The 57,500-nt window shown below is 41.2% G+C and overlaps 5 protein-coding genes and 1 long non-coding RNA gene across 7 annotated transcripts; 5 read left to right on the forward strand and 1 right to left on the reverse strand.

Annotated features, from left to right (window-relative positions):
- The first annotated feature begins 502 nt into the window (after window positions 1-502).
- LOC134466673 (uncharacterized) lies at window positions 503-845 on the forward strand. Its single transcript, XR_010038376.1, has 3 exons — window positions 503-528; window positions 639-695; window positions 815-845. It is a non-coding gene; the product is annotated as an uncharacterized LOC134466673 (long non-coding RNA).
- A 169-nt stretch (window positions 846-1,014) lies between these two features.
- On the forward strand, window positions 1,015-3,930 carry LOC134466029 (uncharacterized). The gene is made up of 8 exons (XM_063219928.1): window positions 1,015-1,170; window positions 1,707-1,976; window positions 2,314-2,418; window positions 2,685-2,786; window positions 2,911-2,961; window positions 3,105-3,155; window positions 3,262-3,304; window positions 3,831-3,930. The coding sequence occupies exons 1-7, from the start codon at window positions 1,015-1,017 to the stop codon at window positions 3,292-3,294; spliced, it is 768 nt and encodes a 255-aa protein (XP_063075998.1). The 3' UTR covers window positions 3,295-3,304; window positions 3,831-3,930.
- Window positions 3,931-9,051: 5,121 nt separating this feature from the next.
- Window positions 9,052-11,201, forward strand: scpp9 (secretory calcium-binding phosphoprotein 9). The gene is made up of 8 exons (XM_063219929.1): window positions 9,052-9,096; window positions 9,193-9,207; window positions 9,330-9,461; window positions 9,757-9,960; window positions 10,190-10,255; window positions 10,364-10,423; window positions 10,750-10,797; window positions 10,927-11,201. Exons 1-8 carry the CDS (start codon window positions 9,052-9,054, stop codon window positions 10,987-10,989), a joined length of 633 nt encoding a protein of 210 aa, XP_063075999.1. The 3' UTR covers window positions 10,990-11,201.
- A 5,031-nt stretch (window positions 11,202-16,232) lies between these two features.
- Window positions 16,233-20,465, forward strand: odam (odontogenic, ameloblast associated). Its single transcript, XM_063220269.1, has 9 exons — window positions 16,233-16,316; window positions 16,432-16,500; window positions 16,595-16,639; window positions 16,735-16,779; window positions 18,048-18,281; window positions 19,113-19,166; window positions 19,266-19,388; window positions 19,795-19,878; window positions 20,191-20,465. Exons 1-9 carry the CDS (start codon window positions 16,314-16,316, stop codon window positions 20,218-20,220), a joined length of 687 nt encoding a protein of 228 aa, XP_063076339.1. The 5' UTR covers window positions 16,233-16,313; the 3' UTR covers window positions 20,221-20,465.
- A 3,200-nt stretch (window positions 20,466-23,665) lies between these two features.
- LOC134466378 (proline-rich protein 2-like) lies at window positions 23,666-28,975 on the reverse strand. Of its 2 annotated transcripts, none has more exons than XM_063220271.1 (17): window positions 28,901-28,975; window positions 28,469-28,537; window positions 27,597-27,914; window positions 27,365-27,484; window positions 26,742-26,828; window positions 26,490-26,555; window positions 26,235-26,264; window positions 26,080-26,100; window positions 25,964-25,990; window positions 25,450-25,476; window positions 25,166-25,243; window positions 25,044-25,067; window positions 24,449-24,487; window positions 24,326-24,361; window positions 24,101-24,113; window positions 23,935-23,996; window positions 23,666-23,811 (listed from the first exon to the last, which is right to left on the reverse strand). In XM_063220271.1, exons 1-16 carry the CDS (start codon window positions 28,952-28,954, stop codon window positions 23,992-23,994), a joined length of 1,014 nt encoding a protein of 337 aa, XP_063076341.1. In that variant the 5' UTR covers window positions 28,955-28,975; the 3' UTR covers window positions 23,666-23,811; window positions 23,935-23,991. The 2 variants fall into 2 exon arrangements, with proteins under 2 accessions (XP_063076341.1, XP_063076340.1); XM_063220270.1 differs by having other exon boundaries at window positions 25,044-25,070.
- An 846-nt stretch (window positions 28,976-29,821) lies between these two features.
- LOC134466379 (cyclin-dependent kinase inhibitor 1C-like) lies at window positions 29,822-30,864 on the forward strand. Its single transcript, XM_063220272.1, has 4 exons — window positions 29,822-29,895; window positions 30,142-30,213; window positions 30,341-30,427; window positions 30,600-30,864. The coding sequence occupies exons 2-4, from the start codon at window positions 30,160-30,162 to the stop codon at window positions 30,834-30,836; spliced, it is 378 nt and encodes a 125-aa protein (XP_063076342.1). The 5' UTR covers window positions 29,822-29,895; window positions 30,142-30,159; the 3' UTR covers window positions 30,837-30,864.
- The last annotated feature ends 26,636 nt before the right edge of the window (window positions 30,865-57,500 follow it).

Consider the following 57,500-nt stretch of genomic DNA (forward strand, 5'->3'; position numbering starts at 1 on the left):
GCCGTGATTTAAGCCTTGACCAATCACTTATCTTTTTTCATCCTTTCCATGGTTTAGAATGTAATGACTTAACAAGTTCAGAAGTGCTTATTCGGATAACTTGGAAGAAACAAAAACAAAATCAACATAATTATTATGTGTTGTTCTCTGCCTCGTGGTGGAGCTCACTCAGCTGCATAGGTTGAGGTCCACCGTCCTGCAACCTCAGCTGGACATGCCATACATGCTAGACATTGATGTCATCTTCACATGATCTCTGCTGTTTGGGAAGGTTAACTGTTAATTGGCCCGTTTAGCTTTTCTGCAGCCTGTGGTCTTGACAGGACAGGGCGCTTCACACAGCCTGCTGTCTGATAACTAACATCATCGCTCATTAGTGGTCACCCTGTTCTGGTCAAAAAGGATTTGTCAAAAGTGACAGTGACATTGTCTGGACAGACTTCAGAGGGGGAAATGCCCTTTATAAGAAGCAGGCTGCTTCAGAAGAGGTAGTTCTGTACAGGCAGCGTTGATCGTATCCCGTCGGAGGTAAAGGAGCATCTTAAATAGTTCCACACAATGTCAACGGTTTCTTAATTGAACTAGACACGGTTTCAAAATATAGACTAATTTCACAATTTTTGCTCGTTATTTTTCAGGTGAAAAACAACATGATCTGTTACCTGTGGATTCTTTTCCCATCCCTGGCCTCCATGGTATGCTACAGCAGGGAGAAGCTGGCTTATTGTTCTCTTTCTACAAGTCCATATTTTCTTTCTTTCTCTAGTCTAGGTTGAACTCATGATGCAGAATTTCTTGTTTTCCTGACGTTTAGGTACAGGCAGGGGGATCGGGAAGTGGCGAGGTACAGTATGGACAGTCAATTTTGTATGCAATACAGTACATTGCAGTGTTTATTCACACGAGTTATCATTTCATTTAAAATTCAACGTACGGTAAACATTGTTAACTCCTAGAAACAACAATGAGTCCTAAATGATGCATTAGCCTTTTTTTTCTGTGTCACTGCATTTCATGCTTTTAAGTGCTGTATCCCTGCAGGAGGTAAAAGGAGGAGGCGGCGGAGGAGGAGGAGGTGGAGGAGGAGGAATGATGAAAGGGGGCATGGCAGGCAATGGTGGGAATACGGGGATGCTCAATGGACTCATCATGAATGGACAGCTTCCTCGGGTGAAGTCCAAAGTCGTTATACTGTGCTCAGAACTTGGTCATTTCATCATGTCACCCTGTGTGTGTGACACTGTGTGTGTGTGTGTGTGTGTGTGTGTGTGTGTGTGTGTGTGTGTGTGTGTGTGTGTGTGTGTGTGTGTGTGTGTGTGTGTGTGTGTGTGTGTGTGTGTGTGTGTGTGTGTGTGTGTGTGTGTGTGTTTTTCTAAAGTACAATCCAATGTTGAAATTGGAAGTGGGCTTTAAAATATCGCTTATGGCTACCCAGAATGCTGGCTAAGTATGGCTGCGACAGCCAAACGATAAGCAAAATAATCGGTTATAATGTAAATCGCAGCCGTGTAGCCTGCCTCTTAGAAGTGTGTGGACCAGTGAAAAATCTGTCTTCCGTACTGACTTGTTATCAGCTCACTCACGTCTCAACCAACTTGGCACAGAGGAGTTAACACTCTTCAGACACTTTTTTTGTGTCAATATAAGCGAGGAAATCACAACGTCAACACAATCTAACATCATCGCCCGGGAAACTGTTTTGTCAGCTGGTGCCAGTTGGCGCCCTGCTCCTCCCACAGCAGCAGCAGCAGCAGCAGCAGCAGCCCGCCGGCCCGGTGAACCAGGGCCCCATGGGAGGCTTTCAGGGACCAGGCATCCCACTGCAGGGAGCAGGCATCCCTTTCCAGGGGCAAGGCATCCCTTTCCAGGGGCAAGGTATCCCTTTCCAGGGGCAGGGCATCCCTTTCCAGGGGCAGGGCATCCCTTTCCAGGGGCAGGGCATCCCTTTCCAGGGGCAGCCCCAACTGCCACAAAATGTAAGCCACTACATTACGGTGAAGCCCTTTCAAGCGTAACAAATGTGAAACATGAGAAAACGTTTAAATACTTTGAATGAATGAACTGTGGCAGTGGTGTAGTCTACTTTTTTGTGGTGGGTATAGGCTACTGTATATTTGAGCATTTTTTGAAGTGGGTATACTCTATATATTTGTGTTATTCAAAATAATGGGTCAATCAATTTTAAGTGGGTATATTGAAATCCCTGAAATTTTGAAGTCGATATACTCCGTATACCCGCGTTCTACGTAGACTACACCACTGCACTGTGGCGAAACTGAGATGTTGCCAAACTGACGTTGTCTCTTGTTGCAGGCTCTGCCGCTGTTTGCCATGGTGCCGCAGGCTAACGCGATGGGGATGGGCATGGGCATGGGAGGAGTGCAGTTCCCAATGATGGCAGCTGGACAGCAAGTGCAGGTCCTAATTAAAGCATAAACAAATTGTAATCTTACCTCGCCCTCGTAAACAGTCATTGGGCCTAGGCTGTCAGTCACTGTGAAAACTGTTTTGTATGTTGGTTGGTCACACAGTCACAGTGTCCTTGATTAAATGTATGTATAGCTGACTACATCTCATTTAAACATTCTTGGATAATTCAGAGGATTAAAGTTGAGTTCCTTTCCTCTGTCTTTGTAAGAGACAAAATATGAATGAATGAATGAATGTGTGAATTTGTTTTGCAGTTTTTGCCCCTGGGAGTGCCAAGTAATCTCCAGCAGGGGGCAGGAGGGCAAGGGCAAGGGCAAGGGCAGGGAGCAGCCGTAGCGGCCAAGGCTCGGGTGAAGGTACTGTTGTGCTCTATGGAGAAAAACAAATCTGTGCACACCGCTGTGGTGCACATCAATTTATTGTGATCTTCGGTGCATCAGCTCATTAACCAGTAACCTCTCTCTTCTCGTTATGATCCAGCATTCTGTCATGGACAGCCTGGACCCCTTTCCAACAACCTCTCAGCCCAAGGTGAAAGCAATGCATACAATGACAATGAAAATGGAGTTTTATTTAACAATGACTACTTTCTGAAGTTAACCCAATAACTTGTTTTGTGCTGATTTGTTATATTACCTTTATGTTAAATGTGTATATGATATTTGATCATCCAGGTGGCCACAACTCCAGCCATGAGACCAATGACACTAGCTGAGAGACTCAAGGTAGGCCTATACCACACACCTCTGGCTCATAAATAACCTTTGAAAGATATTTTCATTGAAATATATTTTCTAACACCTGTCTCTCTGTTTCTGGTGATATGTTTAGCTCTCGATCACTCCCCAGAGGAAAACTGTTTGAGGAGAATCTGGTGAGTTTTGGGAACTGTACCTTCATGTCATGCTGTTGCTGTGGTGACAATGTTGTTTCTTTTCTGGGCTCTGCTGCCGAATAACATGCTCGAGATAATGGAAAAAAGGAGGCGCACACAAGACATGTGTGAAAAAGTGTATTGAAGCCGAAAAACAGAAGTCTAAGGTTAACAGGAGAAACAGTTAACCTTAGACTTCTGTTGTTTAATTTCGGCTTCAATACACTTTTTCACACAAGTCTTGTGTGCGCCTCCTTTTTTCCATTATCTTGAGTGATTACTACTTCTTGGGAGTGCACGCACCAAGCAATACACGAGTATTAAGTTCAGGCGCAGACACCGACCTTTGTTGGTCTTTTGTCATTGACTAACATGCTTGAACATGAACTCTCCTTCTGGGCTCAGCTCTGAGCTAATGCTGTTCTCCACAGCCAATGTACACCTGGCACACAAAAGAGACAATAGGTGAGGCATTGTTTGCTGTGACTATCTCTGTTTTCTATTCTATTCTTTCCGTCTCTTCTAGGTGATCACAACGATGATGCTGAAATAAAGAAGAGGCAGAAGGGGAACCTCTAGTAAACAGCTGTGATAGATGATGTGTTTTCACGCAGTAAAAACACAGTTTAGAGGAAAAAAATAAATAAAGTCTTTTGAAAAAAAAAAAAATGTTCTGTCCCATGCAGTTATTGCCTGAAACTCACAGTGAAACATATGCATTACATATGCATTATTTAACCCATTTTAGCCTAAGCCCTTTTTGGGAAAAGGTGCCCTCTCCCTATTGAAACCTAAATATCTCAATACCTCCCAAGCACATTAAAACACGAAATGAGTTGCATTTAAAAGCTATAACCTTCATTTTGCACTAGAATGTGTTCATTCAGCTCTAACTTACCCACAATTTTAATAAAACAGTGCAAATCTCAAGAACCTGAATGCAGCGTACATGTAGGCCTATATGTCGCTCCAGGACACAATGGGTTAAACAATGGCAAATACTTTGTTTTAAAACAAACATGCATATAGTATATGTGAACCATAACATACTGCCTAGATGAGTAGGGTTACAAGCCTAAATAAATGGATGAATCATCAGAATGAAAGGAGCCTATGTAATTAAACTCCACCACAAACAATGACTTCATCGACCGCAGTGACAGGTAGTGTTTACTTACAGCTCTTGGCCAGACTACCTAAGCTATATTGTGGCTTGTGTGTAGGCTACAATATGTGTGTGTGTGTGTGTGTGTGTGTGTGTGTGTGTGTGTGTGTGTGTGTGTGTGTGTGTGTGTGTGTGTGTGTGTGTGTGTGTGTGTGTGTGTGTGTGTGTGTGTGTGTGTGTGTGTGTGTGTGTGTGTGTGTGTGTGTGTGTGTGTGTGATAGCAGCCCACCTGGGGCAGATGGAGCCACCACAAGGATAAAGCATCTGCTTCTTCAAGTCAGCACATTTTTAGATTTCATTTGATTAGCAGCGAATTGTCAGGATGTGGTAGCCTAAATAAAACATAATTACTCTTGGTACACACTGACATTCAGGATAATGGATAATGAAATAAAATTAAGTTAATACAGTTAATGCTGATATAAATAATGAAGAGTATGTCATTTCTCAGATGAGAAAGTCTAATTTATACAGAATCAGAATTCCCTGCTGTCTTTCTCATCTGTGGACATATATGGAGACTGAAGGAAGTTTTGGTGGACAAACCACCAGAAATTATCCTTAAGTGAATGGCATGCATGCTGCAGAATACTTTGGATAAAGGGTCCTGGCAGAAATATTTAATGGGTGATTCCGCCGAATCGGTACATATTCCCAAATCCACATGTCCCAGAGATAAATGGCCATAAAATCATTACAATAATAATTAGTAATTACATGCATCCTTTTAAAGCACAATATTGACATGTATTTTTCTCACCAACCCAATATTAAAAATAAGGCAATTTAGTGTTATTTTCTCATTTTAAAGTGTGTTTTTGACAGAAAACAAAACAGGAATTTTGGCCTGTCCCTCACAGTAAAAAGTTGTCTTTCAAGCTGTCTTTTATATGTTAATCATAGATGAAACCACATTATTTTCATATTGTTATGTGGTTCTGGGAGTAATGTAGCAGTTAACAATGTTGTCAACATGTATAAGTGTAATATCTATTTAAAAAAAAATAACTTTGCAGTGTCCCCTGAGTTGGTAACAGGAATGACATTGAGATAAAGAAACCCCTGTAAAATAATGGTCATAAGGCGGTCTCCCTCCTTCACTTTGGAGGATGGACCCACTACACCTACATAGGGCTCATCATGAGTTGTGTCGCCTCTGCAGTCAGAGCCACCGACTTGCTTGCTCTGAAAGGGCTTTGATGGTGAGAAATTGGGCTTGGACTCCAATCCCCAGATCCTTCAGTAGCTTGACGATGACTTCCCCACGAAGCTTCTGCAGCCAACTTCCACTGGACAAATGACAGCCTTTCAAACACATTGCTTAGCATCTTTTGCTAGCTCCGTATACTTCAGGGCTGCTATTGTGTTCCTCCCGTACTAGCCTGATTATCATCGACTTTCAAATCTCTTTGAGACTTGGTCTGACCTACAGCATAACAATTAATGTTTCCAACCCACCTCCCTTGGTTTGCTACTGGTCGAGGCCAGAAAAGGCTGTGCCTAATTTGAAACCAAACATTTTCTTAGCCCTAATTGAATGTCTCGGCTTAAACCACATCACTGCTTTGAACACGCCTCTACCCAAGCCATTTTAGGTGATCAAAGTTGATTGGTTCCCGACAAAGTGGGTGGAGTTCCCGAGTTCTCCGCAGCTCAGAAAGTACTTGCACTGCTCTTGACCTGACTATTAGCAGTGGCAAAGGTGCTGTGTCACTAGGAGGGCGCTGCCTGGCTACTCCCGTACAGCATATGCCAAGAAAGCAGTCAGTACAATGATGTAAACTGAGCAGTGTGCTGATAACCAGAGTACCACACCTGACAGACAAAACAATCATAGTGAATGGTGTAGTCTTTTCTCCAGATAGAAGGGGATCATGTGGTAAGTCCTTCAAGTTAGGTTAGTCCTGATAAATTGAATTCAAAGCATTCTGTGTCAAGCTAAGAGAGTTATTTAAAAACCCTTTATTTCACGCCGTACTTAAGTATGTCACAGTTCATGTCAGCAATCATGTTTTCCTCAATGAACTGTAGCTCTCCGGCAGCACTCATGCAGCACCGAACCAGCATCTCCACCCCCATGCTTGACAGAAGGCAGTATACAGTAGGCCTACTTGTCTTTGCACTTCTCGGCTGCCTATCACAACACGTGCTTGACACCATCTGGTCAAAATAAAATGGTCTTGGTTTCAACAGACCACATGGTCCCAGTATCCTTAGTCTGCTTGTATCCAGCATACCGTTTGCGGACTTACTTGTACATTCGATTTAGAAGAGGCTTCCTTCTGGAATGACAGCCATGTAGACCAATTTGTGTGGCGTGTGGTCCGAGCACTGACTGGTTTACCGTCTCTCCTTCATCTACATCAGCAAGGCTAGAAACACTTATACATTAAATATATATACACACCGTACATCTGGCCAATGTAAAGGATTTCTCTCAGTTGTGGGCTCAATCTGGCTCTGAATGTTACTGTAAGAACATGGCTCATTTGGTAGGCCTAGTATGTATATGCATTGTACACAGTAAATTCAGCAGTGCTCATTTAACACTTAGAGAGTTGATTTGACATCATTTGGACTTAAATGAACTCTCTAAGTGTTGAATTAACGCCGCAAAATTTACTGTGTAATTTAAACATATACCCCACTTATTGACACTACCTTGCTTATGTCCTTATGGCAGTCATGGGTAAGCGGGTAGGGCGTCAGACTTGTAGCCCAAAGGTTGCCGGTTCAACTCCCGACCCACCAGGTTGGTGGGGGAAGTAATTAACCAGTGCTCTCCCCCATCCTCCTCCATGACTGAGGTACCCTGAGCATGGTCCCGCCGCACTGCTCCCTTTCGAGCGCCATTAGGGGCTGTCCTCTTGCATGGGTCAGGCATAAATGCAATTTCGTTGTGTAGGCCTACAGTGTTCACTTGTGTGCTGTGGAGTGCTGTGTCCCAATGACAATGGGAGTTGGAGTTTCCCAGTTGGGCTGGCTGGCTTAACCCAATGACTGCATGTCTCCTTTGCTGATGCCGCAATTAGGCCTTTCCCAGAGAAGACTGGAAGACTGGTCAGACTGTACACCAAATTTTGGGCAGCATCATAAGAAGTTTAAGAGATTTGGGCAGGCCCATGCTAGCACAAAAGGCATTTTGCACACAACATAAGATGCGTTTAACGTGGCACATGCAGCACCCCATAATTTTGCGGACAAAACACCTCATGCCACAAAATGGTTAACATGAGATGAACAAACCTTATTTCCAGAATGCACAAATCAGTAAGAACTATGTCAACAGGAGGATTTGAAATAAGTGTTTTGTGGGCAAAAACAGAACAGGTTGTTAATTTCATAAAAGTCAGAATTAAAGTTATTGATGTGATTCAGAAGTTGATAGCACAAATGTTAGTGTATGTTATTGGAGGTAATTGATGATACAGGACTAGATTAATTTGGGATCTTTATTTATGGACTGTCCCAAACCTTTAGTATGGCAATAATTATCATATCGTAAACATTTATCTTGAGTAGCTTGGAAGAAGGTAATGGAACATTTGCCATTTTCATAGCTGTATTTATGTTGCACATACTTATAAATGTAGAGTAATATGGAATAATGAGAAAAAACAAAGCATACAATGTCTCACTGACAAATATTTTGTATCAAAGGTAAACCCACCAAGGTCAGTAAGTATGAACAAAATGTTGTATCAAATATGTAGTTGCATGTGCACGGACAGTGCACAGGATTTTTCATACTCTGAAGTGCAAAAGTATGCAAAAACATGCAAAAGTGCTGTATCAGGAACTGAATCAACATAAACAAACAGTATATGTATTTCTAAATAAGTTGGTGGCACCATCATTGCCAAATGAAATTTCCCAGCGAGGATTGTTAGGTGTTAAGTTTACAGTGTTGGTTTAGTTTAGTTTCACATGTTGGTGTCTTTAGTTCAATAAGAAATGTTCAAGTTAGGCCTATATTATTATATTATATATATATTATATATTATGTGTTGAAAGAGTGAGAAAATAAATAAATAGCTACTCTCTCATGAAATCATGCAGTTTGAGGGACAGCAAATCTCATCAGGTTTATTTCTCACGATACCTAATGACATAATTGCTGAAGACATAGCTCATGGTAGCTTAGACTGAGCATGAAAACACGTTGATCACTGATGGGCAGAAAGACATAGCCAAGCACAATGCTGACCCCTCATTAAAAATAAAATGAGGAAGTGATGTCAGCAATATCTGTAACAACAATAACTCTGTTTTGCCGTCCTATGCCGCAATCTAGTTTACAGGTCACGGAGTGCGTGGATTACAGAACAAAACACTGACCAGTGAAAGACCACAATGATGGTAGTGGTAGACTTTCGGTATTGTCTTGGTTGATGACAGTGGCATGACACGATTGTAAGATGTGACAAACACTTGGATTATCATGAAGGTTTCCATTGGACATGCAGTAAACATGTAGAGAATAAATTCAAGCCCAGGGCCTCTTTGCTGGCAGTACTTGTCATTCAGACACAGAGAGAGCAGTACCACATTCTCAGTCTTGCTTTCAAACTCAGATAGCAAAATGAAACTCCTGGTGTTTCTCGCTGCAGCTGTGGCTATTATTAATGTAAGTACTAAACACTCCATGTTTTCTGCAGACCAGCATTTCTTGTTCCAAGTTAGTAAGTAATTGTTATTACATAAATGCTGTTTGTCATTATAGGTCACCTCGGGAAAGGTAAGTCTTCACTTTACTTCAACCTTTAAGTCAATCATTTCATTGGTGCTTTTGTCTCCAGAAGAACCTGCAATTAGTGTACTGTATCTCAATACAACTTTGATTCATTTTCCCTTTTGCAGAAGCTACGGCTGATCACTGGCCTGAATGGTAACGTGGTTGGTGTAGCTGGTGGGAACCCGGGCTTGGTAGTTGGGGGTGTAAATCCCTTCCTGACCGGGGGCCAGGCTTTCATTGGGCAGCCTCAGCTGCAGGCAAGTGGGCCCCTATCAGTGTGTGTGTGTGTGTGTGTGTGTGTGTGTGTGTGTGTGTGTGTGTGTGTGTGTGTGTGTGTGTGTGTGTGTGTGTGTGTGTGTGTGCGTGCGTGCATGTGTGCGTGTGTGTGGTAAGTATGGTGTCATCCATTGTGTGGATCAGAGTGCACACCTGTCTGACCGCTGACCAAGCTCCACACTAGGCCACAAGGCCAATTATAACCACAACTGTGAAAACAGAGATTTTTCAAGCATGAATCTGTCCATAACCTAATCTAACTACTGTATGCTACAGGTGTTTCCTGGTGTAGGTGTACCTCAGTTTGCCATGCAGCCTGGTATGGTTCCCGCCTCCCCATTCGGGTTCCCTAATGCCGCTCCCCAGTTCCCTCAGCAACAGTTCCCTCAGCAACAGTTCCCTCAGCAACAGCCACCGCAGCAGCAGCAGCAGCAGCCACAGCAGCCACAGCAGCCATTTCCCTTCTCACCTGCCAATGGGGTATGGCCTACTACACTGCTTGAACCTTTCTTTAACAAAAAAAATTTGCAACATAGGTTCCCATTATTATTTTTTAAAATCACGACATATACATGCCCATAAAAAAACGGAAATGGGAGTGTGGTTTGTAGCTTCAGATGTTTGTTATTGTTTGTTTGTTAATGTGAGACAGTTGCCGATGTGGAAATGCATACTATGTGCTCATTAAGAAAATGTCTGTCTTGCGCAGGGCCTGCCCTATTATGGTTTCCCCCAAGCCCAGCCTGGACTGTTTCCTCCCCAACAGCAAGTTGCGGTAAAACTGCCCAAAACCACTGCCTTTCAAAATGTAGCATACTGTACATTATGCGATTTGTGTGTGACGGACTGTGAATGACTGTTGTCTTTTTTTTGCACTGGTTAGGGTGTCAACCCTGAGACACAGCAGCAGAGCCCGCCTCAGACACCTGTGAGGAGATTCAGGGTAAATGCAATTGTACGCCTTACAGCAATTACATGGCTTACAAAACACAGTCAATTTGTTAAGTGTTAATTCACCACTGAGAGAGTCAAATTCAGCACTCTTGTTAAGTTGGCTCTACTCTCCAAGTGTGGAATCACCACTGCTAAATGTACTGTACTCTACGCAGAGGACATGGTAGATGAGAGTCCTGTCATTTTCACTCAGAAAAAAAACCTGCAGGCCATTATACCTCATATGTGATAACAATCAGGCCCATTGTCTCTTAAAAGCTGTGCGTCTTCACTCTGTGAAATGACTATAATGCCTGTGTTTTTCTTCTCTTACAGAGGATGATCAGAAGACTTCAAAGAATCAATATTGCCCCGGCTCATGAGGTGAGCTTCTTTCAACTCGCGCTTTCAGTTCTGTGGCTTCCAATAGGATTACCTGCTATACGTAGGCCTACTATATGTGCGGTGGCTCAGGCCTTTAATTGAGTGTTTTTCTCTCTCTCCTAATTCCAGAACTGTGCCAGCGCTGCTCCCCACACTACTGCAAGTCCCACATCTGAGGCCCCTTCTGTTTAAAACAGACCCAGCATGAAGCAAAGAACGATCAACAATATGTTACACATGTAACACATATGTTTCTCTGTAGATGCTGATTAATAGCCATCATGTACATGTACAAGTGTGTGGTCATGAGACCAGTGTCCATGATGAGCAGTCTTTGTTTATAGGTGTGCTCAACATGATGTAAAACATGTTCTTGTAACTGTAGTCTTTTTTATAGAGCTGAACTGTAGACGTTGTGTGTCAAAATAATAAACTGTTTTTCATTGCACTTAACCCTTTGGAGTCATGGAGTCACAGTGCCATCTGGTGTGCAAGGCAGATGCTGCAAGTGAAGGAAAAGATGAAGGCGGTATGAGGCCTAGGGTGTGTTCCAATATGCAACCTTGCTTCCTCCACTTGTGCTTGTGGCCTCGCCTCGCCTCCTGGCCCCTCCTCTGTGGAGAAAGCAATAAAGTTTCCCAGCTGTCAGTCTAGCCACAACAACTTTTGGGGGACTGTTTTTCAATCACCATCCCAATTGCAAATGAGAAAAAAACTTAACAATTGAGCTTTTGCAAGATATTGAAATATAATGCTGTTGTCAGTGATGTCATCATGACATATTACTTCCTGGTACGAGGCCACAAGCACAAGTGGAGGACGCAAGGTCACATATTGGAACACAACCCTGGTCTTTTGGGCTACATGCTTTTATGCATGTTAAAGTGAAAAGTTAACGATTTCCATACATTCCATACATTAAAGTGCACTGTGTAATATAGGCCTATACTTTATTTCCAGAATCCATGCTGCCCATTCACAAATGTTACATTTTTCATGAATACTTACCACCACCATCAAATTTTAAGTATTCATTATGACTGGGGAAATGACATACATGAAAAGGGGGATCTCTAACGTTTGTTCAATAATTAGTAAATATTCATGAACAAATTTGAAAAGAACAAAAAGAACAAATTTGGCTGTAGATAGCACATTTTCAAAGACCAGCATAGTTGCAATACCATGGCCACCACACAGTGCACTTTTAAAGATAAGCAAAATATAAACTCTGCATTTCCATTTTTACAAAAAACACTCATACACACACACACACACACACACACACACACACACACACACACACACACACACACACACACACACACACACACACACACACACACACACACACACACACACACACACACACACACACACACACACACAATCACCCAAACAAACAGAGAAACACACAGACAAACACACAAGCACATAATCAAAGACACAAACACCCAAACAAATACACACACACACACACACACACACACACACACACACACACACACACACACACACACACACACACACACACACACACACACACACACACACACACACACACACACACACAGACAAACACACAAACACTCACACAAACACCAAAACAAACACACAAACGCACTCAAACACACAAAGATACAAACAAATGCACAACATATGGGACAAAATGATTAGGCCTATAATTATGAGAGTGGATGAGGAAGAATTCATTCATTGACAAAACTTGACTTATCACAGCACTGCACCGTTGAGCTAAAGGAGCATTTACTCTTCTCAGTAGGAAATGTAATGAGTAACCATACAAAACATCCTATGTTCCATTTATTACAACAATGTTGCTGTATATGTTGGAATTGCTATATACAGTAAATAAAATCATAGCAGATCTACAAAAGAACACATATTCTACAAAGGGGTTCTTAAAAGACACAAACCTATGCATTATGCTTTCGTCATTTTTAGATGCGTCCCACGCATCTCTATAAGAGGCTTTGGTGTCCGTCCGTCCGTCCGTCCGTCCTTCCGTCCGTCCGTCCGCCCTCCCGTGATGAGTTTCTGAATTGTGATTCCCTCTTGTGATTCCCTCTTGTGTCCACAAGGTGGCAGTCGCTCAGTTTTGGACTGGAGCTCATGCGTGCAAACCAAAACGTCTACCAAGAGACCGTCAGAAATTGTCCCTTTTTTTTGAGACCGTGCTCTTTGCCAGTGAGAAAAACATGGCGGCACTTCCTGTTGATTTTCACATGAAAGTTTTGCTTAATTTAAAGTCCCTAAGCGACTATAAATGTTGTGGCTTCCATATATTGATGTAAAAGTGCCCCACGAAGTAATGAAGCACAACAAAGTTACTCCACATTACCATTTGACCACTCGTTTTTCTATGCTAACAGGGTAGCTAATGTAGCATTGTAAATGATCCAGGGAGAAAGGGGGGAAGGTTGTGATTTCAGTCCGCCTGAGGCAACGATTTTCGTGGGGAAGATGACCTGCATCTCGGTGGCATTGAACCACGCCCCCGTGCCTTATTTGGCTCGCTCAGCACGTGCGTCCTCAGTCCAATCGCAATGCTTTATTTTCCCCAGATGTTTAATCGCATTTAAGTGAAAGTGCCATGTATACACATCGCAAAATAACTCTTAATCTGATCTATTTAAATCGCATTTATTAAATCGGACTTAAAAACATCATGTACACGTAGCCAATGTCTCATTGATTAGTTTATGGAACTAATGGATTAGTTGCGGTCCACGAAGACAATATCCACGTGAAAACGCAAACGCCTGCAAACCACTGTTTTGACAGAAATACAGTTCACCTGTCGCCTACTCTGTTTTCTTCCCAAAGCGGCATTTAAAAGTATTCCATGAAATCCAACATCAACGTCACTTCAAATAGGTGACAGCATCATGCACACACATGAAATAACACTTCAGTGAGGGGGGGACATCACTGCTCTCATATTAAAGTGAAAAGAGAATTTCACATTTTAGTTTATTTAATGTAGGCCTATGCAAAATTGCAAATAGCCTATTCATTGAAATCTGTCCAGAAAGGGTTGTAATGTTTGCCTGTTTTTTTATGTTTGTAATTATTATTTTTTTTTAAATAAAAAATCGTGATTTAAAAAAAATAGCCTAACAAAAATAGAGATTTTATGTTAAAAAAAAATGTGATATGGGATGGACCGATGGCCCCCCTAAGCTAAATTCGCCTTAGGTCCCCACATTGCTAAATGTAGTGTAAGGGATTATTTTGAAAAGACAGTAACATAATCAGCAATGCATTACAGTTTTTCAGTAAATTGCCCAACACTGTTAAAAACCTATGGTACTTTTTCAAATCCAGGCTTATACAGTACATGGTAGGCTTATTGATAAATTGCCTTGACAGGTTATGAGGAGGCCAAGGGGGCGTTTGGGCAAAAAAGGTTCAGAACAGGCATAGACGGACGCATCTGTTGTCCGCCTGTCGGACTTGTTATCTTTTTACCTGTAATTTAGCTTGTCGTTGCATTATGCATTCATTGTGTCCACATCATTGTTATCATGGTTCAACATACTGGGAGACGCCCTCATTGCCATTCTTTGCAGGTCGGCTATATTTTTCTTCCACCTGCAGCTATTGCAATACCCATTCGTGGGAACTGAATGCAATATAATAATAACTTCTAAATTCAAGAACAATCTCACAGCGTTATATCGAACATTTATTTTCACTTCATGACTTCTCATGAAAACACTACAACAACACAAGGATACAAGGATACAAGGATATTTATTTGTCATGTACAGAGAGACATGCATTGAAATGCATGGCCGGTGCAAAAACAAGTGTGCAGAGGAAAGGTGAAGAAAAAAAAAATAAAAAAAATAAAAGGTGTGTGTGTGTGTGTGTGTGTGTGTGTGTGTGTGTGTGTGTGTGTGTGTGTGTGTGTGTGTGTGTGTGTGTGTGTGTGTGTGCGTGTGTGTGTGTGTGTGTGTGTGTGTGTGCGCATGTGTGTGTGTGTTCAATCAAATCAATTAGGAGGAATTCAGTAAGCAAATGGCATGAGGGAAAAAAGGTCTTTGTCAGTCTCTCAGTTGTGATGGGGTTGTTGTGATGGTTCTGGCAGACACGCTATTAGGTGTTGCAAATATTTTGTCTGAGACGTGAGCCATCCCTCACAGGTGTTGCACCCACATGTCTTTAATTACAGGGTCACTCTGCAGCTGATGCTGAGTCACAGCTATGGTCTGTGCCTTTGCAACGTGCCCACAGCAAAAACCCAGACACAAAAAGAGCTTGGCATTATCAGAAATGATAAGCATGACTCACCATGTTTTGCACATTATCAACACACGAGTAATCACATGTACCTGTAGGCTTGCAGTACATTTGTTTGTTTTGTTTGTTTGCGTGGCTAACAATAATAATAATAATAATAATACTTTCGTTTTATATAGCGCAAAACAAAACACCCAAGCTCGCTTCACAAGGTATTGTGTAGGAAAGTGTGAGTGTGTGTGCGCGTCAGTGCGTCAGCGTGTGTGTGAGTGCATGTAAGTGAATGTGCTTGTGGAACTAGTGGGCTAATGTTCACACAGTATCTACGGGCAGATTCTGAGATTTCTCAAGCCCTTTTATTAATTACGTAAAAGGTCGGCTTCCATGGGGCATTTCCTATGAATGTGTGGGATTTAACCCATTTTGTCCCAAGCCCTTTTTGAGAAAGGGTGCCCTCTGCCTATTAAATCCGAAATATCTCAGCCTCCGAAGCACATACAAACATGACATGAGTTACATTTCAAAGCCAAGACCCTCCTCTTGCATTATAATGTGTTCATTCAGCTCTAACATACCCACATATTTAATAAAACAGCTCAAATCTAAAAATCCTGAATGCAGCGTATATGTGTCTCCAGGACACAATGGGTTATAGCATATAGGCCTATTGGGTCATGACTATGCCAATGTCCTCTATACATTTCATGACACGACACAATGAAAGTTATGTCCCTTTTTGTAAGACACTTTTAAAAAAAGTGTCTGCTTAATGTAATATAATGTAAGGTACTAAATTAACACACAGTATTTCTCTAACACTTCCTTCGGACCCAGAAAGGCATGTCTATGTCACCTCAAAAGGAGAGCTAATCTCTTTCTGTGAGACAAAAATAAGACTGATGTAAGTATCAATTTCCTCCAGGTAAAACCATGAGTAGTTAGGTTCGCATTTAGAAATGCACCCAAAGACAGGCAAGTCAAGTGCACCCATGGTCTGCATGCGGTGTAATTAGTTGCCCATAATGACCTCTGACAAGATGTCTGTGAAGAAGAATAGCTGAAGAGTGTAGATGGGCATCATCAACCACAGCACTTGTCTGGGGGTGAGACTCTTGTAAAGGACGGCGGTAAAAGAGGTTAAAGAGAAGGTGTTTAAAAGGCAAAAACATCAGTGTGAGAGAAGTCGAGTCAAGGGAGAAATCAAAGACAACACTTCACTTCACTTCACTTCCGTACAGCGCTGTATTGCCATGGTAATGGGAATGTCCCATCTGAAACGGACTCACTTTTTAAAAATGGAGTGTACAGGAAGAGCCTCTTGTGAATAATTGCTGAAATGAGTTGACTTTCTATTTGTTTCACTCACAGATAGCTATGAAGGATCTCAAAGGAGTCGTTCTTTGGGCAAGTGTTGTCTGCATCTGCAATGCGATTCCAGTGAGTGTGTCTCAGTGTTACCCCTCCTAATATACTTCAGACTTGGTGTTTTGTTTTTGAGAGCTGTACACTTACATGACCTGGCATTTTACAGATATTTCAGCCACAACTTGGAATTGTTGCAAGCAACAGTAATGAGGTAAGGTCCATGGGCATTATTAACAATTATTGTGTTTTAGGCAAATCCTTTATTGGATAGATTTAAAGATGTGTTTTCTTTTCTTGTTTAAAAAGATCCTACGGCTTGGTGGTGTCACCCTCACTGGCATTGGCGGACAGGTAAACATTGCATTTAGAATATTCAAGAGTAAAACAATATGCAGAGGTGGAAGTGCGGATTCCAAGTATTTGTGTGTGTGTGTGTGTGTGTGTGTGTGTGTGTGTGTGTGTGTGTGTGTGTGTGTGTGTGTGTGTGTGTGTGTGTGTGTGTGTGTGTGTGTGTGTGTGTGTGTCAGCCTGCAATGTATTTTTTATGTATGTAATTGGTGAAATCGCCTGGGGATTGGGGGTGAAAATGCACAAAATATGTTAGCTACTGTTTTATTAAGGCAGGCATGGGCTAATTACCGGTAAGGACATTGACTTTTAGATTGTACTTAGCTGACACCGTTGTCCAGTGTGACATATAGCAATTTCTATGCACTACAATGCATGGAACAACTTCTAGAGGTACTTGGGTTATATGTCTTTCCAAAGTCCTTTATGAACAAGACAGCATTTGTTACTTACTCCACCTTCATTCTAGACTACCTAGTAGTACAGGGATTGAACCTGTGACCTCCCAATTCTAACCATTCTGCCACATTTGCCAGATTTGGAGCCTAAAGGTCATAAGGTCATTTCCTGATCCTGATGTGCATAGCAGTAACTGATCAACTCTTTCCTATGACTCATACTCTAAAAGTCCTAGACATGACAATGTACTCACACACCCTTTACACTTAAGGCCGCCACCTTGACAACAATCACATACTATTTGTTTAGATCCAAAGAAAAGTTAAAGATATTCTATGGAGAAAATATTTTTTTTCTGTAGTTGCTGTAGCCTCTTTGTGATGATGGGCCCACTAGTGGGCCTGTTCACTCTTTTCTGAAAACAAGATGGCATTACAGATTGAGAACTAGTCATTACAATTTTGTGACAAATACTGTAGGTATTAACAGAGACTCTGTGCAAAGTGGTTAAAATATAGAAGCTATTCATTTTTGTAGGATTTGATACCATATTTCATATGACACTGCACAATATGGACTTGCCAATGGTAATAATTGCATGTCTCTGACACTGGCTTACCCCCACCACCCTGACTAACACATGTTCTGTATGAAACATTGTATTTCATTGGTCACATACAGAAGAGGAACTTAGTTTTCTGCATGGTGTTTCGTGTGTGATGTCCAATGCCCAATTGCCCGTGTGATGCCCAATGACCCTGTGATGCACAATGCCCAATTACACAGGCATTCAATGTTTAGGTAGCACTACAGGAATTGCAATATGCACATTTTTGAACTGATTCCTGTATACTGTATCTCAATCTTTTCAGGGCACCGCCTTCATGAACCCGTTTCTCCAGCCCAATGTCATCATGCCACCGCAGGTGATGAGCTTCAACCCGCAGTTCCCCGGTCCATTCCTGCCCCAGCAGCAGGGCACCCCTGGGCTGCTGCCTAACCAGGTCAACCAGGGCCTCCCTTACCCCTACGCCCCGGCACAGCAGGAGCTGCCAACCGGACCTGTGGACCCAAATACACAGCAGCTGCCTCAGATCCCAGGACAGGTATGACATCACATGTGCACTCGCTCGCAGTAGCCTACCTGAGTATACAGTATGGCACATTATGAATATCCTGCATACATTACAGAGGATTTTGGATACCTTTGACAACTTCAACTTTTCAACTTTATTGTCCCCAGAAGGGGCGATTAGGTGTGCAGCAAGACATAGGCACATATAGACAGCAACAACATATACCACAGGACAGACATAAAGTGCAGTGGTCATAAGGTTAAAATGACCATAAATATGGTTATAAAAAAGATAAAAACACATCATGAATAAATAAAATAAATAAAATAAGAACATCATCATACAATAAAATACCATAAACAACACCAGGGATCAGGTCAAGAAATCAATCAGGATGTGAATTTAAAAGGGAGATAGCACTAGGGACAAATGAAAGCCTAAATCTATTGGTCTTGACTGCTAGGAACCTAAAGCGTGAGCCAGATGGAAGTAGCTTTGAGGCTATCATCGCTATTGGGCAGTCATGGGTAAACGGTTAGGGCATCAGACTTGTAGCCCAAAGGGTCAGGGACTCCTGACACCGCCAGGTTGGTGGGGGGAGTAATTTACCAGTGCTCTCCCCCGCATCCTCCTCCATGACTGAGGTACCGTCTCGCCGCACTGCTCCCTTGGGGCGCCATTGGGGGCTGCCCCCGTGCACGGGTGAGGCATAAATGCAATTTCGTTGTGTGCAGTGTGCAGTGAACACTTGTGTGCTGTGGAGTGCTGTGTCACAATGTCAATGGGAGTTGGAGTTTCCCAATCTGGCTTTCACTTTCACTTCACTTTCTATCTGTGCACTTGGTTTGTGCTTTGTTTCAGTTCGTGCCACAGTACTACCCGTCTATGCCATATCCCCAAGGGCCAGGAGGACAGGTAAGGCCAGCCCCATTGTCAGAGACGACTCTCATAATATCCTCTGCTAATAAACAGAGAGCAGCTCTTTCTGAGTCTTGTGGTCTTTGTGTTCCACAGTATCCATATTATCCATATTATGGCTACCCTCAGAGGAACACAGCTGTAGCGGTGCAGCCCAATCCAAACAACAACCAGCAGAACATTGAGAGGACTACCTTGAAACCCCAGCTGCCAATACAGGTACGCAGCAAAGCAGGTCAGGCATGCAGACCCATGACCAGACATTTTCAAATACAGAGGTCAAATACTGAGTATTTTACTGTATTATACATTTAGAATACTTCAAATATTTCAGTCAAACTCAAAGTTTGTTTTCATTAATCACTGCCTTGAGGATAAATGGGGGTGTCGTATACAAACTAAATGTATCATTGTTGATCATATATCCATTTGCATCATAGATAAATGTTACATCACTGAAAAAAAAATACAGGACATGACCTCTGTGTCCTCAATGGTAGTTACAGCCATGCGGGCATGTCTTGCATCTTTCTGGGTTTCTGTGCTATATCCAGCATGACCGGTAGAGGGCAGTAGTGTATCTCGCATGCTGACTGAGGACTGTGTGGTTGTTGTGATGATCTAGAACCCAGGAAAAGGAGGCGACGTCGTGAAAGCAACGCCCGCCCCAGATAACAGAGGAGACCTGCCTGGCCCAGTGATTGAGGAGGTACTGAATTAAGCTTCTCTGAAGCGTTCACTGGTATTTATGTAGGCCTACGCTTTTGGAGATTTCGGTTGTGATCCAACCACCAATCAGCATCCCTTTCCTGTGCACGTTCTGCTCTAATTGTGCTGTGGATTTGTTTAGTCTGTGTTCCTATAGGCGACATGTATCCCTATACGTACCTTGTTTACGTTAGTCTTTTGTAGGCCATTTTGGATAAAAGCTGCTGCTAAGGGTAATTTAATGTAAAGCATGTCATTCATCACATCCTGGATGTTCTCATTGTAGTGATACTAATGCCCATGTCTCTTTCAGGGTTACCCACGCTTTTCGTTTCTACCATGAACTACATGAAAGAGAATGAAGAACGTCCACACCCATGTTTTCCATTTGTCTGAAGTTTAACTGTCCTAGTTGTATGTTTATGTGGTTTTTTTAATAAATTATATAATCTGACAGTAGCTTCTTTGTCAAGGGGTGGTCATTAAGCTGTAGAATTTTTTAAAACATATTTGGAACTTTCATTTGTGCTGTCTTACTTTATAGCTGCTGTAATGTGTCTCTTTTATAATGGAACAAATAAATTACTACCAGAGCATCAGTTGTTTGTCTGAATGGTGAATGAATTGCAGTGCCACAATTAAGATGAAAACAAGGCAAGCTCTGAAAACCCTAGCACTTAGTCACAACGTAATATTTAGGTCACTTTTAATGGACTATTATTGGGTACACCATTGTTACTGAATAGAGTCAGTGGGTCACACTGACATCACCATTCATCATTAATGCTCTCAAACATGTGCATATTGTGTGTGTGGCTTGATTCAGTAAGTACTTTAATAGCCTACTTCATTTGGATAGGCCTACTTTAATGTGTTATAAGCCCCATCCCCCCCCCTACAAACTATGAATCAAGCGAAAGGGAGTTTTTCCTCACCCCTGATGCCACCAGGGGCCGCATCTGAGCGCCCAATTTCAGTGTGACTATCTATGACTTATGCTAGACCCAGCCACTATGGACCTTACGCATCTAAGAATCCTGGTCCTAACCTATGTTGACCTTATGACTCTACAATCTCTTTCTATCTCTTCTTCCTCTGCCTTCCTGCTATCTCTGCCTCTCCTCTCTTCCTCTCCTTTTAAATCCATCTCTAACAATTATGTTTTTTCTTTTTCAGCTAACTAGTGTAGCCCAGCTGTAATGATTTAATATTACATGAATTAACCTACATTGTGGGTCAGTAATCAGAAGACTATCAACAGGGACAGCACATTGAAAACCACTTAGCTGTGTGAGAAGACCAGGAATCTTTTAAGAGTGATCTAGCTTAATTTTGCACACCACCCATATGTTAGCTAATGAAGAAGCAGTCTTAAACACCAACCTAGCTGTGTCAAAATGTTTTCTACAAAGCAGCACATCTAATTTGTAGGTAATTGGTCTCCTTTCAGAGACCTTTCCTGTGTATATTATATTTACAATGCAATTTTGGGATCATAATCTTGTGCTGCCATCATATGGCAGACTCAACATGTTTCTCATAAATGATCTCTATAATCAGGAAAATTGGTTGAACAATTTAAGTTCCCATACCCAGGGCCTTTGACTGCTTGGGCTGGGACAAAATATTACTAAAAAAAACCTTTCCTTTTCTCAATACATTCGTCCTATCTCTGGCCCGAGACAACTGACCTATTGAGTTGTGCTCAGTTTTTGGACGAGACAACATCATGGAATGTAAATACATCAGTTTTGTAACTTAGCCAGATGCATTCAGATCAAAGAGGCTTGAGACAAGAGGGCTTACTCACGTCATAACAGCGTAGTAGGAAATGATGGCGAGGGGAGTACGGAAATGTTATTCACTGTGGAACAGGTCATAGGACAGCGTGAATGTCTGTCAGCTGTCCTTAATTACCCCCAGCAATTACTGCTGACCAACAGCTGCCGTTACTTGGCCACAAACATCCATCATGGTGTCGCCCCCACTGACCATGTGCAAGGGAGTACGAAAATGGCATCCATCGCACCCACTGACCAATGACCATGCGCAAGGGAGTTAATTTTCCATCCACTCGTGTCCTCAGGCAACGCCCCCGTACTACACCGTGGCCAATGCATTCCCCGCCAAGAGATTGTTCTTTCTCTTGAGTTTCTTTGATTCAGATTAAGCAAGCAGTTTACACTGCTCTAGCCTATCCATTGCTGTCACTTACCACACAAATACACTGACCTCTATACAGTCATTGGCTGTCGCGGTTGGTCGCCGAACCGCGTCATAGAAAGTTGAAAGGATTTCAACTTCAAACTGTCACTCTCGGCGTGGTCAACAGAGAGCCCCATAACACTGGCAAAAGTGAAAGTATTGTGCGTCGCAAGGCATCACCTGACAAAATCTTGGCCACCGCTACCTATGTTAAGCATGTTAAACGGATATCCACAACCTAATAATGGACGATTTTAATGGTCTTTCATTGCAACACTTTTTTTTTTTTTTACCAACGTTTACCAGCTTACAAAATTATGTCAATTATGATGACAATCAATGCTATCATAGTCTGCACATAGCACTACAGTAGCCTACACCACTTTATTGTGTGTAGTGTGCATTACCTTTCTCATCACAAGAATATGCGCGGATTTGGGTTCTGCCTCGGCTGCATGATAAATCCAGAAACTACTTTCGCAAAAATCATAACTGAACACAACTCTGGCGGCAAACAGTTGCATGAAGATGCAAACCAATCAGAAGAGGTGTAGCAGACTCGTCACAAGACCTTTCTTGAAGTCACAGGGTTGCCGGACGGGGCAGTCGCAGCAGAATATTGCGCAGGGGCAATACAATTCACAAATAATATTTTAAAAGGCTCCTGAGCTAGTGCGGCCGAGCCAAGTCACGGTCCCACTAAAAATAGCCTAAACTCGCCCCTGCTTCCGTCGCTCGCCTCACTCTTGTCGCGCTAGGTGTATTTGTGCAGTTACTCTGCAGTTGGCTGGCTTGAAGCATGCAGGCCTGTCATATACATCAGCTGCCACCCTTATATCTTTCTGTGGCAATGTGACACTTTTTTGCAGAACTAAGTTTTCTCCTGCTCACCAATGTTCAAAATGTCCTATTCTAAATAGACAGGCTGCAGTGTATGACATATTTATTGAGGCCAGAGTTGTGGTCTCATGCCAGTGTGTGTGAATAGAGAGAGCAGACATGGTGTCTAGATGTCCGTATTCTTGCAAAGTTGGGGGCCTTAAACCATACGATACCCGCAGCGGTCAAAGGAAACTGTGCCTACATTGCCATTTACAGAGATGCCTGCCATTCCCTCTAATGATGCCATTAATGCCAGTCAGACCTTACAGCGGACCCTGCACACAACACTTTTTTCCCCTAAAGTATGTCACTGCGAAAGCCACCCATGTCCTGCAGCTTCCGAAGCTGTCAACGTACAGTATTTCATTTCCACAGGCCTCTCTAACAGGCCAGGTTCTTTTGGCTTTTTTCTCCAGTGACTCTCTCCATTCATGTCAGTGTCACCTGTAGCACTCAGAAAGCCTGACATATAAAGGCTAACATCACACAGCTGTCAGCTGCCTCATGCTGTCACAGACATGTACCTCTGTTTATGTAATCTGGAGGCATTGCACCATGGCATGAATAAATCATTGGTGGAAACAGGTATCTCCCAATTTTACCCTGATTGTCAACCAAGACTGTGGAACAGAGAAATGGGAGGGTGTATAGTTAGAATAGCAATGTGATGAAAATATGCAGAGGAAAACCCATTTGGATGCTTGAATGGTTTTTATTAACCAAAGTTCAGAGTTAAACATTTTGCATATCGGGACATCCTATCACCAAAACATCATGTCACAGTTAAAGAAGCAACACATTATGACATGTTGTAGGGTTGAGGTGGAGCCCGAATCATGTTGTTGATCTGTTAACACAAAAAGAAAGGTGTTGGTTAAGTATTAAACATAGCCTACTTTTCATTTGCCATTCATATTCATATTCAACACTAGCCTTTTACTATACTGTAGGCCTACTGTATGTATCTTACATGTTCAATTGTGCAGGTCACACTCCATTGTTATTGTCAGTCCCATCTTCTTCAGGGTCAGCCTGGAAATATTCACAGCATGTCAAAATCATGTTAACCTTTCATCCCATTTGTAACTGGGTAAACACATAGACTATTCAAAGTGTAGGCATGTGGCAAATCTTACCGAAGGATGGCAACTGTAGATGAAAATTTGAAAAAAAGAAAAAAATGAACAGAAAATTAAAAGAATATAGCCATGCCAAGGATACTGGCATACTTCTACTAATGTGTGCAATAGCCGAAGACATTAAAATAGCCTATCATTTATCCTCTTTGTCTATGACTCACATTGTACTGTTAATACATAGATTTAGAGTTTCATAGTGGTTTATTATCACAACACACTCACCAGCTGGGTAATGCCATATTCAAAAGAAATCCTTTGCTGTTGAGAAAAGTATCCCATAATTAGAGATTTGTGAGTACACACTAACTTGTCGTATATTGTGCAAGGTACAAAAGAAGCATTTACCGTTGTAGATTGCGGGTTGAGGATCAACTTGATGTAAGGCTGAAAGAGGACACATTTGCTGTTGTAATTGAATGGGCAGTCACTATAACAGTGCAACATGTAGTGTAGGCTAAATATGAAGAGTTCAGATGCAAAACCCCCTAAGTGCCTTTTCAGAAAATAATCTTAATTCATTTTTATTCGCTACAAAGCTGTCAAAATTGCATATTTTTTTATTTTATTTATGTAATATAACTATTTATATGTATTATCAAGTACATGAATGTAAACCAAACCAACAACTGGGTTCTCTAAAAATATAGAAGTGCAGGTCTTCAGAAATGGAGTTAGGGGGTTTTGCATCTTCATATATATATGTATATACGTAATTTATTTTTATTTTCATTCTATTAAAGGATCCCCATTAGCTTATGCCATAGCAGTTCGCTAGTCTTCCTGGGGTCCTAATCCCAAAGACATGTATCACATTTCAGTTTAATAACCATACAAATAGAAATGCCTTACAGAATGAAAAGTTTTGCAAAGATGTATTATTGTTTATTATTATATTAGTATTATTATTATTATTATTGTTTATTATTGTGCCTATATTTACCTGAGGACCACCGTATCCATAGAACTGCTGTGGAATAAGAGGAGAAGTTGAGGAAGAAAAGGAAGTAATTAGACACGTCAAATGCAAACAATAAAGTTCTAAATGCAATTGTGTTGTCTTACATTCATCTCTTGTGGTCCCTCTTGGGGTCCCTCTGGGCGTCCCTCTGGGCGTCTACGCGGGGGTCCACGTGGCCGGCCCTGTCACACATAGCAATCCCATGAGCCACCAGATATATATATGGGAGGCAAATATGATGGCACTCTAACTACTGTGAAACTTTTGTTCCAAAGATTTGCCTCTCTAATGTTTTGACAACCATTTCTGGTTGAAAGGGTGTACGTTTTAGCAATATTGGAGTCAAACAAGCGCTACTTCAAAGGGAGGATAACTGTATGGTGCTTACCATTGGTAGAAGGAAGATGTTCTCCCCCTGTAACCATTACACAAGACAAGACCAAACAGATTTCAAAATATGAAGTACAGTACTAGCATAATGTATGCAATAGCCTAAACAAATATGTAGGGCTGGGGAGATTAATCGACTAATGGAATACAGAAATTATTCAACAAGAATTTTCATAGTCGACTAATCGTTTCATTTAATTCAATGCTTTTTTACTTACTTTACTAATGCTTTATTACTTTATTGAAACCTAAAATTGACCAGCACGTATGAATTGGACATTGTATCTTGGAGTAAATAATATACTATCAGCATTTAAAGCTCATTGTGAGCTCAGGGACCTAATTTTAATGGTTTCTTTTTTTGTCCAATTTCCTTGAAGATTTAAGTGCTAAACTACTTGAAAAGTTAATCGTTTGACTAATCGACTATTCGAAAAAAATAGTTGATAGATTAGGGAGAAAAATAATCATTTAGGACAGCCCTACAAATATGATTTACATAGTAACTTTACCTCTTTGAGATGCATCTCAGTAACATTCTTTGAAAGAAAAGAAAGTCGTTAGAAACGGTCTACAGATTATACAATGACATTTAATTATTCAATTTCATTACTGTATTTTGTCTTACCGGAAGGGTCACATTGTCAAGCTGAAATGAAGCATAGGAAGTGAATATTGTTATTTATTGATTTCAGAACATCTATGTCTTAACACCTATGTTTTCAAAATCCATACTAAAAAGCTGGTTTACCACATGGTTAGGAAAAGAATATATGGATTTACCTTCACAATAGGGGTGAACTCTCTGGTGGGCTACAGAGGGAGCGCACGGGAAAAAATATTGTCATAAACGGTTTCATGAAAATGCAATGTTTCAATGATATATTATTGCAGGGCAGTTGAGAATCTCGAAATGATCAGGTTAAAAGCTCATCCAAAAATGATGCAAAAGGAAAGGTTGTCTGCATGATAAATAAAGGAGAAAACAATGTGATTAAAATTAACAAGAAAAAAGAAAAAAGAAAAAAAGATACCCACCTCCTCGCTAGGTGGCATCGGCCTTCCTCCAAAGGGGGGGAATCTTCCACCCGCGCCCCCTGGACGCTAAATTTGGAGGAAGAGGGAAATTGTTCATTCATTCATTCATTCATTCATTCATTCATTCATTCATTCATTCATTTATTCATTCATTCATTCATTCATTCATTCACTCATTCATTCATTCATTCATTCATTCATTAACCCATTCACCTATTCATTCATGCTGCATTGACAGCATTGACTGCTTACCCTGCCACCTGGGTTTCTCCTGTTGGGGCCGCGGTTTCTCCTTGGCCTTCTAGCTCCAGGCCCCCACTCGCCCTGGCTCCATGGATCCTGTACAGGCACATCACAGGTACAGTACATAAACACACTGCCATCAGGCTACATGCTACACGGATCCATTGACTTTCACTAGCTTAGCTACATACCAGACTTGTACGAAATTCCGAATGGAAAGAATTTCAATTCAAAATAATGCCATAATACGAACACTAGGTGGTGCCATTACCTTGAATTTCTTTGAATTTAATCTACACCACCCATTGAAAGTACATAGAACACCACCACCTAGTGTTCGTATTATGGCATTACTTTGAATTGAAATTCCTTCCATTCAGAATTTCGTACAAGCCTGCTACATACTGCCTCTTTTAACTTGTCTTAAAGCAATACAACAGCTTACATGAAAAATAAGACACTTTACCACCTTTATAAACCCTGGCCAACGATTTTAACTGTATTAAGCCCCCAAATAGTGGCATACCCCTTTAAGGATGAGAAGCCTTTGTTCCCTCCTCTTGCATTTGAAAGAATTTTTGGTACATTTTTGTAATAATAATTTGGTAAATGTTGTGCAGGATTTAGTTTACCCTTTTGTCTCCTCTGTCTGGGAAGCCAGTGGGCTCCTCGTCACCTCCATCTCCATTGGACCATCCACCATCGCCCTCGTTCTCGTCGCAACCTTCCCCTCCGTCTGTCATGTCAGGAAACTGTGAATTACATTTTACAGTCAGCTTACATGCATAGGCGCTGGCTATACATACCAAAGCAATTTTGCAGGGGAATGATTTCGACCACGAAACCACGATGTCGACAACACACCCATGGCTCATCCACACCCCAGTCAGGCATGTCTGGTCCCTCAGGGAAGAATCCTCCATTGCCTCTTGGACCTTCTGGTCTTGGTCCTGGCCTTCCCATGCCAGCCATGTCTGGTCCCTCAGATTCGGGGAAGAATCCACCATCACTTCCTGGTCCCTCAGGCCTTGGGAAGAAATCTCCATTGCCCCCTGGTCCTTCTGGTCTTGGGAAGTATCCTCCATTCCCTCCTGGCCTTTGGCCTGGTCTGGGTCTTGGTCTACCACCACCGTTTGAGCCGGGCATGAACTCCTCCTCATCCATTCCGAAACGTGGACGATCCTGCACCCAAAAATGTTCATCAGACTATACGAGCGCCAAACGTAATGATATTGATGGCATTGCTCTTTTATTTTCACAAATGTGTGATTCTTTACCACATACTCTAGGGCATGTATAAATGAAATGATTCATTTGTTTCTTGAGTTACTGGAAATGTAACACATACATTTAGTTTAAATGATAAAACACAACTGTAACATTAATATCGTATTGAGTTTAATCAACTTTCCTCAAACTGTTTCTCAAAATGCCTTCATTTTCCACCGTAGAGAAATAACAATGAGCAAGCCTCTCTTACCCCCGTCTACTGGCCTTCTGTGATTGAAAAGTGAACATAACCAACCCCTGGCACTGGCCGGTTTAAGAATAAAACAAAATGCATTTGATGAAGACGGGGGCAAATGTGATGAAATGAACTCACAGATATATTGGTAAAGCCAATTGCATTGCTAGAATCTATGCTCACTCAACAACACTTTGCATCGACAAGAACTCGCAGCTGGACCCAACATTTGCATGGGCAAGCATAATAACAATGAGCAGGCCTCTCTTACCCCCGTTTGAGGTCCTCCACTGAACTGAGGCCGTCGTCCAGGCCTCTGCCTCTGCTGCCATGGGCCAGGCTGATGGGACACACAAACCAGTTAGAAGCCCCACTACTATGGACAGTGGTGTAGTCTACATAGAACGCAGGTATACAGAGTATACCCACTTCTAAATTTTAGGGGCTTTAGTTTACCCACTTAAAATTGATTGATCCATTGTTTAGAATAGCATAAATATATACAGTATACCCACTTCAAAAAATGCTCGAATATACAGTATACCCACTTCAAAAAAGTAGACTACACCGCTGACTATGGAGCATTCACCACTGATTGGATTTGCAATTTACCAGTGGACTGACTCTGACCCATCCCATTGCTATTGTCGCCATGACATGTAACACATATATCGTTTCCTTATTTGAATTAAAATATACTTACATAAGCAGTGACACAAGACACCACCAGTAAAGCCACCAGAATAGAGTATGCCATATCTGTCAAAGGCAAATTCAAAAAGAGATTTTCAACTCAGCAAACTGCATAAGCCACACAGAGTTGACTGTAAATATATATCATCCAAAAATACAGAGCCAGCCAATAAAGATAGCTGAGGACACGAAAGAAACAATGCTACTTACTTGCTCTCTCTGAGTTTCTGTAAAGTTTCCTTGGACATGGTCTCTTTTTATATTGTTGAAACTGTTGGGCAAGAGTACAACACCCATGCAACGCCTTACTTGTCTAATCCCATAATGAAGTCTGAAACCCAGTTGCATGGACATCTGCATTCTAAGATGTTTTTCTGTCCAGTAAGCCTATATGTATTTACAAGAAAGTGAATTTTCACAGTTCTCTAGGCAAAGCACACCTTTAGTGAATTAAAAAAATGTGTTAAGACTTCTGAGTGAAAATCATAAAAATGGAATTGAATGGTACTGAAGTTGTGCTTGATATTGATATTGCTTAATGTGGTGAACTAACAGGATGTGTAATCATAATTCCTCTTAATCCCAGAAACTCTCCTCACCTGATGTGACCTGTCAAGTTCATCTCAAGATGCTTCAACTGTTTTGCTTTTGTTAAATGTCGGTGCGAAAAGAATTGTTTAAATGCATGATAGACATTGATGGTACATGAGTGATATTTCCTTTGTATTGCCTTACTGACTTATTTACACTGTAGAAACTATGCTAGTATTTTCCCAGGCACCTCCTAATTGATCCGTATAATGAGACACACCTATAAGGGTACGAAAGACTTTGCTTCCAACATTTCAAAACAATTAATCTTATGAAATAAGTCAAATGTTAGGTAATGAGTAAACATTTTGTTGTGTGGATACTGTGTTCATGGTCCCTGCATATAAGTGAAACACACAACATTGCATCAACACCATTCTCAGGACACTCACTGTGACTGGATCACAAATCGAGGTAATATCTTTGCTTCACATTGAGTTATTTTTCTCTCACTCTTCATTTGTTCATTCATGTGTTGGATGAGCGTTTCTACAAAGCGGATTCCAAAAAAAGTTGGGTCACTTAGTATTTTGTGAATATAATAAAAAAGTCAGCATTTTGATTTCCTTCACAAAATACCAAGTGTCCAAACTTTTTTGGAATCTGCTTGTAGAATCTTCTTTTTTCTCCAAATTATTTTTCATTTCATTTCACATGTAGAAAGAAACAACCAACATCATGAGGTCAGCTGTACTTGTGACACTACTCTTTGGCCTGGCCTTTGCAGTCTTTGTAAGTTTTTGAACATGTTGATAAAGATTTAACTGTAATTAAATACTAGACACTTCCTCGTAAAGACCACAACCTTTCATTTGAAATGTAATCGTAATGGATTGTGATGGCTCTTGTTCACTAATAGGCTGAGACCGACCATGCACGGGTTGCTCGTTCAGACTCAGACTCCAGCTCAGACTCCAGCTCAGACTCCAACTCTGGGTCAAGCGAGGTATTTTTTTTTCACAGACTATCCAACTGAATAGCCTAATCTAGAAATACGTTCATTCCATTTCAACAGAGACCTGTTTTGGTGTTTTACAAAACTGACCCACTTGTACCTTCCACATACCAATCAGGAACTCTAATTGAATACTCTATCTTTTTTTCTTCTTCTTCTTCAGGTTACGCAGCTTAGCAGAGACCAGTTGATCCAAATTATTTTAACCTTGTTGGGAGTTACTACTACCACCGCTGCCCCGACCCCTGCCCCTACCCCTGCCCCTACACCTGCCCCGGCTCCAGCTCCTGCCCCAGCTCCTGCTGCTGCTCCTGCTGCTGCTCCAGCTCCTGCCCCAGCTCCTGCCCCAGCTCCTGCTGCTGCTCCAGCACCAGCCTCTGGCAAAGCCCTTGTGGGCTAAATCTGGGCTCTAGCCCAACGACCATGGACGCAACGATGAAAAAATAAATAAATTATAAGTCTGTAAATGAACAAAAGTTTCATGTTTCTTTTTCTTTACTCAGAGCTTACACACACAATATGTCTACAATACATATAATTAATATATGTGAATAAACATGGATGAAATGAAGTACACAATCCCCTGGGGAGAAAATAAATAAAAATAAACATTGACGAATGTTTTGTGGTCTTTCTTCTACTTATCTTGTTTACTGCACAAAAATAGAACCTTGACAGATAATAACTTCAATTTTGTGAATATGGCACAACATATTTATCTCATCAGTGCAAATGGTATGAAGATAGGCCTATGTTAAAAGCTCATTGTAGCATCACTCTGCCAGCAAGAGCAAAAACGCCTGCCAAACAGGTACAGCAGCCTGGGAACACTGCAAAGTGAAATAGTGCTACAAAAATACTATGTAGTGTACCTGAACAGAGGGATGGATGAAGTACAGAATTTCTTTACTTGAATAGAAGCATATTGATTTTTATGTGTTTTTGTTGATTTGTTTTTGTGAATATGGTCACTAACACTTCCCCTATAATGTACACGGCCCCTATTTAATACTCCCTTTATATATTATTATATAAAACATTATATATTTTCATGTGTGAATACATAGATGGATGATTAACACTTGTATTATGTGCTTGTCTTAAGTAAATATACTTCATTACTGTGCACCACTGCATGGCTGTGTGCTAATGTGACCCTCAACAGGGTTGTGGATGTGCTCCCCCATGGCTTGTGGCTATGCTCTGATTGTCACAGAAATAAGCCTATCTGCTAATTTTGAGGTAACGGTCCAAGCACAAGTTTGGCAGCCAGGAGGCCTGGGGATTGAAGCCCAGTGAGACAACTCTCCTTCACTACACTACACTTTAGTGCAGGCCCACATGCACAACTCTCGTCCACTACACTACACTTTAGTGCAGCAGGCCCAAATGCATGCTGTCTTGGCTGCTGTGACGTCTCCATATGAAGAGTTCAGATGCAAAACTCCCTAAGTGCCTTTTCAGAAAATAATCTTAATTCATTTTTATTCACTACAAAGCTATCAAAATTGCATATTTTTTATTTATTATTTATGTAATATAACTATTTATGTGTATTATCAAGTACATGAATGTAAACCAAACCAACAACTGGGTTCTCTAAAACTATAGAAGTGCAGGTCTTCAGAAATGGTGTTAGGGGGATTTGCATCTGAACTCTTCATATACTGTAACATACATGCGGTAATGCGTTGTGAGGCTGCTGGAAGTAAAATAAAATAAAAAATCTTGCAATCTTATAATAGACATCCTTTTTTTATTTCATACAACACAACATTAACAGTGAAGACATATGCATTTTCCTCAAGAAGACTTGTTGCAAGTTTCTGTATTTTACATCTGGTTATACAGCATCACACATTTCCAATGAAAACTATCAAAAGTTACAGTGATCCAGGTGTAGTAACACAAAATGAAACGCGTCACTTTTCTATGATGATAAAATAAGGCACTATAATGACAGGCGCAATAACACCAAGCACTTTATCAGTGTATTGATATCTTCAGAGGAGGGAGAGGGACATGTCTTTTCTCAATCATTTATTGTAGTGCCAGTTTTTATCTTTCACTCTATGTAAATACACTTGGATCGTGTGACTACGCCGCTGTTGATATAACATGCATCTGCCTTACAGATGACATGGGTCTGCCAGCCAATCACACTTTGACAGCTGTAATGCTTTGCAAGGCAGAGAAAAATATCTGAGAATGAAAAGGGATTCAACCATGCCCCTGTTTCGTCTGAAGTGTGAAAATGTGATAGTTTATATACTTTTATATACTTTTATCGGATAAATGTGAATTTGAAGATACAAGTAGAGACAAATATTGTTTTGGAGGTCTTATTAATTTGTAAATTACAAATGATTCTGGTAAAACAGAACATACACAATATTAGTATGCCGATAGTGATTATTGATTTAGATATCAGATTAGACATGGCAAACATATTTGTGTTATATCCAACTTTTCTACTTTTGTACATGTCCAAGGAAACAGGCAATTGGAACAAATAGGTCTATGTGCTTTTCTTTTTCAAATTTATGAGAGGATGTTAATATAACAAAGTCAATCTGTGCTCAGTAAGTTAAGGAGAGCAAAGCAATTTGTGGGCACAATGTTGAAATGCTGTTGCAAAATATCAGCAATTTTGCAATGTAGTCTACTTCATGTTTGACATGAGTTGTTTTAATGGGAGGGATGGAAAAAGGAGAGATAATTGTAAATGAACAGCTGTCAATACCACACAGCAGATAATAGAGGCATGTGGTCAAAATTGAATTGACTATGAGAGCAGCTGTGAACATAAATAGCCTTCCAATTAAAGAGCTATCTGTCAAGAATGAGCAATTGCAATCTTGCTCTTCAGCACTGTTCGGTTAAATGTCCTTTTCTCTTGTAATTAAATTGTCCAGCATGCCAGTGCCAGAATATCAACCCATCCATGCATCCATCCATCTATCCACCCATTCATCAATCCACTCTTTTCTTGCTTGTTACGGTTTATCTGTTGACGTATAAAAAATATGTAAGACCCAGGCATACACACAAAGCCAGCCAACAAGGTCTGCTTGGATTGGACCACCAATTTTAATACATTCTTGTGTTTCCCTACAGGGAAATGGTTTTGTCAATGATCACATCTTTTTTATTTCCAGACAGATCTATATGTTATAGCCCATGTATATATTATATATGAACCTTTATAGTGAATAACAGACAAATGGGGGACGTAGAGATAGGGATGGGGTTGAGAAATGAGCCAGGCCGAAATTGAACCTGCCCTCATGGACATGAAGTTCCATATAAGGTCAGGTGTATTAGACAGATCTGAGTTTGGACATATTCCAAGTCTTTTGTGTGCCTGCTTAATTACAGCGAATGACTCATGAGAATATGAAATTTACACAATTTTTACTTGTGTCAGGTTACTCATTACCTTGAGACGGACAGGTGGACTGACAATTAGTCTGCTGTAGGATATGATGCAAAAAAATGTGTTGCACATGAATATTTTATTTCATCATTTTTTCCCATTCAGGGGATTATTTTAATCCATCACGCTACCTTTCTTCCAGGTGATTGGCCGTGTGTAGTTAGAAAAATCCTATATAAACAGTTCAGAAACAGACTTCACTACACCTGCCTGTTCCATCAGCCTCTCCAATTTAGCTAATCAGCCTTTACAGGTAATGACAATACGTTCAACAATGTGTTATTTGAAATGTCTGTTTTTTCTTCGCCTTGAAGGAAATGCTATTTATTCTAAAAAAATCTATTATTTAAATGCATTTGTTGTAGACATCAGAAGACAACATGAAGGTCGCCATCTTTGCCATGTGCCTCATTGCTGTTTGCCTTGCAGCCCCTGTGAGTACATGTTTATACTTAAATTAATATGGAATAGTTTGCTAGCAATGTGCTTTGTGTTTAATCTGCCATACAATGTAATTTGTGTGTCTGTGTATGCTGCTGGACACATTGATTGCCCTTGACATCAATGAAGTTGCTCTACTGTACTGTGGTGTACTGTACCTAGTGAACCCTTAGACTTAATGTCTGTGATTTTGTTTTCAGAGTGATGATCATGTTCGACAGAAGCGCTCATCCAGTGAATCTAATGAGGTGAGTGACTATTCTTTTTTTCATCCGAACAACTACAAGAATTTAAAACGAGGTCAAGACTGGTCCTGATAATTAATGAAATGTCACTGGCTAAATCTCTCAAAATCAGAGGTTACAGTATACCTGGATAACCAGGCAAACATATGAATGGCATGTGGACTGACATCTGAGATATCGCTACTGGGCAACCTTAAACACAAGATTTATGAAATGCAAGAAAAAACAGGAGGCAGACTCATTATTTTATATTCTTTTTTTTGCAGAACTTCAACCCCTTCTTCAACCCCTTCTTCCAACAACCACAGAACAACAACAACCTTCTGCTGACTCTTCTGCCCCTGCTGCTGGCACAGTTGGCCAACACCCCTGCCCCTACTCCTGCCCCTGCTGCTGGCAAGTAAACAGAGTTTACCTGCTTGCTGACATCTGCTTAGTGATCCCCATCATCCCCAGTCACAGTTTTTACTGTATATGACATTGATCCCATGTAGTCAAATAAAGAGCATTAGAACGTTATATTGCTTGTGGTGTTTCACTGATGTTCTACTGCCCCTAATTTGCCTGCCAGACTGAAGGCAACAGAATGCCATATCACAAACTGAAATCGAATGAATGAATGAATGAATGAATGAATGTATTTATTGTCATTGTACAGTGCAACTAAATAAGTAAAGTGCAGATGCTACTGGTGCTTAATGAACAACATAAAGTCTTTAAAGTCTTTAAAAAGGCATCAGTGCAAAATTAAGTGTGCAGATGGCTTTTGGTTAAAAACACGAGGACATGTATATGTCCCTGGTTCTCTGGAGAAGATGAGCGAGGCATCTCTATGGGAATATGCTCTCAGCTGTACGATTTGCCGAAGATCTCTTTGTTCATGCTGGAGGTCCAATGAGCTGTGCCGTGGGCGGGACGACCACTTGTCTAAAACGAATGATTGCGAGGGACTCAAGCACATTGAGGCAAATACCTCTTTTCGCCTGTCAGCAAAAAGGGGTGTCATGAGGGATGCCTCACTCATCCTCTTCAAAGAACCAGGGACATATACAGTACATGCCCTAATGTTCTCTTTCAGGCGAGTCATTTTGGCATCTCTATGGGAGAGCTTGCACCAACCATTTGGACAGCCTCTGTTTCGAAAGTGCAAGGCTCTTAGAGGGGTTGGCAAAGCATACAAACAGTTGCTCAGTCTTCTTGAAGGAGTGAGTGCTGTTTATGTAAATGCGTAGAGGAGGGTCTGGGTCTGACTCCATTGAGATAAGGTGCCAGCAATCGTCCGTAGTCAAGAGAATGTACGGACAACGCAGGCTAGAACCAGTCAAGCTCTCGTAACTCGTGTCATCCGAAGTACTCGTGACATCAGTCAGGAGATGCGTGTCCAAGGAACCGTGTGCGCACAATTAACGCTCCTCCGGGACGCATGGGCTTCTCGTTGGTACCCATGCATCCATGAAGGGTTAAAGATACAGAGGTCCAAACGATGTTTCAATGTTTGCACAATTTTATTTTCAAAATAAACATTGCAGGAGGGAATCTATTCAAAATAGAGCACAGAGCACAGTTTTTCACCTGTAACAGCTGCTTCTAAAACTCTCTCTTGAGCACAAACCGCTACGGCTTTAAATAGACCTCACCTCTCGCACCAGAGGAATCATTGAACTAAATTGGATGATTGGTCCGACCAACCTCGACACCTTACAAAGGCAACACAGTTTACAGACACATTTACAACTGCCAGGTACCACATAATAACCACATAAAGCACACAATAAACACATACCACATTAACATATGACAATGGAAAAGTAACAAAATAATGCTGTTGCTCCCAGCACATGTCCCACATCACAAACATCACACCATTTACACACATGGATACTCGATTAGTACTTTATAGTCTGTAGCTACGTTCAACAACCCTCCCCCCCCCAACCCCCCAGTTGAATACCAGATCTTGTCAAACCTCTGCGCACTTTCGATTCAACAGTGATGGCAAGGAACAGAGGGAAAAAAGGGCCTCATTTATAAAACTTTGCAGAAGACATGCGGCAAAATAATCTCAGGATGTGCGTACGCAAGAAAATTATTCAGATTTATAAAGCATGGCGCACGCACATTCCACGCCAATTTCCCTTTATAAAGCCCAACCAACTCTGAAGTTGCGGCACATGTGCGTACCTGTGGACACACCCATAATTAACCATGAATATTCAGTGAAACGTCCAAAATGAATATTTATATCTGTGCACTGCTTGCAGAAAGCAGATGAGATATTTACCAATTGTGCCACAAACAGTTTTATTACATAGAGAACGTTGGGCAATGTTTAAGTTTAGGAAGTCATATTAAAACCAAAATCCCTCGAATTGTAGCATGTGGATGGTTATGTTGGCAAAGGTCACGCCATATCAGAGGTAAAAAAGAAGGGCATGGATGGACACATGAACCTGCCAGGTCATGGACATTTACTAGGCTATAAATTAAAGCGATGGTTAGGAGTAGATTCACCCTAAAGTCATTTGAACCGTGACATCCATCCAGTAGTCCACCCAAAGTGTTTTCTGGCTTGGGCGATCATCAGCAGAGTTATCGAGTTACCGTATTCAATGTTTATTCCAAATAGCTTGGCACAAGCGCAAATGGATCCCGGGCAGTATCTCCAAACTTATCCAAAAAAATCACATGTCACGACACCAAACTTCTACAGTAGTACAAATATGATCTATACTCACAAAACATTTGGAAGTTTGTAAATAGTCCAGGAGTTTATTATTATCAACACAAGCCGAATATCTTCTCTCCTGCTAAAGCTGTGCTAACATTACTTCCATCATAATAATAAACTCCTGGACTATTTACAAACTTCCAAATGCTCGTTTTGTGAGTACAGACCACTCCTGGACTATTTACAAACTTCCAAAGTTGTGTGAGTACAGACCATATTTGTACTACTGTAGAAGTTTGTGTAATGACGTGATTTTTGTGGGGTAAGTTTGAAGTTACTGCCCGTGATCCATTTGCGCTTGTGCCAAGCTATTCTGAATAAATATTGAATAACTCGGTAACTCTGCTGATGTTCGCCCAAAGACAGAAAAATCAAACCCTCTAAGGGCCTTGCGTTTTCGAAACAGAGGCTGTCCAAATGGTTGGTGCAAGCTTTTGCCCTGGTGTCAAAGGAGCACCACCAGCCCCCAGCTCATATTAGGGCTCATTCTACGAGAGCGGTCTCCACATCCTGGGCCCTTTTCAAGGTCGCAGCAGTTTCTGAGGTGTGCCGAGCAGCGGGCTGGGCCAACCTTGCCACCTTCGTCCAGTTTTACAGTTTGGATGTGACCACACTGCCACTGGAACATAGGGTTCTGGGCACGGCCAACCAATGTCTCTATAGGGTGATGGGAGTGGCGTCCTTACAGGAGACTCAATGCGAGTTCTGCCTAGTTTTGGATCGGCCAATGCAATCGGGAGGGATTGTAGCTCTCCCATAGAGATGCCGAAAAGACTCGACTGAAAGAGAACATTAGGACATGTACTGAAGGAGATGAGTGAGGCATCTCTCAAGACACCCCTTTTTGCTGACAGGCGAAGAGAGGTATTTGGTGCTGGAGTCCCTCACAACCATGGCCGTAGTTACATTTGAGGCTAGCGAGGTCCGGACCTCGCCTATCGTGAGAGGTTTTATTATTATTATTATTATTTTAACAGCAAATATGACCAACTGAAACACACAAAAACATCTATAAACCTTTGTGAAGTGGCCTTTGCAAACTGTGGTTAACCTCCATGTGCTATGTTCTAGTTTTGCCTTTGTGTTCTGTTTTTGCGAGTTTAATTAATATCGAAAGTGGTGTGACTCGAACGCAACTCAGCCGACATCGCAAGTGTTTGGTCGCGTTCGTGACAGCGCATTGCGCAACGCAAAATTACCATGCTGTCTGGTTAGAAAAATGCATTGAAATGGCAAAGTGTGTGTGTGCAGCCTGCGCAGTAATGTGCCGTCACGAACGCGCCCATTAAGCACGCGCTTGGTGAGATCTCCGCTATCAGAAAACCCGCGCTTGGTGAGATCTCCGCCAACAGAAAGCTAACCGTTTACCTAAAGCTCATGCGTAACAAGTAGGCTATGGTGGCTTAAAAAGTCATTTGAGTCATTATTTTAAGAAGGCCGGCTGCTGCATCAGCTGCTGCATAAAGGTAAAAGCATAGGATATCCGTGAAAGGTAATTGATTGTAAATTGGAAAGCCTGTGATAAACACTGATAGAGGAGGTCACCGGAACATCTTCAGGTGTGGATATTTTCCTGTTCGTTTGGACAAGTGCCAAGACTATCGACGTTGCCACGTCTTCATCAGACTCAATCGCAGTAAAATATCCACACCTGAAGAGGTTCCCGTGACTACTGTGTCTGCATAGCCGTGACGCACCAGATGGCTCAGGAGCGCGGAGGATAGGCTACTTTTCTTTCTCGTTGATAGACTTTTGTCTTCTGCGCTTGTGAAGAACTATAACAACAACTAAATTAAAACAAAACGTTTGATGCGACTCTAGGAAGAAAAATGTTTACTCCAAAATAGGTGGTTTGCACTACAGAGAGCTATCCCTGTACCTTTGGAGGAAAACAGCTGAAGTGTAATTTCATTGGGAGAAAAAATATGAATGGCTGAGCAACTTGCCATCTGAGGATGTAGCTTATTGTGCAACTTCTGGGTGAAACTTTAGTTTCCTTACAAAGGGCTTTACTGACTGGGAGAATGTTATTTATGATAAAAGAGGCATGATACCAAAGCATAGCCATTCAAAGGGAATAGGCTGAGTTGGCTGAAAACTACAACATATTTATTATTATACATGTCTACATATTTACTATTTCACATTAGGCCTATACATTCATAGAGGAGGGCCCTATATAAAGGCCTGTGTAGCCTATATTTATTTATTTTATGAATTAATTTTTAATTTATATATTTTTATTAATAATACAATTTCGGCGCACGCTCTGCGCGCGCATTATGGACCTCGCCTACTTAACATGGCTGGCTACGGCCATGCTCACAACCATTCGTTTTTTGACAAGTGGTCATCCCGCCCACGGCACAGCTCATTGGACCTCCGGCATGACTGAAGAGATCTTCTGCAAATTGACAAGTGAGAGCATATTTTCATAGAGATGCCTCACTCATCTTCTCCAGAGAACCGGGGACATATACATGTCCTCATGTTTTTAACCAAAAGCCATCTGCACACTACATTTCGCACAGATAACTTTTTAAAGTCTTCATTTTTTTTACAGCTTTATGTTGTTTTTTTAAGCACCGGGAGCATCTGCACTTTACTAATTTCGATGTTCTTTACAATGACAATAAATACATTCATTCATTCGATTTCAGTTTGTGATATGGCATTCTGTTGCCTTCAGTCTGGCAGGCAAATTAGGGACAGTTAAAATACTGTACATCAGTGAAACACCACAAGCAATATAACGTTCTAATGCTCTTTATTTGGATCAATGTTATATACAGTAAAAACTGTGACTGGGGATGATGGGGGTCAGTAAGCAGATGTCAGCAAGCAGGTCAACTCTGCTTACTTGCCAGCAGGGGCAGGAGCAGGGGCAGGGGCAGGGGCAGGGGCAGGAGCAGGGGCAGGGGCAGGGGCAGGGGTGTTGGCCAACTGTGCCAGTAGCAGGGGCAGAAGAGTCAGCAGAAGGTTGTTGTTGTTCTGCGGGAAGAAGGGGTTGAAGCCTCCAAAGAAGTTCTGCAAAAAAGAAACAAAAAAGAATTGGTCTGCCTCCTGTTTTTTCTTGCATTTCATAAATCTTGTGTTAAAGGTTGCCCAGTAGCGATATCTCAGATGTCAGCCCACATGTCATTCATATGTTTGCCTGGTTATCTTGGCAAGGTTATCCAGGTATACTGTAACCTCTGATTTTGAGAGATTTAGCCAGTGACATTTCATTAATTATCGGGACCAGTCTTGACCTCGTTTTAAATTCTTGTAGTTGTTCGGATGAAAAAAAGAATAGTCACTCACCTCATTAGATTCACTGGATGAGCGCTTCTCTCGAACATGATCATCACTCTGAAAACAAAATCACAAACATTAAGGCTAAGGCTTCATTTTATATAGGCTATCTGGCCTTTTAGAAACACTCTAGTAGCATGTAAATAGCAGAGTAGAGTAGAGTAGAGTAGAGTAGAGTAGACGAAAGAAGAGTAGAGTAGCGTAGAGCAACTACATTGATGTCGAGGGAAATCAATGTGTCCAGTAGCATACACAGACACACAAATTACATTGTAAGGCAGATTAAACACAAACACAGGCTTGCAAACTATTCCATACGAATATAAATATAAAAAAGCAAATGTACTCACAGGGGCTGCAAGGCAAGCAGCAATGAGGCACATGGCAAAGATGGCGACCTTCATGTTGTCTTCTGATGTATATAACAAATTCATTATAATAATACAATTTTAAATAATTTTCTGTCAAGGCAACCGAAAACCAGACATTTCAAATTAGGCATTTAGAACATATTGTAATTTACTTACCTGTAAAGGCTGATTAGCTGAATTAGAGAAGCTGATGGAACAGGCAGGCAGGTGTAATGAAGTCTGTTGTTTCTGAACTGTTTATATAGGATTTCTTGAACTACACAAAGCCAATCACCGTGAGGAATGATAGGGTGATGGATTAAAATAATCCCCTGAATGGGGAAATTTATGAAATGAAATATTCATTTGCAACACATTTTTGCATCATATCCTACAGTAGACTATTTGTCAGTCTACCTGTCAGTCTCAAGGTAATGAGTAAGTCAAAATTGTGTAAATTTCACATTTTCATGAGTCATCCACTCTGTAATTAATCAGGCACAAGAAAGAAACCTGTCTAATACATAGGGCTGCTGCTAAACTAAGCTGTGAAGGCCCTAATCATAACTGGTCTATAGGCCCCCCCTCATACTTAAATATTGATCAGGTGTATTAGCAGGGCCGCCGCTAGACATGAGCAGAGAACGCAAAGTGCTTAGGGCACCCAACAGTGCTTGGGGCACCAACCACTTAGCACCCAAAATTGGGGCCTCTTAAAGGGGCAACAGTGTAGGATTACATAGTGTGCGTTACAATATGCGATATCACGTCCTCCACTTGTGCTTGTGGCCTCGTACCAGAAAGTAATACGTCGTGATGACATCACTGACAACAGCACTATATATTTCAATGTCTCGCAAAAGCTCAATTGTAAGGTAATTTTCTCATTTTCAAACAGGATGGTAAATGAAGGATAGTCCCCCCAATTTTGTTTTAACTAGGCTGACGGCGGGGAAACGTATTTGTTTTCTTCACGGAGGCGGGGCATCAGCAAAACACGAGGCCACAAGCCCAAGTGGAGGACGCAAGGTCGCCTATTGGAATGCACCCGTAGTTTGTGCGGTTCCCGTGGCATGCCTGTCTCAAAATCTACACTGTCATGAAAAAATGTTGTTTAACTAAGCTCGCTGTGGGAATGTTTTCATCACAGCATGCCAGCAGTTGATAGAACAAATGTGAATATGTATCTGGCGGTAGGCCTATGTAAAGCGATTTTTCATATGAGAAGTGTTTCTCACGACACTCGACCGTGTCGCTCTGTCAAAAGTTACATTTGGGGTCCTCTGACAGCAGACCGTGAAAGTGGTTGCGACAGTCATCGTTCACTTACTATTGACTCAAATAATCACCGGCTGACTCGGGACAGTGATTAATTAACCTTTTAACCATACATAGAGCCGCTTTAAATTGAGATATAAAATATATAATAAAATATAAAAAAACATAAAAATATAATTTATATATATATATATATATATATATATAAATATTGCATTGCATGGCAAAACATATACGGTATTTATTGGTTAGTAGATTATTGTTATAATTATAAAAACTATTAATATTTAATTATGAGGGGGGGCCTGTAGACCAGTTATACTTAGGGCTTTCCAAACCTTAGGAGTGTATTAGACAGATTTCTTCCTTGTGTCTGCTCAATTACAGTGTGAATGACTCATGAAAATATGAAATTTACACAATTTTGACTTGTGTCTGCTTACTCATTACCTTGAGACTGACAGGTAGACTGACAAATAGTCTACTGTAGGATATGATGCAAAAATGTGTTGTAAATGAACATTTAATTTCATAAATTTCCCCATTCAGGGGATTATTTTAATCCATTGCCTATCATCCTTTAAGGTGATTGGCTGTGTGTAGATAGAAAAATCCTATATAAACAGTTCAGAAACAACAGACTTCATTACACCTGCCTGCCTGTTCTATCAGCTTCTCTGATTCAGCTTATCAGCCTTCACAGGTAGGCCTAATTACGATATGTTCTACAATGCCTCATTTGAAATGTCTGGTTTTCCGGTTACCTTGAAAGAAAATGCATTTTATTTAAAACTGTATTTTTGAAATGCAATTGTTATAGACATCAGAAGACAACATGAAGGTCGCCATCTTTGCCATGTGCCTCATTGCTGCTTGCCTTGCAGCCCCTGTGAGTACATTTGCATTTTTTATATTTATATAAATATGGAATAGTGAAAGCAATGTACTTTGTGTTAAATCTGCCTTGTCTGTGTCTGTGTGCTGCAAAGTGTGCTACAGGATACACTGATTTCCCTCAACATCAATGCTCTACTGTACTCTACTCTACTCGGCTATTTACTCGAGTGTTTCTAAAAGGCCAAATATAGAAATGAAGCCTTAGCCTTAATGTCTGTGATTTTGTTTTCAGAGTGATGATCATGTTCGAGAGAAACGCTCATCCAGTGAATCTAATGAGGTGAGTGACTATTCTTTTTTTCCCATCCAAACAACTACAAGAATTAAAAACAAGGTCAAGACAAGGACAATGTCCAGATTATTCATGAATTGTCATTGGCAAAATCTTTCAGAATCAGAGGTTACAGTATACCTGGATAACCTTGCAAAGATAACGAGGCAAAATAAATAAATGGCATCTGAGATATTGCTACTGAGCAACCTTAAACACAAGATTTATGAAATGCAAGAAAAAACAGGAGGCAGACTAATTCTTTTTTGTTTCGTTTTTGCAGAACTTCTTTGGAGGATTCAACCCCTTCTTCCCGCAAAACAACAACAACAACCTTCTGCTGACTCTTCTGCCCCTGCTGCTGGCACAGTTGGCCAACACTCCTGCCCCTGCCCCTGCTCCTGCCCCTGCTGCTGGCAAGTAAACAGAGTTGACCTGCTTGCTGACATCTGCTTAATGACCCCCATCATCCCCAGTCACAGTTTTTACTGTATATGACATTGATCCCATGTAGTCAAATAAAGAGCATTAGAACTCTATATTGCTTGTGGTGTTTCACTGATGTTCTACTGCCCCTAATTTGCCTGCCAGACTGAAGGCAACAGAATGCCATATCACAAACTGAAATCGAATGAATGAATGAATGTATTTATTGTCATTGTACAGTACAATGAAATTAGTAAAGTGCAGATGCTCCAGGTGCTTAAAAAACAACATAAAGCTGTATAAAAAAAATTAAGACTTTGAAAAGTTATCTGTGCAAAATTTAGTGTGCAGATGGCTTTTGGTTAAAAACATGAGGACATGTGTCCCTGGTTCTCTGGAGAAGATGAGTGAGGCATGTCTATGGGAATATGCTCTCAGCTGTACGATTTGCCGAAGATCTCTTCAGTCATGCCGGCGGTCCAATGAACTGCACCGTGGGCGAAACGACCACTTGTCAAAAATGAATGATTGCGAGGGACTCAAGTACATTGAGGCAAATACCTCTTTTCGCCTGTCAGCAAAAAGGGGTGTCTTGAGGGATGCCTCACTCATCTCCTTCAGAGAACCAGGGACATATACAGTACATGCCCAAATGTTCTCTTTCAGTCGAGTCTTTTCGGCATCTCTATGTGTGACGGAGGTCATCTTGCACCTGTTCACCCCCCTCGGGGATCGAACGTGCGACCTCGTCAACTACAACGGTTCGGCAATGGGAGACACAGTACGATACCGCTGGGCCAAGAGACTAGTCTCTCGGCCCAACGGCACGAGACTGTATGAGGCTATCGGAGGGAGGTTTACCAACGTTCCACGCCAACTCTGCGCTAGTTAGCCTCCGTTACACTCTCCCCCTTAAACCTCACTCCCATCCGGGTCACGGCACCACTGTGACGGAGGTCATCTTGCACCTGTTCACCCCCCTCGGGGATCGAACGTGCGACCTCGTCAACTACAACGGTTCGGCAATGGGAGACACAGTACGATACCGCTGGGCCAAGAGACTAGTCTCTCGGCCCAACGGCACGAGACTGTATGAGGCTATCGGAGGGAGGTTTACCAACGTTCCACGCCAACTCTGCGCTAGTTAGCCTCCGTTACATATGGGAGAGCTACAATCCCTCCCGATTGCATTGGCCGATCCAAAACTAGGCATAACTTGCATTGAGTCTCCTGTAAGAACGGCACTCCCATCACCCTAGAGACATTGGTTGCCCGTGCCCAGAACCCTATGTTCCAGTGGCAGTGTAGTCACATCCAAACGGTAAAGCCAGACAAAGGTGGCAAGGTTGGCCCAGCCCGCTGCTCGGCACACCTCCGAAACTGCTGCGATCTTGAAAACGGCCCAGGATGTGGAGACCGCTCTCGTAGAATGATCCCTAATATGAGCCGGGGGCTGCCGCCCCTTGGACTCGTACACCAGGGAAATAGCTTGCACCAACAATTTGCGCAAGGCCCTTAGAGGGGTTGTCAAAGCATACAAACAGTTGCTCAGTCTTCCTGAAGGAGTGAGTGCTGTTCATGTACAGTAAATGCGTAATGCAGGGTCTGGTTCTGACTCCATTGAGATAAGGTGCCAGCAATCGTCCGTAGTCAAGACAATGTACGGACAATGCAGGCTAGAACCAGTCAAGCTCTCGTAACTCGTGTCATCCGAAGTACTCGTGACATCAGTCAGGAGATGCGTGTCCAAGGAACCGTGTGCGCACGAATAACGCTCCTCCGGCACGCATGGGTTTCTCGTTGGCACCCACGCATCCATGAAGGGTTAAAGATACCGAGGTCCAAACGATGTTTCAATGTTTGCAGAATTTTATTTTCAAAATAAACATTGCAGGAGGGCATCTATTCAAAATAGAGCACAGAGCACAGTTTTTCACCTGTAACAGCTGCTTCTAAAACTCTCTCTTGAGCACAAACCGCTACGGCTTTAAATAGACCTCACCCCTCGCACCAGAGGAATCATTGACCTAAATTGGATGATTGGTCCGACCAACCTTGACACCTTACAAAGGCTACTCAGTTTACACACACATCTACAACTGCCAGGTACCACATAATAACATCAAAGCAAAAACACATGACAATGAAAAAGTAACAAAATAATGCTGCTGATCCCAATGCATGTCCCACATCCCAAGCATCAAAACATTTGCACACATGGATACTCAACCAGTACTTCATAATCCATTGCTACTTTCAACATTCTCCCCCAGCCCAAAGTAAAGTTGAATAACAGATCTTGTCAAACCTGTGCGCACTTTCGATTCAACAGTGATGGCAAGGAACACAGGGAAACAAAGTGTTGAAATGGAACGTGGCGCGAGTGGGTACCTCACTCTGCCATCGTGGTCAGAAATAAATGTTCAACGGCAAGATCCGACAAGCGCGTGTGTGGGTGTGTGCGTCCTTAGCTCGCAAAGAGCCACTGTGGGGGAGAAAGCTACTCCTTAAAGGGGAAATCCGGTGTAAAATGGCTTAAATAGTGTTAAAATATGATGCTGAGGGCTAACTCTAGGCACAAACCTCAACTCCATTCGTGCCTTGCATTCAGAAATCCAGCGCTAGTTAGCCAATGCTAACATTTCTCTTTTGCAGCGAGTATGTCAGCATCGAATTAGCCATCGTAATAAATCTATTTTCCACCCATTTACGACAATCAAAGTTGCTCAAAACTTCAGTCTGTAGAGTGAAGAGGATGGCATTTTACCGTATTAGCCCGAATATAAGACGATCCTGATTATAAGACGACCCCCCATTTTCAGGCTCATGTTTTGGGGAAAAAAGTTTTTTTAAGACTTAATTTTGTTTCACATTTTAAACTTTTCTCAAAATGCAGTTTTTAATTTGTTGGAAAATCTGAGGCTTTTTACAAAGAACAAATTTCACAATATAATTTTCATGGAATTTCCATGATATAAGACCACAGATGGCTACTCATATCCTTTTCCTTTCTTTACTCACTTCACCTGTCAAGCGCCAATAGGCACCGTAACAGGCTACAGCCGTCTGGGCCCGCCTGTTTAAAGTGCGACGCAACATAGCCTACATTCAGAGTCTGCGCCAGCCAGGCAGGCAACCAGTCCAGTAGAGATAGGCAATCTATTGTGCAATGCACAGATTTTGCGAAATGCTTCGTTGACAGCAATATCTAACCAGCAGCCGCCTCGCCAAATCGCCGTTCATTTCATGCATCCAAAGTTTTCCGTTGGACTGTAGAAACCGAACGTGACCAAAGGCAGATTGACGCATTGCACTTGAAACCCATGCGCTACCTATCAGGACCACGTTGACATTAAAAGTCCGATTGATATTCGTACCAAGCGTAAAACGCCTAATGATTTTATATGAACAAGACAATCTCTTGCCCTAACCATTATTCTGTGTTGTTGCGTCGTTGCGAGGCATATCGTCGCTTTTTCGCGCACACACAGAGGACCATTGATTGGCTTATGACAGCATCCAAAACTTAGCCTACAGGTTGTTCGTCAAATCACCCTTCATTTCTTTAGTTCTAGTGGCGTTATCGGCTGACCAGAGAGAACGACCAAAGCTTTCCTGATGAGACTGTAAAACCAAACACAAATAAAAGCAGAGCAACAAGCCGCGATTGACTTGTGTTTTTCCCCTTGCACTGTCGTCCGCATCGCGTTGACATTGACAGTTGATAGACGTGCGGTGCAACTGTCATAACGAAACAAGCATCTGCAAATTTGATATGGACAAAACAATTTCTTAACCCATCCATTATTGAGTTTTGTGGCATTGTTGTGAAGCATAGGCTGATGGCCGAATTCAGGTTAAGTTTTTAAAAAAAAGATTTTTTTTTTTTTTTTTTTTTTTTTTTACTTTTTTCTCTAGCGCGCGGAAATAAAACGACCCCCCTTTTTAGAGTACTATTTTTAGGACAAAAACCACGTCTTATATACGGGCCAATACGGTAATCAAGAGGAATCAAAACACGCCCACTCAATGCAAAAGTGTGTGCTCAAGTTGGGTCTCCTAAGGGTCTCTTCTTCTCTTTTTGAGGTGTTTGCACAAGACGTACGTTACCGCCATCTGCAGCGCTAGAGCCCTATCGCACGAGAGGCGTCGTGTTGCCACGAAATTAAAATAATCTATATCGGTAGGGGTGCCGTCACGATGAAGTCCCGTTTGTCGTGGTTGGGCCACACTTCCGCGGCCAATGCATTTGAATGGGCTGTCCGACTTGTGGTTGATTTACGAGTGATGGACCTGTCAAGCTTCCCAGGAAAATGCGAGGAAGAAGCGTGTAGAGAAGCAAGCATTGCATTGGAAAACACACTGTCCAACTTCATTTGTCTAGAATATCTCTGGCTTAACAGTTAGAGACTGTCCACGCACTACTTTTCCAGGTGGTTATGCACTCTAGGGGCGCCAACGTGTGAGTGCAGACTCCATTCAGATGAATGGGCTGCTCTCTCTCGACAGCGCCCTCTAGGTGAATTGCAGGCATGGATTAAGTGAGTGGACAGTCTTTAACTGTTAAACTGTCTCTTTAAGCCCATATATACACTCACCAGTCACTTTAATAGGAACACCTTTACAACTGTTCATTGAGGCAAATGTCTGATCAGCCAATCACAGGGTGGCAACTCAATGCATTTATGCATGTAGACATGGTCGAGATGATCTGATGCAGTTCAAACCGAGCATCATAATGGAGAAGAAATGTTATTTAAATTACTTTAAACTAGAGATGCACCGGATCCTGATTTTTAGGATCCTGCCGGATACCGGATCCACTGCTTAAGATCCTGCCGGATCCGGAACCGGATACCGGATCCTACGAAAGGGTTGAAACACATAGTCCACTCGCACACTTGGACCCTTTTTATTACGTTGGCTCAAACTATTTTTTAGACTCATTGGCTTACTGACAAACTGCCTGCAACGGCCGCTTCCAAAGGGCTTTCACTCCATGCAGTGATTGGGGTTGTGAAAGAGTGACTGAAAAGCCTAGGCTACGTAAAAACTAGAGATGCACCAGATCCTGATTTTTAGGTAACTGCCGGATACCAGATCCACTGCTTAAGATCCTGCCGGATCCGGATCCTGTGAAAAACCCTATTATCCTGCCTTTTCCGGATCCTACTTTAAACATGGCATGGCTGTTGGTGCCGAACAGGCTTGATTTGAGTATTTCAGAAAATACTGATCTACTGGGATATTCACGCAAAACCAGGGTTTACAAAGAATGGTCTGAAAAAGAAAAAATATACAGTGAGCAGCGGTCATGGCAGAGGTCAGAGGAGAATGGCCAGACTGGTTTGAGCTGATACAAAGGCAACAGTTAGTCAAATAACCACTCATTACAATCGAGGTGTCCATAAGAGAATCCCCGATTACACAGCACATCAAATCTTGAGGCAAATGGGCTACAGCAGCAGAAAACCACATTTGGTGCCACTCCTGTCAGCTAAGAACAGGAACATGATGCAACAATTTGCACAGGCTCACCATAAACGGCACTAGAAGATCGGAAAAATGTTGCCTAGTCTGCTGAGTCTTGATATCTACTGCAACACACATGTACAATGGTCAGAATTTGGAGTCAACAACATGAAAACATGGACCGACCCTGCCTTACTTCAACATTTCAGGCTGGAGACATGATGGCATAAGGATATTTTCTTTGCACATTTTGAGCCAATTAGCACCAATCTTTGTTGGAATGCCACAGCCTACCCGGGTATTGTTGCAGGCAGTGAAGGCAGTTCTGAAGGCAAAAAGGGGTCCAAAACAGAGCTAGAGAGGTGTTCCTAATAAAGTGGCCGGTGATATGATCCTTTATACAGCAGGATAGTGAAGAACAGACAAGTGAGAGAGTTAGAGATGGGGTAGGGTTGAGAAATTACCCAGGCCAGACTTGAACGTGCCGTCATAGACACAATGTGCTATATCACTGATTCTTGAGAAAGTGGCTAAAACAGGTTGTAATGTTGACAGAGAAAAACAAAGTGAATTACAAAATTATATGGTATATCCTCGTAGACTAAGGTCTTGGCTTTTCAGAAATGCACAAGGCCAATCTCCCCATTATGTATTTTTTTTCAGAAATCAGGCTTTTCTCCGATCATACCTTGTTTTTTGTCAACACCGTCAGACACAATTAAAAGTTATTAAAATTGTATTGATTTGGTTGCATATGTATCTGGAGTTTTTAAGTGATTATGTGTATTTTTTGGTTCACACATATGCCTTTAAATGTTGAAAATTCACTTTTGTTCTATTTTAATACTGTTTCATGTGTTCTAATTTTAAAATATGTACCGTCATACGATGCTTACTTAACGCCTAAATACAACAAACATTTTTTTGTAATTTCACAAATATTCGTGTAGGCTTAAATTGGCTATTACTTTGATATTTCAACAACTCCTAAGGAAAATGTTGTAAGCACATTCCTTTAAAATGTCCAAAACTCCTTCTTACGGTGGTGACTTAAGAACTGACAGTGGTGACAGTAATCTGAGAGTGGTGAAAGTGCCCTAATTAGTACCTGCATTTAGCAAAATAAATAGCCCTCTCAAGTCAATGGCATCTTGCATAAACACTTTATTTTTTGTGTGTGCACAGTATGAGCATGTGTTTTTACTTCATTAGTTAGATTACCTAGGAAGTAAGCCACTGGTTGTTGAAAATGTGGTAAAAACAGCTTTTAAGTTGTTCAAATCCAAAATATAGAGGTGTATTATCATAGATGTAGGTCTTGGCTGTGCAGTGAATGCATTGGCCAAGCTCCCCATGTTTAACATTTTTCATAAAATGGGCTCTTTCTTGTTTTGTCAACAGCGGCAGACAGAATTAGAAGTAAAACGTTTGCTGTATTAAAATGAATTACTTTAACAATTCAACATAACTGTAGATACTTATTGTATACATATTCTTAAAACATGTCAAAAACACGTAAAACATGTGTTTTTTGGTGAACTCCATCAGATGTCACCACCGTCAGGTTTTCTGACAAAAAAACCTCCAAATGCACCTCAGTGGTGGCTAGAGTATCATTTTGGATCACAATTATTACTAACATGCCTAGTAATGTTTCATTAACCAGCACAATTTAGTATAATATGGAACAACATGATGAGCAGAACAAAATCTGACGGTGGTGACATCTGACGGTGTGAGACAAAAAAGCACTCTTTTAAATATTATGCATTGTTTGTTCACATTAGCCATTTCATTTTCGCTCTGTTTCTTGGGTGCTTCATACCTTTTCTGAAAAAAATTATATTTATTAACATTAATGTAATACAATACTATTAAAACCCCCGACGGTGTTGACAGTTTATGGTTGGGACAGTACCAGTGTCCAAACAAATTAACAAATTGAGGACAAAATAATAAACTTACAGGAGCTTCAGTGATGGTGAAGTAGGCAGTAGAGCTGAAGGTTTGACAAGGGGTGCTCAGTAATGAAAATTACCTTGTGCATACCTGATTTTATTGTCTTTTAGAAAAAATCTGACGGTGGTGACCAATATGCTGGACACATTTTGAGCAATCAGTAAATAATAGTAAATATTGTTTTACATCCACTATGTGCACATCTGTAGAACCACTTTAATATGGTCTTCCACATCATGGTGATATTGTTCAATTCTGTTAGTGATTTTTGTATTTTAAGTCAATTGAAATGATGATGCCAGTCCTTGGGACAGGCGTTTTTACAGGGTGTGGACAGGTTTATAGCCATGAAAAGTAATAAAATTACACTTAAATATTTCAAACAAAAATGTATTCGTGTGACAGACCCCTTGGCCATTACCTGGGTTCATTTTGTTTGTGAAAATTTAGTTGATTTTCAACAGAATTAATATTTTACTGCAGGGACATGTTTTTGCCAAACTTTCAAGAATCAGTGATATATGGTCAGGTGTATTAGAAGGGCCGCCGCTAGACGTGAGCAGAGAACGCAAAGTGCTTAGGGCACCCAACAGTGCTTTGGGCACCAACCACTTTGCCCAAAGAATTGGGGCCTCTTAAAGGGGCAGAGAGTAGGATTACGTAGTTTGCTCGGTGCCTGTGGCATGCCTGTCTCAAAATCTACACCGTCATGAAAAAATGTTGTTTAACTAAGCTCGCTGTGAGAATGTTTTCATCACAGAATGTCAGCAGTTGATAGAACAAATGTGAATATGTATCTGGCGGTAGGCCTATGTAAAGCGTATGAGAAATGTTTCCCACGACACTCGACCGGGTCGCTCTGTCAATTCGGGGTTCTCTGACAGCGGACGGTGAAAGTGGTCGCGAGAGTCATCGTTAACTTCCTATTGACTCAAATAATCACCGGCTGACTCGGGACAGTGATTAATTAATCTTTTAACCATACATAGTGCCGCTTTAAATTGAGATTGATGAAAGTAATGAAAAAAAATATTGCATTGCATAGCAAACATATACAGTATTTATTGGTTCGTAGATTATTGTAACAATTATAATAACTATTATTATTTAATTATGAGGGGGGACATATAGACCAGTTACAGTATGCTTAGAGCGTCCAAAACCTTAGCAGTGGCCCTATGTATTAGACAGATTTCTTTCTTGTGCCTGCTTAATTACAGTGTGAATGACTCATGAAAATATTAAATTCACACAATTTTGACTCATGTCAGGTTACTCATTACCTTGACAGGTAGACTGACAAGTAGTCTATTATAGTAGGAGGATATGATGCAAAAAATGTGTTGCAGATTAAATATTTCATAATTTTCCCCATTTAGGGGATTATTTTAATCCATCACCCGTTCCTCAAGGTGATTGGCTGTGTGTAGTTCGAAAAATCCTATATAAACAGTTCAGAAACAACAGACTTTATTACACCTGCCTGCCTGATCTATCAGCTTCTCTGATTCAGCTAATCAGCCTTTACAGGTAGGCCTAATTACAATATGTGCTACAATGCCTAAATTGAAATGTCTGGTTTTCGGTTACTTGAGAGAAAATGCATTTTATTTAAAATTGTATTATTCTACTGCATTTGTTATAGACAGCAGAAGACAACATGAAGGTAGCTATCTTTGCCATGTGCCTCATTGCTGTTTGCCTTGCAGCCCCTGTGAGTATACTTTATATTTTTATATTTAAATTAATATGGAATAGTTTGCTAGCAATGTGCTTTGTGTTTAATCTGCCTTACGATCTGCCTTGTGTGTCTGTGTATGCTACTGGACACATTGATGGCCCTTGATGTCAATGTAGTTGCTCTACTCTACTCTACTCTATCTACTCTACTCTACTCTACTCTATCTACTCTACTCTACTCTATCTACTCTACTCTACTCTACTCTACTCTACTCTACTCTACTCTACTCTACTTCCACTCTATCTACTCTACTCTACTGTACTCTACTCTACTCTACTCTACTCTACACTGCTATTTATATGCTACTACAGTGATTCTAAATGGCCAGATATATAGGAATGAAGTCTTAGCCTTAATGTCTGTGATTTTGTTTTCAGAGTGATGATCATGTTCGAGAGAAGCGCTCATCCCGTAATGCGGTGGGTGTCTGCCCCCCCCCCATCCAAACAAATACAAGCATTAAAATCAAGGTCAAGACTGGTCCAGATTATTCATGAAATGTCACTGGCCAAATCTTTCCAAATCAGAGGTCATACCTGGATAACCTTGCAAAGATTTCATTTCATTTATTGTTTATTTAGCAGGGACAGTGCACAATATACAATTGAGCCAGATTATAGCCACACGGCAAATTTTCATCTGTAGTCCCTGGACAGGAATTGGTGTTAAGCTGAAAAAAAAAAGGATTGATTGAGGAAAGATAAGAAATGAAAGCCACATGGACTGACATCTGAGATATCGCTACTGGGACACGTGAAGTAAAAGATTTATGAAATGCAAGATAAATCACGAGGCTGACTAATTCCTTTTTGTATTTTCTTTCTTTTTTTTAAAGAGATTCTTTGGAGGCTTCAACCGCTTCCCCTTCTTCCCGCAGAACAACAACAACAATCTTCTGTTGACTCTTCTGCCCCTGCTGCTGGCACGGTTGGCCAACACCCCTGCCCCTGCTCCTGCTCCTACTCCTGCTCCTGCTGCTGGCAAGTAAAGAGAGTTTACCTGCTTGCTGACACCTGCTTACTGACCCCCATCATCCCCAGTCACAGTTTTTATGACATTGATCCCATGTAGTCAAATAAAGAGCAATAGAATGTTATATTGCGTGTTGTACTTCATTGATGTTTTACTGTCCATAATTTGCCTGCCAGACTGAAGGCAACAGAATATCACAAACTGAAATCAAGCCTGTGTTATTTTGTTTTTCAAACAAATGCTTCATGTCTCAACTTTCAATTATCAAAAAAGCTAGGCTCAATTGCACTATTCAATTACATTGCATTAGGCCTACATTACATGACATTGCATTTGGCAGAGACCTTTTTAACCAATCGAGTACATAATCATAGCCAACATCACTAGCAGATACAGAGTACACAGGAAATATACAACAACAAGTGCAGATGCTAACTAGGGTTAGTGTTGTTTTTAAAAGTACATTAGCACTGGGCTACATAGAGTACACACACACACACACACACACACACACACACACACACACACACACACACACACACACACACACACACACACACACACACACACACACACACACACACACACACACACACACACACATGCGCATCATGCCATAGAGCCCAGCCCGGGACTGGGGAATCTGAATCATTAGTGCAGCAGATAGTCACGGAGAGTCTTTATGTGTTTCTTGAAGGTTGAGAGAGATGTGCCTAATCTTGCTGCCTTTGCATGGGGGATTGTTTATGTGATGTGATTGCTGATTGATTTGGTGACATTAAAATATATTTTTTATAATCTATGAAATGCCATCTATAGCACTATAAATATATCTCCTGAATAGGAAAATGAAATATAATATCGAATGCAAAAATCTAAAGACACAGTTCACCGCCGGGATAGCATTTTAAATAAAACAACACAGTTTTACCTCAACACAGTGATGCAATGATCTTCTTTCTCAGCAGAGGCAAAAATAAAATAAAAAAATCATGATGGAAAAGACACATACCGGATATGCCAGTTCAGTATTTAGAGTATACATGAATGTACAATACAATACAATACAATACAATACAATACAATACAATACAATACAATACAATACAATAGGCTACGTATTTACGTATGTAGCACAATATTACAACTATGAAGTTGACTCAAAGTGCTTTCAAACGCACACACACGCCCACGCGCATGCACACGCCCACGCGCCAGGGCCGGATTAACACTTTCTGAGGCCCGGGGCTAATTACCCGGATGGGGCCCTTCATATCATGTTCTGACGCATGACGTCACACAAACCCACTGACACATCAGCGTACACAGTAGGCCTACCAATCTATGACAGATACCGTTTAAAGTTAACTGGTGATATTTCTAGGGGTGGGCAAACATGAAAATCTTTAATCGCATTAACTCAATGACTTTCTGTGATTAATCGCATAGCGCGCGAAACCCAAAAATAATAATAAATCATAAATAAAATAAATAATAAATAAAATAAAAATATTTTTTAAATTAATAAAATAAAATAATTAATAATAATTTGCATATGTACTGTGTAGATAACCTATGTAGGCCTAATATAATATTCCACAATGGAAATGTAGGCTATTTGCCAACCTATCAGTCTAAATGTAGTAGGCTATATGCCTATCCAATGTAGGCCTACTAATGAAACAAATTATTGCATACAATATTACACTAGGGCTATTTAAGATTGTAGGCTACTGAAACTGATATATTAGAAATTATAAACTCAAATTAGGATGGTCTACATGGGCCTACAAGAAAAAAACAAAAAACTTGTCACTTAAAAAAACTATATGTTAAAACGGCTTGCCATAGGCGTGCGTCTGTGAGATATGTCCCGCCTTCTCTCACTGTCAAAGACTCCCACCTTCTCTCTTATCTGTCGCTATTTTTAAGGTGTTTCAGCGACTAGAAACTAATTGACTGTCTGTTGGCATTGACAGCAATTACATCTTTCAAAACAATAACGTTGACATGACTAACACTATCTTAAATGCTGACGAAGTTGCCGATGTCGTGAAATCATACCATGTTGATGCAGCCTACTATGCACGCGCAGCGCCATGTAAGATACCAAAACGTTGCGTGAGGAATGTAATATCTCGCGGTTCGCTTTTTGATCAGGGCTTTAGTAAGTCCGTGTGGCGTTATTGACAGCTGATAGACAGCCAGCACAACAGTACCCTTTTCATGCTGACCGTACAATAGACTAACGTTGCGAGCTGCAAAGGCGAGCCACATGTAGTGCAGCAAATACCTCAAACAATCTTTCACTTGGTGATGCAAGCATCAAATTTGGTTCAGAGGTGCTTCAGACCCTACCCTTTTAGAAAAGGTCGCTATCCAGGTGAAAAAACAAAATGGCGGCCATTTTCCAAGATGGCCGCCAATTGAACTGCTTTTAAATGGCTTTTATATATATTTTGATTGACTGATCATATTTTGAATATCTATGTATGGAAATATATAATGTTGAGCATGGAAATTTCAATTATACACACAAAAAAAAAAATTGAAAATGATAGTATTTTCATAATTACATGTAAATAACTGAATGATTCTATATATTACAAAAACAGAAGTAGGCCTATAATGATTACATGTTGTTTGGGTGGGAAAACTCTCTGATGCACATGTTGGATTAGTTCTTTTTAGTCCTCACATTTGCAGGAACATAACTGTACAGTTGAGGCTAAAGCAATAGCATTTGCATCTTCCTCGTCAGTCAGTTTTGCATCCACATTTTGTCAGTTGGTGGCAACTCTCCGCAATTGCAGGAAGCTTTGACCAGAGAACTTTCAGGCCTCACCATCTTTTTGCCACCCCCAGTTGGCAGGGCTTTCAATTTGCATTTCACACACAGTAGCCTGGCCCCATATACAGGCAGTTTGGAAGGCGGACCGTTTTACATGCTGGACAAGGGATGCACTTGTCGGTGGAATGGCATCATAGGATCTTTGTTTCCGAGCAAACAAGTCCAGTCTTACCTCATCAACCTGCACTGCAGTGCTGTTCTTGTCATACATATTGATGACAAACCTCTGAAGAAGGTTCAGGTCCGTATCTTCAATTACTGCTGGGTATGAAATGCTTTTGGATTTCTCTGGCCCAAGATTCAACACCATGTCATGAATTGGCAGCCACTTGATGGAATGACCATGCCGAATTCGATCCACAGCATCTCTAATCCTGCATCCTGAAGAATTGCAAAATTGCTGACTGCAACACTGCAATACCACCTCCTCCACCCAATCTTTATATATCTAACCTGATAGGCAGCAGATTGATCTCTTGAAATTGTGGTATGTTTGTGGCTAGCATGGAGTAGCCATCAGAACAACAGCTGTATGGTAGGGGGAGACTTCAACTCCTCTTTTGTATCTTTCTGACAGAGGGAGCACTTCTTCCAGTCTGTTGTAGTAGTCAAGTCAAGTCGGTTTTATTGTCAATTTCTTTACATGCACTGGTCATACAAATAATTTAAATTACATTTCTTACTTTCCCATGCAGACATAGAC

The sequence above is a fragment of the Engraulis encrasicolus genome, chromosome 16, assembly GCF_034702125.1.
Source record: "Engraulis encrasicolus isolate BLACKSEA-1 chromosome 16, IST_EnEncr_1.0, whole genome shotgun sequence".
In the NCBI taxonomy this organism is placed as follows: domain Eukaryota; kingdom Metazoa; phylum Chordata; class Actinopteri; order Clupeiformes; family Engraulidae; genus Engraulis; species Engraulis encrasicolus.

What these genes read in the sequence shown, in the direction of transcription:
- LOC134466029 (XM_063219928.1), top strand. Translation starts at nt 1,015, where the DNA reads ATGCTTTTAAGTGCTGTATCCCTGCAGGAGGTAAAAGGAGGAGGCGGC. An exon ending in TGAATGGACAGCTTCCTCGG is followed by an intron (nt 1,171 to 1,706) that starts GTGAAGTCCAAA and finishes CTGTTTTGTCAG; the next exon opens with CTGGTGCCAGTTGGCGCCCT. An exon ending in CACTAGCTGAGAGACTCAAG is followed by an intron (nt 3,156 to 3,261) that starts GTAGGCCTATAC and finishes TGATATGTTTAG; the next exon opens with CTCTCGATCACTCCCCAGAG.
- scpp9 (XM_063219929.1), top strand. Translation starts at nt 9,052, where the DNA reads ATGAAACTCCTGGTGTTTCTCGCTGCAGCTGTGGCTATTATTAAT. An exon ending in CCTTCTCACCTGCCAATGGG is followed by an intron (nt 9,961 to 10,189) that starts GTATGGCCTACT and finishes TGTCTTGCGCAG; the next exon opens with GGCCTGCCCTATTATGGTTT. An exon ending in ATATTGCCCCGGCTCATGAG is followed by an intron (nt 10,798 to 10,926) that starts GTGAGCTTCTTT and finishes TCCTAATTCCAG; the next exon opens with AACTGTGCCAGCGCTGCTCC.
- odam (XM_063220269.1), top strand. An exon ending in TTGCAAGCAACAGTAATGAG is followed by an intron (nt 16,640 to 16,734) that starts GTAAGGTCCATG and finishes TTGTTTAAAAAG; the next exon opens with ATCCTACGGCTTGGTGGTGT. An exon ending in CCCAAGGGCCAGGAGGACAG is followed by an intron (nt 19,167 to 19,265) that starts GTAAGGCCAGCC and finishes TGTGTTCCACAG; the next exon opens with TATCCATATTATCCATATTA.
- LOC134466378 (XM_063220270.1), bottom strand. Translation starts at nt 28,954, where the DNA reads ATGGCATACTCTATTCTGGTGGCTTTACTGGTGGTGTCTTGTGTCACT. An exon ending in GGGGTGTGGATGAGCCATGG is followed by an intron (nt 27,485 to 27,596) that starts GTGTGTTGTCGA and finishes TGTAATTCACAG; the next exon opens with TTTCCTGACATGACAGACGG. An exon ending in GGAGAAACCCAGGTGGCAGG is followed by an intron (nt 26,556 to 26,741) that starts GTAAGCAGTCAA and finishes CTCCAAATTTAG; the next exon opens with CGTCCAGGGGGCGCGGGTGG.
- LOC134466379 (XM_063220272.1), top strand. Translation starts at nt 30,160, where the DNA reads ATGAGGTCAGCTGTACTTGTGACACTACTCTTTGGCCTGGCCTTTGCA. An exon ending in GCCTGGCCTTTGCAGTCTTT is followed by an intron (nt 30,214 to 30,340) that starts GTAAGTTTTTGA and finishes GTTCACTAATAG; the next exon opens with GCTGAGACCGACCATGCACG. An exon ending in CCAACTCTGGGTCAAGCGAG is followed by an intron (nt 30,428 to 30,599) that starts GTATTTTTTTTT and finishes CTTCTTCTTCAG; the next exon opens with GTTACGCAGCTTAGCAGAGA.